General features: G+C 55.5%; 3 protein-coding genes across 6 annotated transcripts; all 3 read right to left on the bottom strand.

Annotated features, from left to right (window-relative positions):
* Positions 1-2,464: 2,464 nt before the first annotated feature.
* LOC125928514 (uroplakin-3b-like protein 1) lies at positions 2,465-7,222 on the bottom strand. Its single transcript, XM_049639223.1, is given in 7 exon segments — positions 2,465-2,780; positions 3,649-3,769; positions 4,033-4,109; positions 4,622-4,650; positions 4,652-4,842; positions 5,025-5,177; positions 6,754-7,222. Coding segments are annotated over 7 exon segments (948 nt in total). The 5' UTR covers positions 7,022-7,222; the 3' UTR covers positions 2,465-2,671.
* A 6,706-nt stretch (positions 7,223-13,928) lies between these two features.
* On the bottom strand, positions 13,929-25,722 carry UPK3B (uroplakin 3B). Of its 4 annotated transcripts, XM_049639220.1 has the most exons (7): positions 24,130-25,722; positions 23,863-24,012; positions 23,406-23,643; positions 22,023-22,102; positions 21,040-21,169; positions 18,195-20,584; positions 17,071-17,283 (listed from the first exon to the last, which is right to left on the bottom strand). In XM_049639220.1, exons 1-6 carry the CDS (start codon positions 24,215-24,217, stop codon positions 20,425-20,427), a joined length of 846 nt encoding a protein of 281 aa, XP_049495177.1. In that variant the 5' UTR covers positions 24,218-25,722; the 3' UTR covers positions 17,071-17,283; positions 18,195-20,424. The 4 variants fall into 4 exon arrangements, with proteins under 4 accessions (XP_049495179.1, XP_049495177.1, XP_049495176.1 ...); XM_049639219.1 differs by having other exon boundaries at positions 23,863-25,722; XM_049639222.1 differs by lacking the exons at positions 17,071-17,283; positions 18,195-20,584; positions 21,040-21,169 and adding an exon at positions 13,929-14,201 and having other exon boundaries at positions 23,863-25,722.
* A 523-nt stretch (positions 25,723-26,245) lies between these two features.
* On the bottom strand, positions 26,246-62,076 carry DTX2 (deltex E3 ubiquitin ligase 2). The gene is given in 12 exon segments (XM_049639209.1): positions 26,246-26,892; positions 28,030-28,119; positions 29,359-29,520; positions 30,191-30,349; positions 31,696-31,769; positions 34,768-34,908; positions 39,591-39,691; positions 45,844-46,065; positions 46,067-46,481; positions 48,821-49,177; positions 60,804-60,967; positions 61,829-62,076. Coding segments are annotated over 10 exon segments (1,860 nt in total). The 5' UTR covers positions 49,089-49,177; positions 60,804-60,967; positions 61,829-62,076; the 3' UTR covers positions 26,246-26,664.
* Positions 62,077-69,561: the final 7,485 nt, after the last annotated feature.

The raw sequence follows: 69,561 nt of genomic DNA, 5'->3' as shown, positions 1-69,561 counted from the left end.
GTCACCAGAGGCACCAGCCATGCGCTTGGATGGTTGGAACTTCCAGCCCCACCCCCACCCCCACCCCCGCGACAACCGCGGGCGAGGATCGAGGGGCTGCAAGTCGAGCCAGTGATTGAATCAACCATGCCTCCATGATGGAGCCCCGACGCGGGGCTCGAACTCATGAACCACAAGATCATGACCTGAGCCGGAGTTGGGCGCTTAACGGACTGAGCCACCCAGGCGCCCCCGTTCGGAGAGCTTCCGGGTTGGTAAACATGCTGGGAGAGTGGGGCACCCAGAGAGGGCATGCGAACCTCGCGCCCCTCCCCCCACACCTCACGCTAGGCGGCTCTTCTATTTTGCTGTTCAGTTGTAGCCTTTATGACAATCCCGGAATAGCAAGTAAACGGTTTTCCTGAGTTCCGTGAGCCGGTCTAGCAAATCAGCCAATCCGCGGATGGGGTCACAGGAGTCCCTGATTGTAGCCCAGTTGGACAGAAATGTGGGTATCCCTGAACTCAGTACTTGTCAGCAGTGTCTGAAGCCGGAGGGGGCAGTCTTACGGGGCTGAGCCCTTTACCCGTCTATACTAACTCCAGGGAGTTAGTGTCAGAATGGAATTAAATCATAGTACACCCGGGCACCTGGGTGACTCCGTCGGTTGAGCATCTGACTTGGGTTCAGGTCATGACGTCACAGTTCGCGCCTTCGAGCCCTGCTGTCGGCATAGAGCCTGCTTCGGAGCCTCTGTCTCCTTCTCTCTCTGCCCCTCCCCCCCCTCAAAAATAAATAAACATTTAAGAAAAATAAATCATAGTAGACAACAGAGAATTTGTTGGTGTCAGAAGTGCTGTGAGTAAAACAGATCACAGGAGTCCTCTGTTACCCATTTTTGGTCCTTCTCTGTCCCGCTCTGGTCCCAAGAGGGTGGCACATGGACCACATCACCCAGAGCCCCCTGCCCTGTTGTTTCTGGTTAGGTGTGGTCACGAGACACCAGCGCGAGGTCAGAAGGCAGGAGAAAGGGGGGTATTTACTCGTCGGCTCCCTCTAGTGGTTGCGTCCTTCTATCTCCAGCCCCTGCTGGGCAGACCCTCACCGACGACTCCGGCTCACTGGGCCTGGAGATACCACTCCCCTCTTGTCAGCCCTTGAGGTACAGGAGTGATTATGTCCCCGTCATAAACACTGGGTCCGGGCCCTCTCCTGTTGGCTCCCTTAGCACGCTGACCACACCTTTGTAAACGCTCTCAATTGCCCTGCCAGACAGCATGCCATCTGTTTCCTGCCAGGCCTCACCGTACAGGGCGTCGGTTTGTGCAGTAAGGGCCTTAGTCACCCAGTTCAACCCTCCCTTTCTACAAAAAGGGAAACTGAGGACCAGAGAGGGTAAGGGACGTGTCCAGGGTCACCCAGGCCCAGGGTTGGGGCTCATGGCTGCTCTGAAAAGGCTCTGGAGAGGTCAAGGCTGACCTAGGCAGGGGGCGGAAGCCTGTTTACCCCCCCTCCCCACCCTCACCCCTCCCAGCCTGGAACGGGATGTGTCTGCACTGGCTATTAAATCAGGGCCATTTGCCCCTCCCAGAGACAGGCACCTGGGAACCCAGCCAGCGCCCTCCTTCCCTGCCCCCTGCCCCAAGGGGATGTGGCAAGGGCCGCCCCTCGCCTCCCTGCCATCCCTCACCCATCCTCAAGCCACCCAAACCTGCCGGCCCACCAGCCCCTAGTTGCTTCCAGGCCTTTGCATAGGCTGCTGCCTCGACCTGTGCCCCCTTCCCGTGTCACCTGGCACAGCACTGCTCCTTTGCCAAGGACACCCCTGCCCAGTAAGCCTCTTCTGAAGCCTCATCTGGATCTGGCACCTGCATCCCCTCTAGTCCTCGAAGTGCTGGTGTCCCTCTACTCCCCCCACTTCCCTTCCCGCCCCCCCTCCCCCAGCACGGGGCAACTTGAGGGCAGAACCCTGCTCGGGTCATCTCCCGCCCGGCCCTGAGTGGGGCTGATGACGACAAATGCTGGGCGCCCTGGCCTAGGTTTGGGGCCAGAGTCAGCTCTGGGCTGAGCCCAGGCTTCCCTAGGAGCCCCAGGGCCACATGCACTTGCTTCCCCCCATGCCCAGAGTGAGCACCCAGGGCTGGGTGTGAGGCTTAGAGGCCCTGAGCCCTCCAGCCGGGAGGCCAGGTCAGCTGGAGAGGGGGCCACCGGGAGGACACTGGGGGCTGGGACAGCCAGGGCCAGACATGCAGGGCAGGGTGAACACATCCATCTCATTGGTGGAGAGGAACCTGGGCCCAGTGAGGCCAGTGTAATCACCCTCGTTTTCCAGAAAGGGACATAGAGGCCAGACGAGAGGCTTACCGGGACCCAGATGGCTCAGCTGGCCTGGGACCCTGGGCCTCACCTCCGGTGCTATATCTTCCTAAGAGCCCCCACTCCCACCCTGCTCAGGAGAGCTGGGGACAGGGGTCCAGGGAGACTCCCCAGGTGAACAACAACACAGATGTGCAGGGCTGCTGGGGACATTTATTTCTGACAGGGACAGGTCTAATTTTGGGCTAAGGACACTCTCCCCTCACCCTCACTTGGAAACACTCTCTCCCAGGGCTCCAGAAGCTTCCGGGCATGCTCCCAGCCCGGGATCTGCAGCCTGGACCAGGGAGGAGGCCGAGGGGCAGGTGCGGACCCCTCAGGAGGCCCCCACGGCTGGGGGGCCAGTCACGTGGTGGGTGTTGTATCTTCTCACGCAAGTCGACTGCTCTGGGCCCGAAATGGGAGCGCTCCTGCAGGTGTCGTGACTTCGGGGAGGGGAGAGAAGATGAGCATAGGGCCTGATCCAAGTACCACAGCTACTGCCCATGGCTTGGAGCTCGAGGCATAGGAGCATTGGGGAAACTGAGGCTCCACTGGCTGGGCTGGATTAACCTAAGGGAACCGGGCTATTCCTCTAAACTTCACAAATCCAGCTGTGCCCTCCCAGCCCCCACACTCTCCTCTACTCCCCTCACCCCAGGGTCTGCCCTGTCTCCCCTCATCGAGAGCCGCCACTGGTTCCCTCTGGTCTTCAGGACACAGCCCTTTTCCTCAGCTGGGAGTCATGACCCCGCCCCCCACCCCTTGCTTGGCTGCCAGAAACCCTCCTGCCCCAGACCCTCCCCCCTCCCTCCTAGAACTGCTCCCCCCTTCCCCAAATCCCACCCAGAGACCAGGTTTCCCCTTTTTTCTAGGAAGCCCCGTGGGCACCCCTGTCCACCAGGCCCCAGCATGCGAGTTCTGAATGAAGTTTTGAGGCAAAGCTCAGCGCTTCAGCTGAAAGCAATTCTCCGCCTCGGTGTCTCCCATCTGGAATGTCTGCGGTGAGCCCCCTACTCGCAATTCCAGCTGTTGCCGCCAGGGGGCGAGGGGTGCCGCTCAGAGAGCGAGGACACGCCCAGGCCACCACCGTCCCGCACCGGCAGTTGGTCGGCAGAAAGGGACAAAGGAGGGAGGGGTTCATGCATACACACACACACACACACACACACACACACACACGCACGCACACGCACACGCACACGAACACACACAAGCCCTACTGGCTTCTGGGTAGAGAGGACGAGGAGGATAAGAGGTGGTCTGGGTCAGAGACCCCAGCCTTCCCAGGGGGCCCAGACCCTGGCCACTTACCAGGTGTAGATAAGCAGAGCAAGGAGGGCAGTGAAAAGGACAGCCAGCAAGACCGACAAAATGGCAATGATGACCACGGTGCCCGCGCTTTGGGGTCCTGGGACAGCCTGTAGTGCCTTGGCTGAGAGGTGTGAGAGGGTCCCCCAGGCAGGTGGGGGGTTGGGGGGGAGGGAAGAGAGTTCTGACCCAGAAGGGGGACTTGGAACAGCCTCCAGACCAACCATCCCTGCCCCAGCTGGGGGAGGGGCACCTGCAGACAGCAGGATGGTAATGGTGGCTCTGATGGGGGGCTGGTCCATTCTCCCCAGCCCAGCCCGACCTCAGGAGTCCCCCAGGCCCCAGGCCCCCAGCCCCAGCATTTGACCTGCTCGTTTGGCCCCGTACCTTGCTGCAGGCGGGTCTCGCTGGACCATTCTGTCTCAGCCACAGGTCCCCTGTCACTCATCACCAGGAACTTCACTCTGAGAAAGAGACCCAGGATTGGGGGTGGGGGTCCCCGGAACCTGAAACCCTCTGGCCCCGGCACCTGTCTGACCTCTTGACTCCCAGGTACTGGGAGGTTGGGGAAGTGGGGACTGGGCCTGAAAGCCAGCCTTAGAACCCACCAGAAGGGGTTTCAGTTCCAGCTGTGTAGCCTTGGGCGCATCCCTCACCCTCTCTGGGCCTCAACATCCTCACTTAGGAAATGTGTGTGGGATGCACTAGCTCCCCAGCACCCCACATCAGTGAATCAAGCCCTGAGTGAGGGGAGACAGGGCTGGGGACAGTTTGTGGATGGGAAAACACCCGCAGGGGCGAGATGGCCCATGGGGGGAGGGGCTCAAGTGGGGGGCCCTCTGCCCAAGAAAGAAGGGAGAATTCACCAAGGCGTCCCTGGTCCCTGCCCCCTGCCCACCCCCACCCCCCAGCAGAAACCCAGGCACTCAGCTTGGAGCTGCCCCAGGCTCAGGTTTGGGCACAGGCAGGAGCTCACCGATAGGGACCAGGGCCCGGCAGGGGGGGGGTTACAGCCTCTCGTCTTAGGGGAGCAGCGGGTATCATTGCCAACGCGTAGGACCCGGAGCTGGTTGCCAGGCTGGTTGCCCGGGTAGAGCAACCGGGTGGCCATCAGCGTGAGATAGTAGCCCCTCTGGCTGAAGTCAGCCGGGACTGGGATGTCCTCCACCCTCTGTGGGGCAGCGAAGTTCTGGGTGGCTGAGGGTAGCCGCAGGTCAGATGGTGGGGGCCGCGAGGGCAGGGCCCCGCCCCATCCCACCTGGCCAGGCAGCCCTCATGCCTCATCCCCTGCAGACCAGCCTCCCCTCCCCCCACAGCCGCTGCTCCACCCAGGCCTCCTGCCCAGAGGGAACACCCAGGCCTGCCCCTGCAGCACCCACCGTTGCTGTGGGCCACCACCAGCCAGATGGTGTCCAAGTCGGAGATGTTGAGGCGACTGAACTGGCCCCTTGGCTGCTCCAGCGTGAAGGTAGACTGGGTGAGTGTCCCTGCCAGGGTGGGGCTGGAGAGCTGGGGCACGTAGCTGATGCGCTCTGGGGCAGGCGGGGGACAGACAGAAGGGCTCAACAGGACAACCAAGCCCCCACAGCCCAGTCTGAAGTGGGAGTCATGGTCCTGAAAGCCCCAGTCTGAAGGGGGAGGCACAGACTTGATCTGGGGGCCCCAATCTGAGGGAGGAGTGGAGGCTCTTCCTGGAAGCTCCAGTCAGGCATTAATCAGGAGGGTCTGCCCGTGGGGCATGGGCCGGTGACCGAGTCCGGCCCTGCCTCCTGCCTTGCTCGCCTACTAGGGGTAGGAACTGTGGGAGGTCAGGAGGGAGGCCCTGCCCCACCTGAGTCACTGGGGTCTCCGCGGTGGGCAGGGCCTGGGGAAGGCATAGAGACACAGGAGACCCCTTCCCCCACTGCATACACAATTCTGAAGAAGACGTCTTAGGCCTTGTTGGGGCGAGACTCAGATTTAAGGGAGCCTGAGCCTGAGCCCAAACCTTAGACGGGACTCTTGACAGTGACCTTGAGCTCCGGCACTCTCTGGGCCTCAGTTTACCTACCTCTCAAGTCCCTCCGCTCCACCCAGATGGTCCAGGTTGGTTTGCTTGGGAAGAGGAATGAGTGGTTTGGGGGGCTGGGAGGGGGTGACACGGGAAGGTCCCCAGCAAGACCCCAGGCCCAGACGTGCCCCTCCTGGAGGTGTCCTGGCTGAGAGCACAGGACATCCTCTCTTCCTGGCCCAGGGCTGTGCCACCTGCCAGCCCACCCCAGGCACCTGGCCCTCTGGATCTTGTGCCCTAACCCCCACCCCCACCCTCCTGCTTCAGCCTCACTGGGGAAGGGTGGGGACAGAAAAGGACAAGAACCCTGAGCCCCCACGTCAGAGATGGGGGCACGACGGACTCAGGACCCAGGACAACTAATGTGGCCACGTCCATCCTTGCTGCCCAGAAGGCTCCCAAGGACAGTGCCCCTTCTCTCTGCAGTCCCCAGTCCTGGAGGGCAGCAGAAAGGGGAAGCTGGCTTTCACGCAAGTCTCCAGAGCCCTCTCCCTCTTTTTGTTCAGTTCCCCTCAGCAGGATTCATGTCCATCCCATTCGGCTCCCGAGGTTCAGGATTAGACTCTTCCTTCCTCAGAGCCCCCGCTCCTGTCTCCGAGGCCCGGTGCACACTGCATACAGCAGGTACTTAATGTCCACTTAACGAGGGAGGAATGGAGCAGCCGAGATGGGGCGCTGCATCTCTAAGCCCCTCTAGTGTAAGAGCCCACAGTGACCAGTGCCTGCAGCCCCCCAGGAGAGCTTCCTTCTTTCCGGGAGTTGCCCTTGTAGACTTGTTTAAACCCTCCTCAGGGACAGAAGGAGGGGAGGTGGTTGCTGAGAACAGGATGGGAGCTCAGGAGGCATGGGGATGAGAACCCTAAAGAGAGGGAGGAAGCATTGCTCACTCCCTTGTCTTGGGTGTGGGGGCAGGTGTCTGTCTGTGACCCCTTTGGTGGGCCATCTCCCCTGACCCACCCAGGACTCAGTCCCCAGACTTGGGGCTTGGGAAGCAGCCGGGGAGGTGGGGTCTGTCCTCCTGAAGCCGGAGGCACGGTGCCCTGTCCCCCTTCACTCACCCAGGCCTGTCCCCTGCTGGAGGCAGGTCAACAGCAGCCACAGTGGCACCGGCAGCCGATACTGTCCCCCACCGAGCCCCATGGCCAGGCCAAGTGTCTGACCGTCCGTCTGTCTGCAGCGTCCCAGAGCTTCCGCTGTGCTGTCTGCCGGGGGACTGGAGAGCTTGCCTCCGGTACCTCCTGAAGCTCCTCCCAGGTGCCCCCTCTTCCCAAACAACTGGTCGGACAGGTTTGGGGGCAGAATCCACTGGCCCCACGGATTTGGCATCCCAGGGAGGGGTCTGAAGAGAACAATCAGGCACCGCTGCCTGGACAAGCCCGTGGATGCTCCCACCCCCCACTCCAGGAGGCCCTGGCCAGGGAGGGGCCAAGGAAGGCGGTGGTAGCTCCGGGGTCCCCATGGCCCCAGTGACAGTCCTGCCTACCTGGCACCTGGGGCCCCCCACAGTCACCCTGTGCTGAAGGGAGTTACCCTCATTTTCTAGTCGGAAGGAGCATGGAGATGAAGGGGCTTGTCCAAGATCACCGGCCGGGTGGGGCAGAGCCTGGATTAGCCGGTCACACCCAAAGGCAAGTTTAGGGCACTCCCTGCTGTCCCCCTGCAGCCTGGGCCCTGGAGGGGGGAGCTCCCCGACATCGCCCTGCCTCCTCTCCTTATCCAGCTGCATCTGGCCGGAGCCACCCTCCTAAAACTCAGACTCCTTCGGGGAGTACTTAAAAAAACAACTTTTAAAAAAATTATAAATATTCTCTAGTTATTATGATGCATTTACATGCTATTTGATTGCCAGCCCACGTACACTATTTCCCCCCCCCCAAAAGGACTTAAACTGTTCCAACTGTTTATGACAGTGACCTCCAAAAGGGGTAAATACTCCTGCCAACTATGTAACTGCCTGGTAGGCTTTTCGTGACCAACTCTTTACCAGGACATGTTGGCAGAGAGTTTCAGATTTTTCAAGATTGGAAATCACTGTATTTCCTTCATGATTGACTCGGCCCCAAGGGAACTGGGGGCCGAAGCCAGAACAAAAGCTCAGGGAAATCACCGGATTCTACTCCTGAAATCATTAGTGCCCTGTACGCTAACTAACTTGGATGTGAGTTTAAAAGTAAGTAAGTAAATAAATAAATGGGGGGAAAAAAAACCCAAAAATAAAATTAAAAAAAAAAAAAAGCTCAGGGAAGGGAAATGAGAATGAGGTCAGGGGGAGTCTGGGGGTGTGCGTGGGGGGAGCCTCCTCCGGGAGGACCCTGCTACCTTGCAGTACCCAGAAGCCTCCTGTCCTACCTACCTCAGGGGCCAGTACGATTAGACATGTGCTCTGGTCGGGCTTGGTGCCCCCCCCAAATGCTCCCCTAGCACCCTCGCCCCCTGGCACGCGTCTCCATTTTCCAATCACTGTAATGTCATGCGCTGTCACCTCAAGAGCATCCCTGCACACACCTGTGCCCTGCTCCTGCTGACAGCTCCGTGGAGGCGGGCACTGGCCCTCCCGTACCCGCGGGGTGTGGAGGGGAGAAGGGTGGGGGCCAACCAGAGGGTCTGGGCTTTCTTCAACTCCCCAGCTTTTTTTTTTTTTTTTTAAGAGAGAGAGAGCGAGCGGAAGGGAGATAGGCAGAGGGAGAGAGAGAGAACCTTAAGCAGGCTCCACGCCCAGCACAGAATCCGACGAGGGGATCCATCCCATGACCCTGGGATCGTGACCTGAGCGGAAATTAAGAGTCAGACGCTCAACTGGCTGAGCCCTCCGGGCGCCCCTCCCCAGCTCTTTATTATAGAAATGGTCACACCTTTAGGACAGTTGAAAATATATAGTACAGTGAATGCCCATTCATAGAGCCTCCACCCGGATTCGCAACTGTGAGCATTTGGCTGTATTTGCCCTTCACCTTCTCCCTCCCAGATATACGAGTATATATATGCTATGTTACTCTCTATGTACCTCTGTACCTTTACATATTTATTGTGTATATAGTATATATACTTATATATAATAAGTTCTCTATTCCTTTTTTTTTTTTTTTTTTTTTTGAGAGAAAGAGAGAGAGAGTGTGCAAGTATGAGCAGGGGAGGGGCAGAGGGAGAGAGAATCTCAAGCAGGCTCCATGTTCTGTGCAAGAGCCCAATGTGGGGCTCGAGCCCATGACTCCGGGATCATGACCTGAGCCGAAATCAAGAGCCAGATGCTTAACTGACTGAGCCACCCAGATGCCCCTTCTCTCTCTCTCTCTCTCTTTTTGTTTTTTATGCAGCTCTATGCTCATGGGGCTTGAACTCATGACCCTGAGATCAGGACTTGCACGTTCCCACCCAGTGAGTCAGTTAAGTGCCCCAACATGTTTTCATATATTACGTATTTTTATACAATACATATTAATAAATATATGTATTTACTTTTTTTCTCCTCTACCTTTGAAAGGCGTTGAGAGCGAACATCACAACAGGTGGAGAGCTCACTTCTTTCTGAAGACACGTTCCTGCTCATCGACTCATCTCCTCAGCTCCTCTAGAAGTGAGTAGGGCAGGCATTATGACTAATCTCATTACACAGACGAGACAACAGAGCCCAACCTTCCTGCAGTGGCCTCTCGAGCTGGAGATCAGCCCCAGGTTGGTCGTACTCAGGACTCTCTCCCTGTGGATCTGTGTGGCATTGGGGGCCGGCGGGAACACTGACGTTTCCCGTCTCAGTTCGTGGCCCACGCTGATTACTGCTCTGCACAAGGCCCTGAGTTTACTTTTGTATTTTCCCTCTTTGTGCCTGCGTCCCTCTGTCTCCTGCCCCCATCCCCAGGACCCCCACTGTCCTCGGCTTGCTGTGTGTCCAGGATCACTTACCTGTGTCTGCCGTGAGATATACTGTGGTCCGGTACCCGGCATGAGGCCCCTAAAGGGGTATCTTTGTTCCCTCAAAGTGCTCCACAGTAGTAAAGACAAAAATAGTGTTTTTGTTTTTCATAACAAGCCCCTTTCTTTAAAAAAATAATTTATTTTACTTATTTTGAGAGAGAGAGAGAGAGAGAGAGAGAGCACAGCAGGGGCAGAGGGAGAGGGAGAGAGAGAATCCCAAGTAGGCTCTGCCCTGTCAGCACAGAGCCCAATGTGACGTTCGAACTCATGAACTGTGAGATCATGACCTAAACCGAAATCAAGAGTAGGACGCTTAACCCGCTGAGCTACCCAGGCACCCCAATAACAAGCCCCTTTCCACCTGAGTTTATGTTAATGAGGTGACATTTGGAAGGCCCCTAGATAACCCCAGGATGGGCACTGGTGGCCAAGGACACCAGCACGAAGAGAGGATTGGAATTTTCTGCCCCATCCCCCCTGCTTCCCCAGTGGCCAGTGGCTTAATCAATTATTCCTACGTCAAGCCTCCATAAAAACCCCAAAACTGAAAAATACTGAAAAAAAATCAGTCCTTTCCCTTTGTTGTCATATACCACAGACATAGGCAATTCTCAGTGTCCCCTCTCAGCTTGACCCAGGACAAGCTCCCATAATGTACCAGCGGTACCCACACCCACAGCCCACTTGGGGTGCCGTTGGCTTAGTTTGTCCTGCCAAGGACAAGGTACGAGGGCTCCTCCCCAGACTCACCGGCCTCCAGGGGTTCTCCCCAGTCCTGCAAGATTCATCGTGGGGCTGCTGCAGGTGACAGGCTCAGCCAGACTGGGGGATGCTCTCTGATGTTGGTCAGTGAGCTGATGGCTGGCCCCCACTCGGGCACAACTGGATATCACCAGGGTAAGCAGCTCCCAGGCGTGTGTCACTATGTGGCAGAAATGATGATAGTGACAAGGAGGACCGGGGCAGATCCAAGGCCAGAGACACCACCTCCACCCACTGCCATTTTTCTAGCCTGGGTCAGCCCCGGGACTTTGGCACAAGCTCAACGAGGGAGGGAAAGCCACACAAAGTGATCACTATGGGACCCACAGCCCCAGAGAGTGGACACCAGGAAGCAGAGTTAATATGATTCAGAAAACAAAGAAGTCTGATGCATCCTATATCTCAAAGGTTACAGAGACATTCATGCCTGATTCGTGTGTGTGTATGTGTGTGTGTGTGTGTGTGTGTGTGTGTTCAGGTCAGCTCCTGGACTTCCTGATTCATTTCTTGGAGCAATCTTCTTTTTATTATTATTATTTTTTTTATTAAATTAAAAAAATGTTTATTTATTGAGACAGAGAGACATTGCGTGGCAGGGGTTGAGAGAGGAAGACACAGAATCTGAAGTAGATTCTAGGCTCTGAACTGTCAGCACAGAGCCTGATGCAAGGCTTGAACTCGTGAACCGCAAGATCACGACCTGAGCTGAAGTCCGACACTTAACTGAGCCACCCAGGCGCCCCTCTTGGACCAATCTTCTATTTGGGCATCAGTATCAGGCCATTTTAGTCTTTGTAACTTTGCCCTACGTTCTACTCGACCACAGTACTAACTGGCTGTATCGTTATTTGACGAATGCTTCTTCTCTTCGTTAACAGTGACTCCTGGAGTGCAGTGATTGGGTCTGTTTGGTTCCCCCACTGTGTCCCCACTGTTGAGCCCAGGGTCCAGCACAATATCTGTGCTCAGTAATTATTTTGACTGCTAATATGGCCACCTCCCTGTTCCATGGATCTGGCTGGGTGGCCAGCGGTTACCATCTTGTTTTACAGCATCAGTCTGACAACTAGAATGTTGTGGCTTCTGGGTAGAGGCCAGCTTCTCTGTTGGATCCCCTCTTCCTGGTCCAGATGTCCCCAGCTCCGGTGAGTCCCTGTGTGAAGGGAAGGGGCCCACGATGCCCAGAGGGACTGGGTGGGGCCCATGCCAAGCCCCAGGGAACAGTCTATTCCCAAGGACCTACCTTGCCTTGTACCTTTGGGGTGACTCATGTGATGAGGTGTGGCTTCCACCCGCCCCCAAACACAGGGCCACCAGAGAAATGCTCCCAAAGGCCCACTCAGCCCCATGTCCCCAGACAGGGCCCCAGCTCCATGGCAACCATCACAGCCTGTCCTGAGGAGAGGCTCGGGCACCTCCAGGGGCAGCCTGGGACTTTGTGCAGGGAGGGGAAGTACGGGTGACCCAGTCCCTTCCCCCTGCACCAGCTTAGCCTAGGGGCCACTCACCGAATGCTGACAGAGACCCAGTGGTGCTAATCCCAAGGGGGACAGACCCCCACGGTTCATTGAGCCCACCCTGGTCCTTAATCTTTCCACGGCACAGTGATCCAGCCCCTTCCAGTTCTGCTGGTTCATCCCTCGAGACAGGCAGCTCACCACTTCCCTGGTCTAGTGATAGCATAGGGGGGGTGCCTCCTTTGGGTGAAATCGCACAACTTTGGGGCCAGGAGGCAAGCAAGCCTGGCTCACTCCTGATCCACCGAAGCCTGGGGTAGGTGGGCTTACATCTCCCCCCACAGGACACAGGGCTGCTGGAGGTCAGGAAACTAAGGCCTTTTTACTTTCTATGTCCAGTGCAGCTGCCACACTGTTTATTGAAGGGCTACTGTGTGCCAGGACCCCTGCGGGCACAGGTCGTGGGCAGAAGCTCTAGAGGAGAAGTGTGGATTGGGAAAAGAGTGGGTACTTTATTTTTATTTTATTAAAATATTTTTTTAAAGGTTTATTTTTGAGAGAGACAGAGACAGAGTGTGAGCAGGGGAGGGGCGGAGGGAGAGAGAAACAGAGAGAGGAGAGAGAGAGAGAGAGAGAGAGAGAGAATCTGAAGCAGGCTCCAGTCTCTGAGCTGTCAGCACTGAGCCCAACGCAGGGCTCAAACTCACAAACCGTGAGATCGTGACCTGAGCCAGAATCAAGAGCCAGACACTCAGCTGACTGAGCCACCCAGGCGCTCCAGGGTGGGTAATTTATTCACTGATCCCCCCAATAGGCCGTCAGAGAGCCCAGCAGCTCTGCCCGCAGAGGACCCCACTTGAAGAGGCACCCGGAGATGTCTGATGAGCTGAGCCCCCTCAGCTCCCAAACCCTCCCGCCCACCCCTCCTCACCCCAGCCCATGGCACCCTCTACCCTGGGGGCTCTCCCACTGCCCCAGCCCCATGGAGTTGGGGCTCAGACAAGGACAGGGTTCCAGTCACAGGGATCGGAGGGCAAAGTTGAGCCTGGAGATTCCATTAAAAACATGCGGTGGAGGGGATTTGGGCCACCTCCACTGGGTGGGGAGGGGAGCAGAGGGACCAGGGCTGGGGACCAGGAGGGAGAGGCCAGGATGACTAATGAGGCATTCCTCTCTGTCCCTCCGGGAGAAAAGTCACGGAGAAGAATGGTTGTCAAGGACAACACATTCTTTTCCTGTGGGTAACTCTAGCTTGTGTCCTCCACAGGGAGTGGGGTTTGGGGGAAGCCAGGACTGGAGGGTCTGAGCCGAGAAGCTTGGAGGTCTTCACTCATTTTACAGAGGGAAACTGAGGCCAGGGGAGGAGGGCGGGGTTGCCTGGTGGGACAAACGAGGTATAAAGGAGAATGCCAGGCTCCCGTCTCGCTCCTGGGGCTCTCTCTCAGGAGTCAGGGGTGTCCAGGCTAGGACCGGTGCGGGGGATGGTAGGGGAGGACGAGGACACGGCTGTAGTGGCTTCTGGCTTCTGTATGGGGAGGGAAGGGGAAGGCCACCCAGAGAGCTGGGTCGGGGGTTGTGAGCAGATCCTGGCCTACACCCATCCAAGTCCATTGTGAAGGCCTCGGCCTGCCCAGTGCACCCCCCAAGCCCCGTCCTACTTCGAGCCTCTATGCACAAAAGCCTCCGCTCACCTGTTGGCTGGACATTAAACGTCTCCCCCTGACCCCTACTCTGTGCGCTCCAGCTCCGTGACTACTCCTGCCCACTCTGCTGTAATGGTGGGTGGATTAGCCCACTCGGCGGCCACAGCAAAAAGCCACAGATCAGGGTGCTTAAACAAGCATCAACAAAAAAAAAAAAAAAAAAAAAAAACAAAAAAAAACAAGCATCATCAGGGTGCCTGGCTGGCTCAGTCGTTAGAACACGCGATTCTTGGGGCTTTGGGTGGCTCAATTAAGCGTCCGACTTCGGCTCCCGTCATGATCTCGTGGTCTGTGAGTTCGAGCCCCGCGTCGGGCTCTGTGCTGACAGCTCGGAGCCTGGAGCCTGCTTCAGATTCCGTGTCTCCCTCTCTCTCTGCCCCTTCCCTGCTTGCACTCTGTCTCTCTCAAAAATAAATAGACATTAAAAAAGAAAAAAAAAAGTAACATGTGATTCTTGATCTGGGGGTCGTGATGTCAAGCGGCATAGAGCCTACTTAAAAACAAAAACAAAAACCAAGCATCTATTTTGTCACAGTTCTGGAGGCTGGAAGTCAAGATCAAGTCCACTTGGTTGGTTTCTTCTGAGACCTCTGTCCTTGGCGGGCGGATGGCTGTCCTCTGGTCACGTGGTCTTCCCTCTTCGCTGCATCCCTGGTGACTCCTTGTCCTAATCTTTTATGAAGACACCAGTCAGACTGGATTGCACCCCACCCTAAAGGCCTTACTTGATTACCTCTTTAACTGAATTCCCTCTTAGAGACCCCATCTCCGGATACCCTACATTCCGAGGCACTAAGGGTTAGGGCTTCTACATGCGAATTTTGAGAGACACAATTCCGTCCCACCCACAATTCCCCTGTGGGTGGGACACTCTCTAAGGACAGGGACGGGATCTGAGGCCTCTGTAAGGACCAGAGGGTCTCTGGGCCGGGCCGGGCCCCAGATGTGTTGTCCTACCCCGAAGCGGGTGCCCGGCAACGGCCCCCTCCTCCCGCTCCCCTTGGAGGAGCGGGTGGGGGGAGGCAGGCCGCAGAGTGAGGGGTGAGGGCTGTGTCCCTATGCTTCTGTTTCATGGGGACCCCCGCCCAAGAACATGGTGACTTCCGCCTCAGGCCAGGCAGCTTCCAGGGCTGCTGGGGGCAGGGACAGAGAGGGCTCCAGGGAGCCAGTGGGCTGGGCTGCCGGGGGTCAGCTGCCCAGCCGCGTGGCCAGGAGCTGGCTGTGCCCGGTCTGTGCTCCAAGCCTTCCTACGGACAGCGGGGAGGGACGAGCCCCCAAAGCTTTCTTGTGTCCCCATCCTGGGGAGGGGGGCGGGGTCTCTGGGGCGGTGGCAACGAAAGGTCAAAGTGACAGCTCTTCCTCTGGAATAACAAAAGGTATCTCAGAGAAAAATAGAAAAAGTCATTAACTGAACATCTACACGTCAGACCCCTTGAACCATCGCATCTCCCTGCCCCTCACAGCAGCCCTGGGTGACGAGAATGACTGACCCATTGTACAGACGTGAACACTAAGGCTCGCAGGCGAGGTGTAACAAGTCCAAGGGCTCGACCCTGGAGAGGTCCTTTGCTCTTCCCCACACTGGCCCTGGGGGTCTTCCTAGAAGGTAGACAGTCACAGAGCCCAGCAAAGCTCTGAATTTAGTGAAACTGGGCCCGGCCACCTTCTGGGGGGATAGATGGCTGCCATTCTGACTGTCTAGCTCCTGCCACACCCTTCTTATGGCTGGGACATTGCCTTCCTGCTACGTGCACTCTCAGAGCCAGCACTGGCCACAGGACGTCTTCGTGAGAGTCACACAACGGTGTCCCTTCTCAAGGACGCGGCCCCTCACCCACAGCAGGTACGACACTGCACAGGCCCGCTTCTGCTGGGGGCTTGAGTCTGCGCTCCTACTGTAGCTGCAGGAGAGTGTGACTTGCCAGCCTCCCGTGCAGCCAGGGTGCCCACCAGTCATGCACCCACACCAGACAAAGAAGTGACCGCCATGCCCAGCTTCCAGAGGCAACCAGGCCAGAAGCTCGCATGGTGGGACCCAAGGAATGCAGCTTTGTTCTGCACTGGGATTCCTGATGTGGTCTCCAGCCCTGGCTCTCAGAGCTCTTCTAGAACATTCCTTCCCCACCTGGCTCACCAAAGTTGGTTCCTTGTTCCAGTTGCTTCCTAGTCCCAGTGTTCCACTGTTTGCGGCTGAGAGCACACTGGGGTGGGGGTTCCCGGGCCCTGTGGAGCCTGAGCCCCCCCCGCCGACGGTTTCCTGGGTGTGTGAGAGAGACTCCACTTCTGGGCAGAATGCAGTTCTGTCCGGTTAAAAACGATTAAGAAGTGATTCAGCCAAATGAGAGGAGCAGTGAGTGACAGAACCCATGACAGACAAACGTCAGGGCTCCTGTTTTCCTTTCCCAAAAAATGACACCAGTCACAAAGGACCATGTTTCTAGGAAATGTTCAGGAAGTAGACAAGCGGTTGCCGGGGACAAAGAGAGGCGACTGCCTCAGGGGCACAGGGTGTCTTTTAGGATGATTACAATATTCGGAAGTTGGAAGTACTGATGATGAGTGGACAGGTCTACGAATATGCCAGAATTCAGCAAACTGAACAGTGTAAGTAGGTATATCGCATGGTATTTGAATTCTATCTCCATGAAGCTGATTATTTTTTTAAGTTTATTTATTTATTCCGAGAGAGAGAAAGAGAGAGAGAGAGAGAGCAGGGGAGGGGCAGAGAGGGAATCCCAAGCAGACTCCATGCTGTCAGCACAGAGCCCGACGTGGGGCTCACACTCACAAACTGGGAGATCATGACCCGAGCTGAAATCAAGAATCTGACACTTAACCGACTGAGCCACCCAGGTGCCCCTGAAGGTGATATTTTTTAAAAAAGAACGTGAACATATATTTGCCTTTTATAAGGCAGTCAGTCAACAAATGTTCATTAAGCACCCACGGGGAGTCAGGCACTGTGTTAGCTCCAGGGGCGTCTTGGTGAGCAAATCAGACATGGTCCCTGCCCTCCTGGAGTTCACAGTTTAGTGGGAGAGATGCAAAAGTCACCCTTTTAAATGTCTAACTACAAAATGGAAAACGTGCTGAGAAAGGAGAGGGCTCCAGGAGAGCTGAAGGGTCAGAAAGGGCTTCCCTGCAGAAGCCACACTGGAGCTGATGAATGATCTAGAGGAGCGAGGCGGAGAAGTGTCTTACACTGAGGGGGGAAAGCAAGTGCAAAGGCCCTGTGGCAGCAGGGCTAACCAGGGACCTGTGTGGCCAGAACACAGGGAATAAGGGATGGATCAACGGGCCCTCAAAACTGAGATGGTGAATCTAGACTCTGGTCTTGGAGCAGGAAGTGACTGCAAGTCGGGAGCAAAGGTGAACACCATCAGGTTCACAATCTGGTCCCTCTGGATACTGAGAGGAGGAGGGCTATGGGGGTCAGGAACGCTGCTAGAGGCGGGAGGGGGCTGGCTGGGGATTGCAGGGACAACGGGCAGGAATAGGTGGTTCAGAGGCACAGACGAAGTGAACCCAGGGGGTGCGAGGGAGTGCTCAGTGCCCCCCCACCCCGCCCCGCTTGGTTTCCACCTGCTGTCATCCTGATCCTTTCGATTTCTGGTCTGATGAGTCATCTGAGAGTCATCACCCCCACAACTGCTGCTGTTTTTTTCTTTTTAACAATGAACTTATTTTTTGCCACTGAGCCATTACCTTACACGCCAACGGATTTGGATTTGGAGGCCTTCCCTCAAATATAGCCCTGGGGAAAAATTTTAAACGCTATTTAATAAAAGATGCACCATCACATGGCTGTCACTACAGGCTCTACTCAAGGCTGTCACGAGCTGGCCTGTGCAGAGCTGGGGTCCGGCTGGTAACCCTCTGGAGCATGACTCTGGGGCAGAATGCCCCGACATGCTTCCTCAGGGCCCGTGCTGGCCATGACCAATCCTGCCGCCCTTTCTCCAAGTGGCTTCTGCGACACCCTGGCGTGCTGGTCACCACAGCCCTGGGCCAGAACAGACCCCCAGTCTGGCGGAGTCACAGGGTGGCCTCCCCCTGACCCAGGACAGGCTCGTAAAATATTAACGACTTGTTAACGTTCTTCTGAGCGCACCCATCTGCTAAGATGGTGTCCCCAGAACCCCCTTTTCCAGAAGTCTGCTCTGAAGCAAGCTGGGGGACGGAACCACTTTCAGAACAGAAAGCGCCTCCATTTTCCAGTCACACACCCCACCCCACCCCCCATCAGAAACCCGAGCATGGCCTCTCCTGGGGCATCTCTCTCATCTACGAAGTCCCAGTTCCTTGGGTCACCTCCTGAATATTCTGGAATCCACCTCCTCCTCTCCAACTTCCTTTGTCTGCCCTGGTTCAGGCCCGGTTCCATTTGCCTGGAAGACCAGGCCAGTCCCCCTTGCTCTGGCCTCCGGTCTCCTAGTCCCTGCTGCCAGCCCCCCCGGGGCACCATTTGTGCCACCGAGGGGGAGACTATTCACACCTGGTCTCCCTGACTCTCTCGCTCTCTCTTCCTCCCTCCCTCCCCTCCTACTTGACTCACTTCCTTGTGCCCCTAAAGACTCCTCTCAGAAGTCACCCTTGGGAAGCCCCCTTGACCTCAGGTGGGGTCAACCCCCCCCCCCCCCACTCCCACGGCCACGCTTCACCTACTGTGCTGTAGGGTCTGTTTTGGGCCCGTCTTCACAGTCAAGCCCCACATGGTCGGATGGGGCAAGCACAGCTCCTCACAGGGCTCCGGGGTGCCCTGCACACACAGGGGACATCGCTGGGGCTGTGCCTGGGATCAGCACAGGTTCCGGCACTAAGAATAAGCCACAAGAGGGCCCTGGGACACACAGGAGCTCGGGGCAATTCCTGCTGCTGCCTGATCTTCCGGCCCTGAGCTGGTTCGTTCATGTTTTCACTCAGCCAACACCAGTGGAATCCTTTTCCTCCTCGCCATACCCGAGCTGGGTGTCTGGGCCCAGAGGGCCTCTCCATCTGGTGCTGGAGCCAGGCCTGGACAGGACAGCGCGAGACAGGTGCTGTTGGACACAGCTGGTGAGGGTGGGAGGCACTTGGAACGCTTAGAGGCCAAGAGGGACCTAGGTTCCACAGCAGCAGCATTTCAAAAGCGGCTGCCCAAAGCGGCTGGCTCCCATGGCCAGATGTCACCCAGGACACCGGAGCCTGAGATCCTGACTGCATTTGAATCGGCTTCTGCCTGCACCTGGAGGTATTGCGGCCGAAGGGGCTGCAAGTAGGATGGAGGATAAACCACTAGGGACCAGGGCTTCATGGGTTTTGAAAGCAAAACCTCCCTGAAGTGTTTGCCTGGGAGACAGTACTGCTAAATCCGCGGAAGCTGCATTAGCGGTGGCCTCTTGGCCCTGAAATGCAAGGATGGGTTTCCCTGGGGTCTATTAGGAGATGGGGCACCTCGAAAATGCAGTTAGGGCTGTGCGTCAAAAGGACAGGCTCGGGGCAGACCCCGGGGTGGAAGGGGTGAAGCGGGGCTGGGCCCCGGGCGCAGATGCCCCTTTCCCCACACCAGCGCGGGCGCCGCTAGGGGGACGGAGACCGCGTTTATTCACCTCTGAGGAGGGCGGGTACACATGGGTCACGGCCGGGCGCCGTGCAGGGGCGGGGGGCCTGCATGCTGGGAGCCGCGGTCCCACCGAATAAGAAGGGGGGTGGCCGGGGACCAAGGGGGGGGGGGGGGGGGGGGGGGGAAGGCAGTGGGCAGAGCGTGGAGGACAAGTCGCCCAGCCTCAGTTTCTCCATCTAGAAAATGGTGGCGGTTGTGTAGACTGGACGGCCCTCAAGCGAGTGCGTGACTGCTCATCCCTTTGGCTTGACCCAGATGAAGTCTGGAGTCCTGACCTCCAGAAAGTGGCGACGGCTCCTCAGCATCAGGTCACCGCTGGAACCTGCCAGTCAATTGCCTCAGGCGGGTCTGTGAATACGAGTGCGCGTGCGCGGGGCCGGACGGCTGCGGCGCACCGGCGCCACCGTGTGGCCAAAGCTGGACCCACCGGCCCTGCGAGAAGTCGGACGCTAGGGGGAAGTCTAAAGTGTGTACTGCCTGATGGTGGGGGGCTCCGGGGCCTCAGAGAGCCCATTGGGGTGAACATCTAAGGAGCTTGAACCCGAGGGTATGTGACAATCTGACAGCCCTAACAGTAACAGGTCACATCTGGACACGTGGTCATCTCAGGTCCAGAGTGGTGAGTGAGCTCCCCAAGTTCAGGACTGGTTCCTCCTGAGGCTCCATGTCTAACACTGGCAGTGGCATACAGCAGGTGCTTAATAAATGTTGGTGGAGCGAGAATGAGTAAGCCATCTGTGTGTGCAATAGGGTTGGAAGTGGTGGAATCAGTGGTCAGACGGCCACAATGTGCCTCTACGCTCTGAACTTCTGGCCACCCTCAGAAAGTGCCCCTGCCTGGGGGACAATGGAGGTGCCTCTGAAGGCTTCACTGCAGCCCCAGCCACTGGAAGGTGGGACAGAGAGACAGAGGGAGGCTCGGACTTCATGCACCCAGTGATGGGCCTGGCCCAGTCCCCTGCACAGGGCAGAGCAAGGCCCCCCACTGGGCCCCTCCTGGAGCCTGGAAGCTTCTGGTCAGTGTGGCCTCTCCACGTTACCTCTCACAGAGGTAGGGGTGGAAGTGGGGGCTGCATGCTGGCCTGACCATGACCCTCCCCCCAGACTTGATGCAACTTCAGTTGCCTGGAGAGGGCAGAATGGGAAAGGCAAAGGCAGGGCTGCAGGTGGTGGGACATCGGGCGGGTGGGGCGGCGCAATGGGGGAGGGGCATGTGGGCGCAGGAGCTGGGAATGCGCACTGCGTACGTGGCCCCCAACTTCCCAGGGCCCCGCCCCAGCCCCTTCCACCAGGCTAGGGGCTGAGGCTGGGGAGGGGGTCCAGGCCAGGCTCATAGCCCACGGGCAGGGTGGCGGCCTCAGTGGGTGGGATGTGGTGGGTCAAGTAGCGCTTCCCCTTGAAGGAGCCAATCCGCAGCTGCTCCGGGACTTCCTCTGGCCACCACAGGCTGGAGCTGGATGGGGAGAGGAGACCAGACTGGGTCCCTGCTGTGGGGAGCCATCTGCCAAGTCAGGGCCTCCTCCCGCAGCCTCTCCCTTTCCTTCCTTCCAGAACCTGCTTCTGGCCCACCTCCTCCAGGTGGTTGCCCCGAATACCCTGGTTTCAGTTCACTGAAGCCTCCTTGGAGAGAAAACACGGCCTGGGAGGAGTAAGGCTGGGGCCAAGGACATGCTGAAGGACAGGGCAGAGCAAGGTGGCCCCTTCTCTGAACCTGTCATCAGAGGAGCCTCTGGCCCACCTCCCTGCTGTCCAGGCGAGAGATACTCAGGGCGGAAATTTCCCGCACACCCCTGGAAGGGGAACCGCCAACTCAGCCGCAGTGTTCCTGGAGGGCTTTCAGGTGCTGGGACCAGTGAGAGGGAAGGGGCTCTGGGTGGAAGAGGGGCCCAGGGGGATGTCAGCACTCACAAGCGCACGGTGGACGCAGCCAGGAAGGCCAGGAGCAGGAGGCCGGCCAGAGAGGAGAGGATGGAGGCGATGACAATCATGTCACCGCTTCGCCGCCCTGGCCACGTGTCGATAGAGCCTGGGGCCTTCCCTGCACACAGCGTACGCTCAGAGGCTGCCCCTCCAGCCCAGGGCAGTCACTTCCCCCTCCAGACTCACGCTCAAGGCCTGACTGCCTCGAGCCCCAAGACAGCCCCCTGAGCCCACCCCATTTGTCCATCCCAGCGGGGCATCAGTGCCCTCCCAGCCCGGACCACCCACCACCGCTCCAGCCTTTTTTCTTAGTCTCACTTTCTAGGCTGTTCTTGCCAACACGCCCACCCCACTGCACTGCCCACAGTGGGCAGAGCTGCGGCCGACCTCAGGACCAACCGGTGGCCGCCTCGTTTCCTGGAGCGTGGCATTCAAGGCCTTCAGATGACAAGACCCTCCACCCCCGCCAACACCCAGCCTCTACAGCCCGTCTCCCAGGTGTCCCTCACCCCGGGGCACTGGCCTTCCTACATGCAGTTTCCTCAGCCTGGTCCATCACCAGCCCTTTAGGGCCCCGCTGAGGGAAGTCTCCCAGAACCTGCGGCCCTGACTCTGACCCCAGCCTCTTTGTGCCCTGGCCCTTCTCCACCTGGCAGCGCTTGGGCCAGGGCTGGCTCCCCATTGGAGGGGAAGACTGTTTCTGCCCACAACTGGGCTGCGACCTGGGCACCCGAGGTTGTGTTGATGTGGATGGACACAGCTGGTGTCTCTGCCAGTGAGGCTGACCCAGTGCCTCCTTGCCCCCAGAATGAGGTTCTTTTTGGGGGATGGGCTGGACTTGGAGACTTCCTCCAGGCCCCCAGTCTCATGGCAGCAGGGGGAGGGGCCGGCTGAGCAGGACCACTGGGCAGAGGGTGACTCGTCCACAGGGGCAGACTGGAGCCAGAGCACGCCCCGCCCCCCTACGCTACCTTGGTGGAGAGTAATGGGGTCGGACCACCTGGTCTCGGCCTGGGGTGAGCCGCTGGCGTCCATCAGGAGGAACTTCACCCTGGGGAGAGGAGAAGGAGTGGGGCTCAGAGCCTGAACTGCCCTGGGCCCGGTGACCAAAGCAGCCAAGCCCCAGGCAGTTCTGGGCTGGGCTCTTGTAGGGCCTGTCAGGGCCAGCCATGGCCTGGTCCTGCTCTGAGAACCCCCCAAGACCTCTCTGGCCACAGTGACCTCTGCCAGCAGCCCCAGTCCACCTGAGCCATTGCTCTCCAGACTCCCCATCAGGTTTAGGGGGCCTCCATCACTGTCCCATACAGAGTGCCTCAGGGAGTCAGATGGGGCTGGGGGCCCCGGGCCTCGTAGAGAACAGCTGGCCAAGTGACATCTAGAAAGCCATAGAAGTCTCCCCAGTAGGGTCAGGCACCCTAAGCAAAAGCCCAGGGAGGAGAGGGGTGTTCAAGAGCCTGGGATCACAAGGAGAGGCAGGCTGAGACCTGAGGGCACCAGAGGCCATGCAGAGGAGCTCAGGTTGTATCTTTGTGCCAGGTGGGGGGCTTGGCAGATGTCTGAGCATGGAGGGGCCCAGGCAGGCTGGTGTGGAGGGCAGCCAGCGCTGGTGGCTGCTAGGAATGGGGGCAGGAGGTTAAGATGAGGCTGAGCCAGGAAGTGGGCATGGGGGGAGGTAGGAAGGCGGTTCTGTCAGGGCCGGGCGGTTCTGTCAGGGCCGGGCCCGGGGAGAGGGCAGAGGGAGGCGGTTAACGGAGGTGCCGGTCCAGCCCACACCAAGCCCCACCTTCCCTGCGCCCCATGCTGGTTCTCTCGGCTGGACTTGGTCTCCCTGAGGACACCTGGTCCTGTCCTGTGGCCCAGGTGGCCCTCATCTGGACACCTGCTCTCTCACTCTGGCTCCTCCCGTGACCCTGACAAGCCCTTGGTGCCCTGTGGCTCTGTTTCTTCACCTGTAAAAGTGAGCAGTAGGCTTATTTCCTGTTCCCCTGTCTTGTACCCACTGATTGGGTCTGGACTCAGCCCTGGGCTCAGATTCCTACCAGATCTACCCCGGGGCTAGTGGCTGCAGCCCAGCAGCTCCCCACCCCTGACCCTGGGCCTGAGACCCCACCCTGCCCCCACAAGCCCTGTGGTGCCCACTTCCTCGTGGGCAGGTCTCCTGGAAAGGCCACATTCTGCCTGCCCCCCAGCTTGGATGAGCGTTGCTCCCTGACCCCCCCGCAAGGCTTGTGAAGGGGAGGAGCCTGCCGCCAGGATGGGGCCCTGGGGGGAGGCTAGGGAGGGCAGCCCTGTTCCCCCAGGCCCCTTCTCCCCCAGTACAGGCCCTGTCCCAGGACCCAGGCAGAATGACTCACCTGTAAGGTCCAGGGCTGGGGAGGGGGGTGTTGCAGAAGGGTGGCTCACGGAGGTCAGCAAGGCAGCCAGGGTCATTGCCCACCCGAAGCAGGGGGATGCCCCTGCCGCCCCCCACGGGGTCCTCACAGGGCAGCTGGTCCAGGGACAGGGGCAGCGTCATATAGTGGCCATCGGTCAGCAGCCGTGGGAAGGCTGGGATCTCAGCCAGCGTCTGTGGGTTCCGGAAGTCCCTGGAGGCTGCAGGAGAAAGGGACAGACGGATGGGGCTAGAGGGCATAGCCCCAGGCTGGGTCCAAGGCCTCCCACCCTGGCTGTCCATGCCTTCGGGCCCAGAGGCTCCCTCCAGACACAAATCAGGTCACTTTGTTACCCTCCCGGAGCCCCCCAGGATAAAGCCCCACGCCCAGTCCGCCTCCCTGCAGCTCTCCTCAGCCCCAGACCCGCACCATGACGCACCGTTGCTGAAGGCCACCACCAGCCAGATGGTGTTGGCAACAGGGGCATGCCCATCCAGGACACAGCGTGGCTGCTCCAGGGAGAACGTGGTGGCTGTGACCTTCCCTTCCAGGTCCCAGGCTGTGATCTGCGGCGTGTAGGGGATCAGCTCTGTAGTCACAGAGATAAGCATGAGGGTCCTGGGGCCTGCCTTCCCTGGGCCTGCCTTTCCCAGTTGGAGGAGTGGGCTCCCAGGGTCTGTGAATTCATCCCAGGACCCCCACTCACCCAGGCTCATACAGGGCGGGGGCCAGACCAGCGCCCCCATGAGGAGGAGAGACAGCAATGGGCCAGGCTGCCTCTGGGAGAGCCCCATGATGGCTGCCCAAGCTGGGGCTTCTTCCACATCCACAGCCCAGGGCGATCTGGCCACCTCCTGCTGCACGCCCTCCCCCAACACCTTGACCCTGGAGGAGCTGGTTAGTCAGGCTTCCAGGCTGGCCGAGGGCTGGAAAGACCTGAAAATGTAAATGCACCCCACCCCTCCCACTGGCCCAGCCTACCATGAGGAGGGAGCTAGGCAGGGCTGCAGGGTGGGGCAGGCCAGTGCCAGGCCCCACTGCCGGGAGGGAGGCGGATGCCACCGGACCCCCAGATGCCAGCCAGGAGGCCAGAGACTCCCAAGTCTGAACAGGGGTCCCACCCAGCCTCCCAGCCCTGGAGAGGACCCAGTCTCTGGAAACATGGGCTCAGGGCCACATGCCTGAGATTCCCACACCCCAGGTGCCAGGAGCCTCCCTCTGGCCTTCCATCCCCACCCAGGGAGTGGGGAACAGAGCAGAGGTCCCGACCTGTCCAGCTCCAGCCCCACCACAGCCCCCCTGGTCCTGCTGCCATCTCTGCGCCCTGCCCTCCCTCCACAAGGCCACATTCTTGTCTGAAGGAAGAATCTGGAGTCAGACGAAGGACCTCTGACAGCTGACAAGCCTCCACTTACTTTACTCCCTTTGGCTCTATTTTTTTTCAATTAAGACATAATTCAAAAGAAGATATAATTCACACGGTATAAACTTCATCCTTTTAAAGCGTACAGCTCAGTGGGTTTTCACAAGGTTGTGCAAGCATCACCAAGGTCAGCACATTTGCAACACCCCAAGAGGACAGTCTGTACCCATTGAAAGTCACTCCCCATTCCCGGCTCCCCTGGCAACCTCGCACCTGCTCTCTGCCTCTACAGACTTGCCTGTGCCGGACATTTCACAGCAACGGAATCACACACGTGGCATCTTGCGTCTGGTCTCTGTCACCTAGCATCCTGTTGTCCAGGTTCATCCACGCAATAGCACGAGGCGGGAGTTCGTTCTTCTCAGGGCTGCGGAACTTTCATCCCGCCGGATGGAAACCAGGCATTTTATTCACCGGCTCCTCCGCTGACACCCATTCCCGCTGTTTGGCTTCTGTAAGTAAGGCTGTCAAGCGCGCTCATGCCCAAGTTTTGTGTGGACCTGTTTTCCGTTCTCGGATACACACCTGGGGTGGAATTGCTGAGTCACAGGGTAACTGCCTTCTTTCTTTTTTTTAATATTTTATTTGTAAGTAATCTCTACACCTGCTGTGGGGCTCGAACTCGCGACCCCGAGATCTAGAGTTGCATGCTTTGCCAACTGAGCGAGCCAAGTGCCACAAGACACTCAAACTTTTCGATGGAAGAAAATGCTCTAAGATATAATACACTCAGCTTTAAACCAACACATCATGAAATAGAACTTAATTTTTTTTTCTTACGGAGAAAAGGACCTCAAGGAGGCAAAAGTATCCCTGGCCCACTCAGGATGTGCCACCCTGCCCCCCCCCCCCCCCCCCCCCCCCCCAACCCCGGGGCCCTGCAGCCCCAGGCCCCAATCACCGCCCCCAGGCAGACAGCAAGCTGGGGTATTTGATGTTCCTGAGAGGGCTGGGAAGAATTAGGACTTCAAGGATGACGTCAAACCAATCCTGGCCCAATTCCAGCCCCGGCTCCACGCCCTACTATGAGCCTGCGACCTGGGGCGGGTCACTGCATCCGTGACCGTTTCCTCAGCGGCACCAGCCACATGTGAGTGGCGCTTTACTGTGGTAGTGAACGGGACGGTGGGCCTGGCGGAGCTGCTGGACCGCACACGGCGAGAACTGGAGTCGGGGACGGGGACGCAGCAAGGTCAGTGCTCGGGCTCTTGGGCCCTCTCTGCGGCCTCAGTTTCGTCACTGGGGAAAATGCGAGTCGGACGGGCAGCGTGTGAGCTCCCTCCTGCCCTGATGCAGCAGGGCACGTATGTGTGTGCTGCCTTCTCACATCAGCGCGCGCGCGCACACACACACACACACACAAAACCTCTCCACCAAAAACACACCAGGGCCTGCTGACTTTGGCTATAGGGCATTTATTGCAAACAGAACATCTGAGGTATGAGAAGCTGACCCAGAACCCACGCCTGCCCTGGCTACGATGGGGGACGGGGCAGTCTCGCCTCACCCCACGCCAGGCCCCCGGCACTACGGCCCCGAAGCAGCCCGCCAGCGGCAGGGGGCCCCACGCACTGAGGTAGCTGCATCTTAAGCCCCCACAAGTACAACTCCCCAGGCCTGCCTGATTCGCCTGTAGATCTGGGCCTGGAGGGGAGGATGGGGGCAGAAGGCGGGCCCCCACAAACCTCGCAGCCTCTGAGGAAAGGCACCTTCCCGCCTGCCCATCCCGGGGCAGCCCAGCCGGCAGCAGGGGGAGAGGGCAGCTGGCTGCCAGAGGCAGGCGCGGCGGGGCGGGATGGGGCCGGCCAGGCCCGGGGCTCACTGCTGCTCCAGGCAGTCCTCGGTCACCCCCTGGGCGGCCAGCTCAGCCAGCACATTCTGCAGGTAGTTGGGGTCGGGGTAGCCATGGCCTGTCACATTGCGGTCCATCTCTGTCTTGTGGTGGATCTCGTTCCACACCACTGTGTCGGTCTCTCCCGTGGTGCTGGATGTCCCTACCGTGAAGATCAGTCGCCTCTTCCAGGCCACTTTCAGCAGCTCCAGGACCTGCCCTCGAGGAAAGGGGGGGAGGGGAAAGGAGGGAGGGCCTGGTGAACAAGTGCAAACCTGGGCCTGGGTTTTTCACTCTGGAGAGGTGGGTGGCCAGGTGACAGGGTGAGAGCATCTGCGGCTCCCCCTCCTTCCCTGGTCTGATCTCCCCAGCAGTGAGGGCCGGGATGGCAGGAGCAGCCACCCACCAAATGCCAGCTGCAGGGTGGGGCACACTGAGGGGCGAGGCTCTCTGTCCCTTTGGCCTTTACTGCGAGCCACTGGCAGGCTGAGGTTGGGCCGCTCTCCCAAGCGATCTCATCCGCAGTCCCGGGCCGGGGCCCCATCTGTCGGGATCCCCAGCCTCCAGCCCCAGTCTTGACCACTCCCCCCCACCCCCCGGAACTCCATGTGCTGACCTGACTGCCCAGGAGGACCCCCCACCTCAGAGGGCGCCGCCATCCACTGCTCTGCTGCCGCTCAAGCCACACCCGGGGCCAGGCTAACTCTGCCCTACTTCCGAGTCAGCCTCTCCCCAGGCCAGGCTCACAGCAGCCAGAGGGCGCCCGACACCTCACTGCCCCCCGACACACACACACACACACACACACACACACACTCTCTCTCTCTCTCTCTCTCCCTCCCTCCCTCCCTCCCTCCCTCCCTCGGATCTGATCCTCCCCAGACGCCTCACACCCTCCAGCCCAGCCCACCTCTGCGACTCTCAAAGCTGCCACTCAAGCTGCTCCTCTGACCAGAATGCTCTCCTGGGTTGCAATACAGAGGTTGCTTGCAGGCCATCACGGTCACCCAGTCCTGTTCCCCTGTCCCCACTCTGCCCAACGCGTCACACTAGCCTGACTCAAGAGCAGGTGACCCGGCCAGAGAGGTTGCTAGAAGTGGCCTCCCCTCCCTGCTGGTCGTCTCTCCCTGCTGGTCGTCTCTCCTGGTCAAGGATGCCTCACAGATAGCAGGCAGCCCCGGGAAGGAGTGGCCAGCACCCCAGCCAGCCCCAGAAGAAGGTGAACAGGGCAGAGCAGGTATGGCCACCAAGCTGGGCCCTCCCCATCCCACCTGCTCGAACAGCCCACGAGCAGCCAGGCCAAGCCCCGCCAGCAGAGGGCGGGGGGTGCCCCCAGGGTGGTAGGGCCTTACCTTGCGGCCCTGGGCATTGTCCGGAAGGTAGCACTGACGGGGAAAGCCCCTGGCAGTGAATGGCTTCCCGGGGTTGGGGTGCTCTGGGCCCTGCAGGAGGAACACAGACACAAGGAGGCAGGGTACCCTGAGAGGGGCCCAGCAGCTGCAGAGGCCCTCACAGCCCGGCCCGCCCTTCACCTCCCTAGCCGGAGATTTGTCTGCACTCAAGTGACCAAACAGATCGCTGTCTCGAATCTTGCCCCTCAGAGACCCAACATGACGTGGCCTGCCTCCGGCGACCACCTTCCCTGACCCCACGCCATTCGGCTTGGCATCACACGCTCCTGCAAATGTCCTGATGAGACTGGAATTCATCAAAGGCTGGGGCTCCCATTCCGCTGGGCACTGGGCTCTTTGGCCTAGAAGGCCAGGCCTCCCTTCCTGACACCCTCGCTCCTTGCTCGAGATGGTGCCATGGCAGGGCCGGAGACAGTGGCAGCAAACTGGACGGAAGGGTGGGCGGCTGGAACAGTGGGGGATCCTTGCCCGTGCCCTCTGCCACTCAGAGACACGCCACATATACTCCACACTCCCCTCCTGCTCTGTGGTTCTGGGGCTGTCTGGAATGTTTTTAAAATTCACTACAACCCACTGAGAAGAAATGGAGGGAAACCAGGGAAAAGTGTATGGTTAAACGAAAGAGGGACTCTCCATCTGTCACAGACAGGCCACCTGGGTCCTGGCCTCCACAGCCCTGTATCTTCCCCACCCGCCACCAGCTCTGAGGTCAGTCCTGGCCCAAGCAGGAGGCCTAAGGGTCCAGGGCTCCTGTCTGGGTCTCTACTGCGACCTTCTGCTCGGGCTCCTGTCTTGCTCTTGACATCGGACACAGCCCTGCCACAGGCCTGGATCTGGCCACCGAGCTGGTCTCTCAAGGACAGTCCTCAGTGTTGGCACCTCCCTGCCCTCTGGGTTCTTCCACTATCCAGACCTTCAACACAAGTGTTCTTCCTGCTTATACACTTGGCCTCCCGCCCAGCACAAGTCCAGCCAGGATGTCTCTGCCTCCAGGATGCCCTCCCTGCGTCAGGAAAGGGCCGGAGGCCATCTCTTTGCTTCCACAGCCCTAAGAGCTTGTTCCACCTCCGGACACCAGTGCCCCCGGTTCCTGAGAGCCTGAACTTGGGAAGCCCGGGCATCCTGAGTGCCTGGGGTCGGGGGTGGGGGCGTGGGGGGGGAAGGCAGACTACAGGGAGAGGGGCAGGGTAGGAAGAAGTGTGCCCCAGAGCGAGAGGGACCGAGTCCAGAACGGTCTGAGGAGGCTCCTCCTGTGCTGGGGGCCCTTACCTGGATGCCGTGAGGAATGTTGTAAACTATAAGTATCGTCCCACAGTCCTCATGGCCAGGGAGGGACACCTGGAACTTGAACACCTCCATCTTTCCCTGGGGCTGGGTCCCGGTTTTCTCTCCGTAGATGGTTTTGCAGGAAGGACACTGCAAACTCCCGTCCTGAGGCAGAGCAGAGCACCTAGTCTCAGCCGGTGCCGAGAGAGCACCCAGGCACCCTGTCTGGCTGTCGAGGTGGGGAAGAGCCCACAGGGGCTCAGCTCGGCCCGCTGTCACACAGCAGGTCCCTCCTTGCACAGAAACCCGATCCTGAGAGCATCCCTGTGAAGATGTCCTACACCAGAAACTCCTCAAGCCATTTCCATCCAAGGGGAGAGGTACCAGGAGGCGAGCATCAAGTAGGAAAATCAGGTTTATGAGCAAAAGTCTCCACGATCTAACATGTTTAAAATCAAACAAAAAGCCCCGTGACCTCTCAACTGACTGTGCTGGCACCCTGGCTGGTACAGGGGTGGCACAGCGATCTGCAGAGAGGCCAAGCGGGGCCCGAAGGTCTGCCACGTGACTCAGTTCTCTCTGTCCTCCCAACCTGTCCATTCCGGCTGAACTCCACTGAAGGGAAGCAGCCAAGTATCACCTGTCACCCTCGGCAACCCCGGCGGCCAACCCCTATCCTGCTGTGAGGCCAAGGCCTACAGACATCTTAAGGTCGCCTCTGAGTGCCCTGGGGCCCACATGGCAGCAGCAGTCACCAGCTCAGATGCAACAGGACTGGGACAGGACTATGGGCAGGTTGCCCCGACCCCCACCCTGGGGTCAGACGTGTGGGCACCTTGTTCCCATTGCAGTACATGGCCAGCAGACAGAGCAGGTGGAAGGCATGGCTGCACTTGACGAGGCGGCCCACGGCTACTGGCCCAATGGTCTTGCTGTCGGTCACGTCGCTGTACCCGGACACCACGGACAGTTTCTCCATACAGATGATGCAGTCCTAGAAGGAGACCAACACAGGGCACGCTCACCAAGGGCCCACTGCGCCAAAAGGGGAGAAGGGAAAGAAAAAGCCTTTGTCTGCTGAAACGCCAGGATTACGGACAATTCTACAGCTGGGAACATAGCTGGGAACACAGAGGAGTCCCCAGATTCTGCGCCCTCAGAGGGCTCACCGTAGTACAGAAGACAACAGGCAGCAGTGAGCATGGGGGACATGGGGGCCTTGGCAGTAACAGGGCACGGGCAGGGAGAGGGGGCAGAACAGGGCAGGCTCCTTAGAGGTGCCCCCCAAGCTGGGTGTCACAGGGGAAAGGACCTTGCCGGGTAGATAAGCACAGGAACGGGCATTCCAGAGAAAGGGAAGAGGATGTTCTGAAGCAGGAACCAGCATAGAGTTTGGGGAGGGCGGTGGTAATTGCAGGGGGCAAGGGGTGAGTAGGGTGTAAGAGACCGGTGGGACAGGACCAGGTCCCGGAAGGTTCTGATGGCTAAGCTCAGAGCTGGGCTTCGTCTCACACGTCAGGGGACCCTGCTGAGGTGCTCTACAGTGGGGGCACCACCAGGACCACAGCTGCGTGCAGGCTGTACAGGTGGCAGCTTGGAGGGCAGGAGGCTGGCACAGAGCGGCCCAGTGATGCCGGGTGAGCACAAGGGCAAAGACAAGGACACAGACGTATGCTGTCAAGTGGGAGACACGAAGACGGCCTCCAGGTCACTGTCTAAAGCTTTACCAGCCAGAGCTGCAGGGGAGAGGCAGGGCAGAGCCCTCGGTTCCGCACGGGCATGACCGCCCTTTAACCCACTGTCCAGAGTCCCCAGGACGCCCCATTCAAATCACAGACAAGTGGCGCTGCGGCCCCTGAAACAAGGCTCAGCACAGAGGCTCCGGTCCTGCCCAAGCAGCTATGAGGGTCTGGCAGGCCCTGTAATTACAGGAAGGCTGGCTGGCTTTCCCAGTAGCCAGAGGGGCAGGACTGCTATGGGGACAAAGCCACTCAGCCCGTGGGGAGTGCGGCAGGCTCTCCCATCCTTGGCCTCCAGGACTTCCAGGCACCAGGACGGCACAGGGACAGGAGCACCCAGAGGCCTGTGTAGGAGCTCTGCTCACTGGCGGCAAAGCTAGGATCAGAATCCAGGCCTCTGAAGTGCAGGCTGCCTCCTCTTGGTAGGGCCAGCCTCCTATGGGAGGCTGGGAGATTAAACCCAAGCACCTGGAGCACGGCCAGCACCCAGAGGCACTGTGGGAAGTACCCCCCGCGGCACAGGAAGGGCTGGTATCCTTCTCTGGCGCTACTCCTGGTCTCCAAACGAAACCAAAGGCAACATGGCTCCCGTGACACATACCTCATCTGGGGCTATCTTCAGCTCTTCGGTATAGTTTTTTATCACCTGTTCTGGCTCTGGCTTTGGAGTCCCTCCTAGAAGAGAGAAGGACAGAAGCAGTGTCCCAAGGAGTACGAAGTGGGGATGCTGGATCCAGAGAGGAAGAGGACAAGCCGCCAGGAGGGACATTCAGAGAGGCCAGGGCAGGAGGGTGAGCGTGCAGGAAGAGACGGGGTGGGGGGCCCGACTCGGCCATTCAGAGCCCTGCTGGGCAGAGCCCCCTCTGGCCCCACCAGGACGAGGACCAGAGACGGCTGCCGGTCACAGCCCCCAGGAGCCGCGTGCTGGGCCTCCACCACGTCCCTGTGCACGTTCAGTCAGGAAGCTAGACGGACCCAGGCTCCTCAGGAGGACACACAGAAAAGCCAAACAGCAGCTTCTAAAACAAACTACTGTGGGGAGTGTCCCGGCAGCGCTGTTTCACTCAACTGTCATCACTCTGGTGCGAAAGCCAAGGCAGGAGAAGTTTCAGGAGCCGAACGTGCAGCGGGTGCCCACCCCCGCGGCACACAGATGCCCACTGACTGCGGATGACGGCCACGCTGACAGGGTCATGACAAACCCCGGTTTTCTCTCGCCTGTCCCTGGACTGTGGGGTCTCAGTGACACCCCAACTCTGGGAAGGAGCCGAGGAGCAGCAGGAGGGGCACCCTGGCCACCCCACTCTTCTGTGCACATGTGCATGACGCTGCACCTGCACGAGCACCGGCCCCCATGCCCCCAAAACAAGAAACTCCCGCAGCGGGCGAGAGATCCGGCCAGGCCCGGGGCGGGGTGCGGGGGGGGGGGGGGGGGCTCTCCAGCCAGAGGCAGTGGCAGAATCACAGAGAATGGCAGCAAAGCCGTGCAGGGGCAGAAAGGAGGGACCAGGGAGACCAATGTGGCCTGGGAAAGCAACCCCGGCAGGGCTCCACATCCTGCCTCCAGGTCACCAGGCAGCTCCTGGTCCTAGCCTCTGAGTCCCGAAGGACCCAGTTTGAACTCAAACTCATAGCCACCAGCCTATGGCCGCAAGGACATACGAGCCTGACGGCTCCACAGCCAAGCGGCCTCAAAACCAGAGAAGGCTAGGGGTCAGCTATGAAGGGAGCAGAGGCTGGGAGCAGGCGACGTCAGGCTTGATTCTGGCTCTTGTGCTGGGACCAAATCATGTCACCTGAATCTCAGTTCCCTCACCTAAAAACAGAAACCTAACCCTGACCAAAACTGTGATTGCTGTGAAGGCATGAACCGCTAATACCTAAAAGGCAGCGACTGGCAAAGGAATATCACCCTCTCTTCCCCACACACACACACACACACACACACACACACTCCCCACCCCCCCCCACACAAACATACCACCATCCCCCACAAACATATCCCACACCCCCTCACACACATACCCCATCCCTCTCTCCCCCTGCTCCACACACACACACCCTACCCCCTACAAACATACCCCATACCCCCCCACACACACACATTCCCCACACACCCTTACACACAAACGCATCTCCCACCCCCTCACATATACAATATACACCCACACCCCCTCACACACGTACCCCACATACATCCACACACACACATGCACCCCACACTCTGTCACACACACACACACACCCCTCTCCCCCACCCAGTACACATACAGACACGTACACAGATTTCTAAGCCACTGACTGGTCACTGGTGAGAAAGTCAGGCCAAAGCACAATGACCACCGGCACCAGTGGCCGTCCTCGTAGCTGCGACTCTACTTGGACTTAGGGAAGAGGCGTTTTAGAAAAGCCTGGTGGCTACAAGTCAGTCTCTAGAAGGATCCCAGGACCCCGTCTGCCAGGACCAGCCTCGGGCCCACCTCTGGCTCAGCTCCGCATCCCATTTGCCCACCACTCGCCTTTGCCCGGGCAGCCTTTTAGAACCGAAGGTAGCTTCCCACGAGCCGTGTTTCTCAAAGGGGGCCAGCCAGGTGACCACCAACCCCAAGAAAGGGACACCTGAGCCCAGAAAGGCCAGAGGGTCTGCCAAGAGCGTGTGTCCTTCCCGGGGAAGCCCAAGTATCTCAGGAAACTCCTGGCCTGGCCTGCCCGCAGACCTGCCTCTACCTCCAAGGCAGAGGAAAAGGGGAGTGGGTCAGGACATCCGAGGCCTGCCTGACTTCGGGGACCCGGGTGAGGCGGGGGACTGGGAATGAAGCCCTGCCGCTCCCTGGGCCTCCGTGCCACCTGCGGGGTCAGGGTTAGACAGATGGCGGGCCAGGGTCAGAGCAGCCCCCGTCACTCTGTGCCAGGCACCCCACGTGTGGATTTCCTATTCCTCCCACGACCAATCTGCTAAGTGGGAGGTACCGGCTCACGAATGGAGACGCGGGCGTGAGACCCTGAAGCAGTGAGCGCAGAAGCCACGACTGGAACCCAAGACTGGCTGAGCCAGAGCCATGCTCCCTGCTCACCCCGCCGTCCTGAAGGTCACTGGGCTTTCAGCAGTCTGTGCGTCTCCAGCCCAAAGCTGGAGGCAGAGCCGCAATCAGCTTTAGAAAAAATGGCAGCTTTAGAACCTACTACCCACAGGCTCCTTCATGTAAGTCTGCTTAAAACTCACTGCACCTTCCATGCTTCTGAAACCCCTTCCTCCCCAGCCGTGTGATGGGCAGCACGGTGCTCAGTGGGAGACCCCTCGGAAGTAGGCCAAATAGGGCTGGGGGCCTTTCCTGAGACACATGCTGGCCCCGGTGGGAGGGACAGAGTCACCCCCATCCTGAGCCGGCCTCACCCCATATAGAGTCACAGAGTCCTCAAGAACAGGCCCCTCATGCTCCAACTGTGCCAGGAAGATAGAAGCTGCACTCCGGGTCTTGAGTGTTAAGTAGATTCTGGGGGCCACCTCTGTGCTGAGAGCAGGGAGAAGGGCCACTGAGCCCCTCCCCTGGGGGGTAAAGGAAGCAGAGAAGGGCCGTAGGAGTCAAAGAAGAGCAGTCGATGCAGGAGAGTCAGAGGCAGCAAGACTTGGAGGCTCAGCAGAGGCCAGAGAGCATTTGTGAGCAGGAACTACCTTTCATGGACATTTTCCTCAATCTCTTAACTGAGCTGTGACTTTTAGAGGCCAGACAGGAGGCGGGAGGGCTGGCGGGCTGGGGTGCGCGGCTAAGACACACAGGGAGTCCAATGGCTGACATCAGAATACTCGTCATGCCTACACGGGGTGCGAGATCAGACATGCAGAGAGGGGAGAAACGTTAGAAGGAGTCATTCAGCATGTGACGTCCACAAACCCTGGCTGAGTCCAGGTGGCACTGTCAACGGCCAGCAGGACCCACCGATCTCCCTGAGGACTCAGCCGCTCGAGGCTGCCAGAGCCTAGTCGGGCGCGCTGGGCTAAGCTCCAGGCCAGGAACCAGTGAAACGCCCGGCTCATCGGAGCCCCGGCCCCAAGTTCCACAGCTAACTGTACAAGCAACCACCCAGCCCGTGCTCACAGCATGCGGGGAAGGCGGTGGGGCGAGGCCGCTTGCTTCAGGAGGGCAGAGGGCAGGAAGCCATCCCAGGAAGCCTCCTAAGCAGTTCCGGGTGGGGTCTCCCTGTGCTAGGAGCAAGGAGAGCAGGCGGTGACACGGAAGGATGCGGCCAAGCTATGGAGATGTGGACGGGGTCTCGAGCTCCCAGTCCACCCCCTGCGCTCCCCCGGCTGTGCCCTCTTGGCTCCTGGTCACCTTGCCTCCAGTGGGGTGCTGTCTGCCTCCTGTCCCCCATCTGGCCTGTCTAGGTGTTTTCGGCGCCATTGCTAGGGTGGGCGGGCAGGAATGCTAGCCCCGGGACCTGCTCTCCCACCGAGGCACCCCCAAGGCCCTTGCTCCTCTGGAGCAGCAAGGGTCCCGGGCCGTGGCCTCCTCCTCTCGTGCCCTCGGTCAGGGCTCAAACAGCCCCTCTGCCCCAGACGGAGCAGGGTGGGCATACCCACGGGGGAAAGGCCTCACTCCTCAGCCTGGTGCTCCACACACACCCTCGCCGGACTCTCCCCCCTCACCGCTCCCTGAGGACCTGACACATCGTGGAACATGGCCTGTCCTCCTGCTGCAGTCTGTAGTCCTACTACACCCTCAGCCTACCTTGCTGTCCACAGCACCCCTACCCAGTCCCCCCTGCCCTCTGTCTAGCTCAAAACCACCTCCTCCCCAGGAGAGCTCTGGGTTCCGCTCTGCCACCTTCCCTGCGGGCAGCCTGGGATAGGAAGTGGAGATCCCACAGCCGGTGCTGCCCACTCCAGGGGCAACGCAGATGGGTGAGGGGAAACCCGGCCCTAGGACCTGGCTGGGCCAGCCACTGTGGCCTCTACAGAACAAAGACTCGATGTGGCAAACATGCCCAGTCAGGGACAGAAGCAGAGGCCAGCCAGCAGCCTGGGCATGGGCAGCACAGCAGAGGCAGGCAGGGGGTGCCGTGGCAGCCACTTGCAAGAGACACAAAAGTGCACGTCAGAAGACCACGGCTGCACCCCAGGCGCTCGCTTGTCAGGTAATGCAATGCCACCAGCGTCTTAGGGTTGAGTGCTTCTGAGCTCAGATGTGAGTCTGAACCTAACCGTCCGGTGGACGGAATAATGACAAGCAGGCATGGGGACAGAACGATGGAGGGGACGGGAACGATGCCTTAGTAGAGCCCTGGGCCTCTGTGCTGACCATGACCTCCTCCCCCAACATCCACTGCCTCACTTCTACCAGACCTCTCCCCAAGTGTCTCCTAGGAGGCAGCCCTGCCCTGACCACCCCATCTACAAGAGCCACGTCCCCTCCATCTCTGCCTCCTTTACCCGACTTAGTGTTACCTGAAAGGACTCGCATACCTGTTTTGGGGACTGCTGTCTTCCCTGCACTGAACACCCAGGGCAGGGCCCGGTCACAGGAGGTGTTCACAGCACCTGTCTGCTGGAGAACCAAGATATCCCCAAATGCTGCTGGGTGGCTGCTGTGAGGCCAGCATGAACAACACTTCTGCTCCGGTCAATGCAGGACCCCCTCCCCTGAATTCAAGTCACGGACACAGAAGTCTCAACTTAAAAGCCTGCGGAGAAGCAGCCCCTGCTCTGTGGCCTGCCTTCTTGCAAGAACGTGCCAGAACCACCCCACACCCACACTTCGCGAAAGCAACATCCACTGGACAGGATGAGGTGGGGAGACACCCAGAGGGGGCCATCACATCTTCCCAACAGCAGAGCTCAGGGACAACCCCCCAAACTCCTCACATCCCCAAATAATTGTAGCAGCTTGAACGGCCACAGCTTCTCCACTCTTCTGAGAGGATTTCCGCTTATCTGTCAGAGCCCCTGAGAGAGCAGTCCCTGTCGCGGTCAGATGTACAATCACTTTCTTTCTGACACCAGGGGTCGGCCCTTTGTCTAGTGACCGGGGCTCAGGTCCAAGCCCGTCCTGACTCTGGCCTTGCCCGGCCAGCCCCACTCCTCCTGGCTGTCTGGGCTCGGGCAGGCTGTGAAAGCAGAAAACTCCAAGGAGAGGGCTGGGCCATGCTGCAGCCAGGGAAGCTGTCACCTGAGGCACTAAGGCCTGACCTGGAGGTGGCTCCTTGGTGGACCTCCTGTCCCAGTGTAGATGACCACTTGCTTGTAAACCTACCCACAGAGCGCTCAGTGCAGGGAAGGCAGCACTCTGCTCTCCAGACCCTACTTCCTGGAGGCTGGCTCAGGATCTCTCCTTCCCTGACACTTTAGACTAGGGTCCCACCCACAACTACAAGCCAGAGGCTGTGTTCAGAGGAGGTGGCATCTGACCAGTGGCTTGAGTCTCCACTCCGTGCTCGCTGGGACCGAGTTCCTAAATCTTTGAGGTTTCCCCAGTGAGTAAAATGGAGGTTAAAAGACCTACCTACCTCCTGCATCGATCTGAGAGCCAAGGTGATAGGGGACATTGGAGACAATCTGGGATACAGACCAGAGAAGGTCCTCAGCCTCAAGAGCAGCGGAAAGGGAGCAAGTGCTACTCAATCCCCAGACCACTTCTGAGACGCGTTTAGAAAAGTTATTACGGGGGCGCCCGGGTGGCTCAGTTGGTTAAGCATCCGACTTTGGCTCAGGTTATGATCTCACAGTCCGTGAGTTCGAGGCCCGCATCATGCTCTCTGCTGTCTGCATGGAGCCTGCTATGAATCCTCTGTCCCCCTCTCTCTCTGCCCCTCCTCCACTCATTCTCTCTCTCTCTCTCTCTCTCTCTCAAAATAAATAAACTTAAAAATATTAGAAAAGTTATTATAACATCTGTATTCAAACCTTAGTGATTACAGTGCTGAATGGAGCTGGGCCATATGCAGGCCAGGCCTATTCACCTACAACCGTTCTCCAATAAGACCACCACCACACACATGCGCGCGCGCGCGCACACGCACACACACACACACACACACACACACACACACACACACACACACAGGTCTGACTCACCTATGGCATCTGATGCCACAAGAAGACCTAAACTCAGGAGGAACTTTCCAGTCACCACATCTTTGCTCACTGTTCTCTTTGTCCCCGCAGAAGGCTGATGGCTGAGCAGCTGAAGCAGGTTCCAGAGGGGCCCCCTCTCCTGTCTTCTACCACTTTTCTGATTGGTCCCTCCATTTCCTTCAAGGGCTCTTCCCAGAATCCCACTTACAGTCTCTGTGAGCTCATATGATCCCCCCACAGGGGCAGAGGCCACCCCATTCCACTCCAGAATGTTCTTCTGAACCGCACACCCAAACTCCCACTGCCCCCAGGACAGATGCGCCGGGCCACAACCACAGCCAGCACCCCTCCCCGCGCTCCCACCAGACTCCGGATCGGCACAGTGTAATGGCTAAGAACCCAGGTGCTGAGGCCTAGAATGCCTGGGGCTGAGTCCCAGCTCTACCAAGGGCTGACTGGCTCATCTTGGGAAGTGTCTGGAATTCTCTGAGGCTATTTCCCCAAGTATGAAATAGGAATAGAAGTTCATACCTCACAGAGCCGTTACTGGGAAGAAGTGAAGGAAGACACATGCAAAGCCCCTACGTGATCCTCAAGAACGATCATGACGTGTTACAGCACCACATCAGCAGCCTCACACCGGGCCTCCTTCTATTCCTTCTCTCTCGCGGCGCGCCCAGTCACCAAGTCAGACGCTCTTACCTCCACGACTGCCACGGCTCCCCTGAGCCATCGTGTCGGGCTCCACATGGGTCTCCCTGCCCCGGGCCTGTCCCCTCGAACTCCCACTGTCTACTACGGTGACTCACCCTAACACACAGACTCGGGTTATCTTATTCCCCTGCTTCAACCTCACTACACTCCTCCCCTCTAGCTTTCCATAACACATTGCATTTCTCATTAGTTAAAAAGTAACTTTCAGTAGCTCCCTAAACTATAAAAGGAATCTAAAAAACAGTTCAAAGATGTATGGTTAACAAATGATCCAGTTGGACACAAAGCCACTTAATTCAAAATGTAACTGCAGCCAAAATAGCTGCAAGTTCCCCCAAAGGGCCCCTTTAGGGAAATGCCTAAAGCATCTCAGGACAGAACAGTGACTCAAACCATAATTGAAGTGACGTGAAAATGTAAAAGATGGAAAGGTCCACACCATGGTTCCCACTGATATCAAGCAGGACTCCCCTGGAGAGACAGAGGAGGAGCGGCCCCAGGCCCACTCGCTGAGGGTACGTACACTGTCACCCGTCACCCAAAAGAGGCACCGCCCCCTAGGGAGCGGCTGCGGCTTTCCGTGAGAAGAAACAAGGTAACGGCACCCCCACCCCACCATCTCCTCCCTCAACCACGCATTCTCCCACCACCTCCGCATCCTGCCCCCTGCCAGGTGGTCTGTTCTGGAACCCGGAACCCAGCAGGGTGCCTACCTGCGAGGGCTTGCTGGACCCGGCTGGGCTTCGGCATCTGCACAGGCACAGCGGCAGGGACGCTCCCAGGGCTGCTGGCAGGACCGCTGGGGAGGGAGGCACTAGGGGAGAGGAGAGAACAAAGCTTAACGTAGGAGCCGATTTAGCAGGAACAAGAGCCAGAGAAAGACCAAGATAGGAATTCGCTGGTGTTGCCGGGGCCACTTCGCAGCTTCACTCTGCATGGCTGCTTCTGTGTGAGTGAGTATTTCTGGGTTTTCTTTTAATTAAAAAGATCCTGATGTCTGGAAAGAGAATCAAAGAAATCTGAATTTCAGCACTCTTAGACCCAAACTAACCTACAGAATCTGACTGCTGAGGATGTGAAGCCCAGAGCCAGCCCCACCACCGCCGCAAAAATCAAGTGGGGACGTCAAACTCCAACCCAGGCATCGAGTGGGGGGAGCATCGGCTGGCAGGGCCAGAGCAGTGATGGGAGAGAACAGGGGCGGGGCGGGGGGGGGCTGGCGGTGAGCCTCCCGCTTTTTACAAGCGATCAAGAAGGAAGCATAAACTGTCAAAAAAAAAAAAAAATGTTTTCCTGGGCAATTCAGACTCTGAAGACAATCCTAAAAGAATTCTGAGCTCACTCACTTTGTCAGAATAAGAGCTCTATGGTACCTGAAGAGGGGAAATCTGGCAGCAACCCGCTCTAACAAGTACTCAAGACCAGTATCACCAGTAATAGGGCCAATCAACACCAGGAACCCCAGAAATGGTGATCTGAGAGCGACAGAACACCATTTTTGTGGTTCCTGCCAAAAGTGCATAACCTCAAGCATGAGAAACCAACAGACAAGCCCAAATTAAGGGACATTCGACAAAGTAACTCTTTAAAAGTGTCAAGGTTATGGGAGATAAAGGAGGAACTCCTACTGAAGGGAGGAAAGGAAGAAGAAAGCAAAACTGGATGCAAAGTGGGGTCCCCCAGGATCCTGGGACAGAATGGAAACAGTGGTGAAAAACCGGTGAAAATCGAGAAAAGTCCTTAGTTAACAGGAACGCACCCATGGCCATTCCCGGGTTCTGAAGACTGCAGCATGGTTATGAAAGATGTTTATGAGAGGAGTCAAGGAAGGGAGATATGGTAACTCTCTTCACTACTTCTTAACTTTTCTATAAACCTAAAACCAGTTCAAAATAGAAGAATTTCTTTTTGGATTTTTTTTTTTTTAAATGGGGGTCTTGCTTCCCACAGTAACTATGTTTGAGTCATTTATCTGGTTCTAAGACATTCTATTTCTCAAGTGTTAATAAATCTACGCGACTCTGGTTTGGGAAGAGCCCCACACTGGAGACCGGTTGGCGGAGATGGCCCGAAACGCCTGACAATCCACCCCCCCCACCCCGGCCCAATTCCCGCGTCTTCCAGACCATCCTGCCCACGTTAAAGATGACCACACCAGAAGGGTTCTGAAACTTCTGCACAGTCCCTGCAGAATCTCAGAATCCCCAAAGACAGGGTCAGGTCGTATTGTCTGTTCCACAGGGCCTGGCCTGGGGCTGGGAAGGCGCTCAGGAAATGTCGGACAGTTCCCATCTACTGTGCTGCCCTTACAGCTGCCAGAGAACCAACAACCTGCCTGGTTCCCACAGTGCTCCTGGAAGCTGCCACAGATCCTTCCCTACCACTGCCCTGGGTCACAGATCCCACTGGTGGAAAGCCACATGGAGCTGGCTGGTCCTGCTCCAAACCAGAACCTCTCACTCGGCTGGTCCTGAAGCTGCCAAGGGCCCCGCACAGGGTTCAGAGCCCAGCAGGCACTTCGGTATTTGTCTGAGTGAAGAAAGAGGTTGTTTTGTTTTCATTTCTTGATTGTTCTCCCCAAAGAGAATAACCCGTGTGGCCACACTACTCACATCGTGGCCCCCGCCTCAGCTACACTCAAGCCTGAGGGAACAAGGAACCTGGCTCCGGAGTGCTCTGATAATGCAGGGGAAGAGCCAGGCATTCAGACCACCCGCGCTAGGGTTTGGTCCCACTAAACTGATTTGGAGCAACCACCACCCCCTTCCTGGGCCTGTTTCTCCATTTGGGTTTTTTATTTTTTTTATTTTTATTTATTTATTTTTTAAATTTTTTTAACGTTTTATTTATTTTTGAGACAGAGCATGAACAGGGGAGGGTCAGAGAGAGGGAGACACAGAATCCGAAACAGGCTCCAGGCTCCGAGCTGTCAGCACAGAGCCCGACGCGGAGCTCGAACTCACAGACCGCGAGATCATGACCTGAGCCGAAGTCAGCTGCTTAACCGACTGAGCCACCCAGGCGCCTCCCATTTGGGTTTTTTAAAGGAAGGTAGATAATCTCTGACGGTCTTTGCAATTCTTAGGTTCTAGAAGTGAAGGAATTCCAGAAGGTAGAGCCCTTCTAGTCATGGGCTCAGGCAACCTTCGGGGCCTCCCCTGTTCCTGGGTCTACCTACAAGGCCCAACCTGGCTTTCTTGTCTGGGACTATCCCCAGGATTTCTACTCTTCTGTGAAGGCGAGATTGGACAGCCCCTGGGCAAAGGGCAAGGCTGGGAGGCTGGACCAAGGAAATGCATAGCCTCCTACCAGCTCCCCACAGGGTGAGCCAGCACTAATCAGCAACCCCAGGCAGCACGTGCAGTATGGGGAATGTGACACGGCTCGGGGCGGGGGGCTCTGGAGACCCCGCTAACAGCATCCGCTCCAGCTTAAAGCTGTGTGCCCTTGGCCAGTTCGAGTACCCTTTCTGAGCTTCAATTTTTCTATTCATAAGATGAGAACAATTCTAAAAGGCCCCTGGGGTGGTTGTGAGGCTCAATCCACAGCCCAGTACAAATGTCCACTGTTCCCCTGTTCTCAGAGGAGCAAAGGGGACACACGAAAGCTGAGGAGCCGCCGGGTACCTTCCTGCAGGGCTCCCCTGAAACCTTGAAAACTGTAATACTGGAGCAAAAGGAAATGTCACACTTCCCAGCCCAACTCCTTAATCTTAAGAGGGGAAAGGAGGGACGTGGAAAGGGAACAGAGCTGACCCAAGGGCCTACAGCCAGTCGGGAGGAAGGTCCCCCTGGGACCCAGGACCCCCGAGCACCCAGGCCAGGCTGACAGCAGGTGGGAGTGCCTTTAGAGGCTGGGAGAACAGCAGTAGCAAGAACAGAGCAGATGAAAGCAAACCGGCAGAGCCATTTCCAAGGGCCATTTAGTGCAAAGGCAAGGCGCCCCGGGGCTCAGCCACAACAAAGCTGCAACAGACTGCAGGTCACGATCACTACCAGAAGTCATCAAAACGTTAAGCCACCACACCCCCTATTAAAGAAGACGAGAGTGTGCATGTGACACATTTTGGAAAGTTTTCCACCCCACATCATTAAAACACAAGTTTTGGTGCTTAAAGGGATAAAGTTCAGCTACTAGGAAATTTTCTTAAACCCAGCAGCTCAGTGACAGACAGACGAAGTCCCTTCTCAATGTATTATTGCCTACTCAGAAAGCCTCCCACAAGGAAGTCAGTCGGCCAAGGTTTTACCCAGGTTGAGCAAGAAGCGATGTGAAACCACACGGGTTCCCAAATAAAAACCACATGGGTTCCGTGAATTTTGATTCCACTCATTCACATGTTCTTTCCAGCGGCTACCAGTAAGTACAGCTGGTTCTCAGGCTTCCCCAGCCCATGGTGCCGCCAGCCTGCCACTCTCTGGGGAATTTTCAGTGAATGTAGTTGACAATCATTCACCTTGGAGAACCAGACCACAGCCCCCAAGGAGGTCGACCAAGGGGTCGAGTGTTTTCGATCATCCTAGCCCTGCTGGGTCAAGACACCAGGTATTCGTTACACCCCTTCCAGCCAGCTCTACGACACCCACCGGAAGGGGGTGAACTAAAGAGCATCGATGCAAATAAGACGTGGGAGAAATCCCGTTTTTCCAAACAAGGATAGGCCCATGCAAGTGAACTGTGCCTCTCCCAGCTCCTGAAAAGCTGGAGGAGATAAAGATGAACACCCACCTCAGGAGGAAGGCTCCTTCGAGGCGGTTTCAACTAACAGAGCTGGCTGGCCTGGTCCCCTTCCTGGCTTACAACCAAGGCAAGCAGGGCAAGTAGCAACACGCAGGCCCAGAAGCAAAGGTAAGACCTTCCCTTCTGTAACTTGCCTGGCCTGTACTAGGGGGCCCCCTGTGGCAGTCTCTCGGGCCCTCAGGCTGGGGAGGGGGGACGCCAGAGAAATATCAGGAGAGACCAATGGGAACCCTGTACCAGGACAGAGCAACAAAGCTCATCAATCAAATCACTTGGCTCAATCCCAGAATCCCAGTTCTAGAACTATCTAGAAATGTGCCTCAAAATAATCTGTAAGAACTTAAGAAGCCCCAGGAGGCTCAGCAGAACTGACCTAGTAGAAGAGGCTCTGGTCATGCTGATAACCATTCTGTGCTGGCAGACAGCACACTTTTCCCTGAAAGATCCTGACCCACTTACTATAGGGGGCCTCACAGCACGCTGGGTGGGGCTGGGACAGCCCAGAGCCCCCTTCGCTAATGCCCACGTGAAAATCCGGGGAGAAGGCCAAGTGAAAGCTCCTGTAGCCCCATTCCCAGAAAGAGCTCAGGTCCACCTGCTCCCACTCCCTGAAGGAGATGCCCCCAGAAGATGCCCTGACCCATTCTCCTCCTGTCTATGGACTCCCCAAAGTCATCCCTCAAGATACCGCTGCCTTCCTATTACTCTGCCTTTAAGACAGCTTCAAGAACTCCACGTGTCCCTTACAGCCTGCTGTGGGGCCTGGTTTAACCCCAACTCTACCACTTGCTGGCTGTGCTGCCAACCTTGTCAACCTCGGTGTGCTCACCCGTAAGCTGAGGACACCACTTACCATATGGTCACTATAAGGATTACTGACATCATTCACACAGCCTGCTCGATAGGGCCTGGCAATGTGTGCTCAGTGAATGGCAGCTGTCACCCTGTCTTACAGAAGCTGGCAGGGTCCTCTGAAACCTAGCTTTAAAAAAATGCTAGGAGTGCCTGGGTGGCTCAGTTGGTTAAGCGTCAGATTTCAACTCAAGTCATGATCTCAAGGTTCGTGGGTTTGAGCCCCCCGTCAGGCTCTTTGCTGACAGTTCAGAGCCTACAGCCTGCTTCAGATTCTGTCTCCCTCTCTGCACCCTTGCCCTGTTCGCTCTCTGCCTCTCTAAAAATTAAATACACATTGGGAAAAAAAAATTAGCTAGAGGTCCAGGAAGCCGCTGAGAAAGTGTTGTCCACACTGGGAAGCCCTCACTCACCATGGTCAAGGAGGCAGGGATGCGGCTGGGTGATGAGCAAGGCAGAACCAAGAAGCTGACTGGCCAACGTCAGTCCAAACCAACAAGATGTTGACCCCCTTGGGGGGCAGGGCAGTCACAGGCCCGCTACAGGCCCACACATCCAGTCACTACCCACCTTCTCCGGTCACCATCTCAGAAACCAGCCCCCCATCCCAGCTCCCATTTGGAATTCTCTAAATGTTCTCCAAGCCCAACACCCTCAGTAATGATCACTGACAAGGCCCCTTGTCAGTGACAGGTCTCCAAGCACCCAGAGAGCAGCCCCCACTGGCCACTCCAAGAGGTTTCCTGACTTTTAGGTGCCCCCTGGTCCGGATGGGGCACATTTCATCATCCCCCTCAAGGAGCAGAGAGCTCTAGGAGGCACTGGGCCAGACTACACCAGCATGGAAGCCGTCCTGTCACCTGATGCCACCTGCCACACACCCAGTGTTTTGTTCTCTCCTCAACCGACTGTTAAGCACCAAAACTGGGCTCACAGCCTCCCCCTGGACCAGACTGTGGGTTTGTGGGAGAGAATGTCCCACGTCTGTGTCTTCAGTGCCTGGCACAGAGGAGGAATCAACGAAACATTCTCAGGTGCACGGCACGAGCGATGTGGCACCCAGGCACACCTTTACCTGCTCTACAGAGAACCTGATTCTCCTGGCTGGCTGCAAGCATTACTGTTTTTAACCCATGTGGCAACGACCAGCGCTCAAGCACCAGAGGTCAGGGAGGCTCCATGCATTGCAAGGCTGTGGAAGGCCAGCACCTGGGCACCAGGTGGCACACGCAAAGGAGACGACGCAGAGACAAGGAGGCAGGGGCCAGGTCTGTAGGTATTTGGGCACATCTTCCCAGCTAAGTAAAAGCAGAAACCCAAGCCTGCTGACAGGGCACAGAGGTAGACAAAATGACCCTCAAAAACACATGATACCTGGCTCCGCCGGCAGTGGACAATCCTGGGGGCTGGTGCTGCGGTCCCAGGTGGGAGAGGCTGGAGCGGTAGAGGGGCTGGTTCCCCAAGGAGGGCGGTGCCCCACCCCAGGGGTTGGTGGTGTTCAGCCTGGGTGCAGACCTAGCCCCAGAGAGTGAGGGCTTATTGTACGGGGCAAAGGCCTGGTGGGTCCCAAAGACAATGGCGGTCCTGTGGGGGGGGCTGGGGGACAGGGTAAGCCGGGAGGTTGGTCATGGAGTGGCGGTAGCGGCCCGACACGGGGCCAGTTCCACCACCACTGAGGCACTGATGGCAAGAGCAGGCGACTCCCGTGTGGCCCGGTGGGGCAATGATGGTGGTCACCGGGTATGGGGGTCCTGCTTGGCGCCGCACACTACGGCAGAAGCTCGAAGTCTTGTTGGTCTGCGTGTGGGTGGCGTAGTTGACGGTATAGTTGTACCCCAGGGGAGCCAAGTCCACAAGATGGTTGCCCCTGGCCACCTGCTGCTCCAGGAAGTCACAGACACTGGCTTCATATGCTGTCCAGGAGCCATCGTCACTCAGCCACTCCCAGACGATGCCCCGGCCCGGGGCTGAATGTTGGGGGAACAGATGTCTCCGCACAGCCCGCATGGTACCTGTTTGAAAAGGAGGAGGACACGTAAATGGCTAATCTGCTAGCCCCCCAAAACAAAAAGGGCTTAAAAATTATTTTTGGGGCGCCTGGGTGCCTCAGTCGGTTGAGCGTCCGACTTCGGTTCAGGTCATGATCTCATGGCATGGTTTGTGAGTTCGAGCCCCGTGTCCGGCTCTGTGCTGACAGCTCAGAGCCTGAGCCTGCTTCGATTCTGTGTCTCCCCCCCTCTCTGCCCCTCCGCCGCTCATGCTCTCTCAAAAATAAATAAACATTAAAAAAAAAAAATTCTTTTTCTACAACCAAAAGAAACCAACATGGTCAGTGTACATAGGGTCATGTTGCTATCTGACCTAAAGGCTGGTACTGGTTATTCCTTCCAAATTTTGGGCGAAGGGTAGAAGGGTAGAAAGCTCCCTCTCTGTAAAGAAACTATGGCTCAAAGGGACCTAATGGCAGAGGGGGATCTGTGCTCCTCGGCAGGAGTAGGGGATACCAGGAGCTTAGGTCAAAGAACAGCTATGGCTCAGATTCCAGGCTTTTTCAAAATATTTCTAATGATGAAACATATGTAGCCTCACTTAAAAAACTGGAAAAAAAAAAAAAAAAAGGAAAGTTAAGAAAATTAAACCGTCCATAATCTAACCACACAGCTTATATCACAATGCATTTCTTCCCATCTCATCTTCTAGACACGTCCTTTTAGGAAGCTGACAATCACATTGAAAACTTTTTGGGCTGTTTTCTTCTGTTAGGCCATCAGTTTTCCTTACATCTCTAAAATTTTATACGTAACTCAGTATTCATTGTTACGTAAGTCTCTTACGTGGACGTACCATACCCTTTGACTCTTCGAGCAGCAACTACTGGGAAATACCCTGTGGTTAGCTTATATTCTTACTAAACCAAACCTGACGATTACAGAGAAAAATTAATTCGGGCCATGTTTCCAAGAGTACTTGCCAAAAGATGATCACTGCAATTTGCTTCTACTGGTCTCCTGACCCCCACCTCGCCTCCATCCTTGGCAGCCAGAGGGATACTCTTCACCTCCAAATCAGATTACAGCACTCCTCTGCCCAAATCCTCCCACGGCTCCCCCTTTCAGAATAAAAGCCAAGGGGTGCCTGGGTGGCTCAGTCAATTGAGCGTCTGGCTTGATTTCAGCTCAGCTTGATTTCAGCTCAGCTCATGATCTCACAGTTTGTGAGACCGAGGCCTGCATCGGGCCCCGCGCTGACAGTGCGGAGCCTGCTTAGGATTCTCTCTCTCTGCCCCTCCCCTGCTTGTACTCTCCCTCTCCCTCTCTGTCTCTCAAAATAAATAAATAAACATGAAAAAAATAAAAAATAAAAAAAAGAATAAAAGCCAAAGCCAAAGTCCCTTCAAGGGACAACCTGCCCCTCCCTCAGGTCTGTCTTAGACCCCTTTCCTGGTGACCTGGTCACCCTGGCTCAGACCTCCACCTCTCCCAACACCTCCATTCCCTGGTTAACACTTACTGCCATCTAACACAATACACAATTTCCACATTACATATCTTGTTTGCTGCCTTTCTCAGTGGACTCTAAGCATCAGGAAGGCAAGGACTTTCTTCTGTATCCAACTGATTGGAAGGCTTAGTCCTCACACACCCAAGGACGCTGCCGTAGGGATCAGAGTAGCGTTTCTCAGTCTCCCCACCAGTGACATCCTGGGCCAAGAATTCTTTGTCGTGGGGCCAGTCCCGTGCATTTAGCAGCATCCCTGGCCTCTACTGACTAGACGCCAGTGGCTCCCTGCCCCACTTGTGACAATTAAAAATGTGTCCAAACGTTGTCAAATGTCCTAGGGGACAAAACACCCCCAGTTGAGAACCACTGGGTTAGACGGACGGGGAACAACTCCGAGGGGAACTTGGTGGTCCCATTCTCAGTAATACTGATCAAAACACACAACAAACCCTAATGTGAGCACACAGGAGAATAAAGTAACCTGCTCAGGTCACACGGACACTGTGCAGCGGAAGCAGAACTCATCACCAGGCCCTCTTAACTAGCACGGCGCTCTTCCTCTGTGCTGGCCTCTCTGCCCACAAGCCCCTCCATTTCTGCAGGTGGAAGCAGGCAGTTTGGGTTTAGGAAACAGGGGGGAAGGGGCGGGGCGGGCCTCTGCTCTGCGCTCTCAAGGCACTCCCTACTACTAAGAGGTACATCCTATACTGTGGTACCTGTACCACTCACAGCACCTGTCGGGGACAGGATGAAGGGCCGAGAGTCAATTCTATATATAACTCCACCATCAGCATGGCACCTGGCCCAAAGCGGGTGCTCCAACACGTACTAGAGGCAGGAAGTGTCTTACCAGTGTCCTGGCGGAACTGGGTCCAGCTGGGGAGGTCAATGATGTAAGGGGCCAGCGAGGGGTCAGCTTGGCCTAAGGGGATGCTGTGGGCCAGACTCCCCAGCCCGAAGCGCTGGCCCTTCTGCTGGACAAACTGCTGCTCGATGTAGCTGCAGACAGTGGCACTGTAGGGGTGCCAGGTGCCCAGCCCGTCCTGCCATTCCCACACGGCCACTGCCACGGGGCTGGTGTACACCTGAGCCAGGGAAGGGCCTGGGGCCATGGCCATCTTCCCCAGGACTCCCTCTTCCTTCCCAAATGGTTTCAGACCACTCTGGGCTGAAGTCTCGGGTTCATTGCCCAGTGCTTCCAGCAGACCTGTAAACAGGACAAACAGTTATCAACATACACGGTGTCCCTGAGAGTTGGCCTCAATGCAGGGGGAAAAAAAATATTTTCCCACAATCACTTTTTTCCCTAAAAGAAAAGAGCATTGTGAATCAAGTACCTGATCCTGTCTTTTTGTTCAGGCAGCCAGGAAGAATTCAGTCAATCAAGCAACGTACCTGCCTCTGTAAATGTTCAGCAAGATACTGTGGAGTGAATTTTGGGTGCTAACCAACAGCCCAGCTTCTTTTTACCAATCATTTCCCTCTGACCTAACTACTGAGTATATCCTTGTATACTGTTTTCGTGAATCACCCCAAATCCTTCGTGCACTGAGGCCACAATGACCCCTTACAATTATGTGAACACTCTATGGTTTCCAACGCAGGTTTGGGAGATACCGCTATGCTCCTGATGGGAAAAACCTGTGTCTCAGAAAGGACTGGGGGCTCAAGGACCCTCAAGAGGGTCAATGGCAGGGCTGAGACTGAAAGCCTGGTCCTAGCTCCGCCCAGGTCTCCAGGGTACCCAGGAGACTTCATTAACCATGAAGGGCGCCCTAGATAAACATTAAGATCTCACAGATGCAGAAGGCTGGCCTCTCCACACCCGTGTCTGGGCCTAGCTGACCATCAGTCAGGCCCAGAGAGTTTACACCCAGCTCCTGAGACACTCTTCTCTCAGCCACCCTCGCCCATCCTCTTCTCTTGTAAACTCTACTCAGCCTTGAGGCCCAGCCTGTGTGGTTCAGGGAGCCCTTCCCTGGCTCACGTGAGCTTCTGCCTTGCAGCACCGGCCAGAATGCTGATGCCTCTATATATGTATGAGGAGGAGGACGTTCCAGATTTTTCTGCTCCTCCAGACGGCAGCGAGCCGGGCAGTCTGTCTTGTCCACGGTCATATCGGCAGCTCCAGCGGAGATCCTGTCATGTGCTAAGTGTTGTATACATTCTAGTCGACCACACGGCTGAACGCGAAGCCGCCTGCAGCGGTCTGAGGAAGGGCGCTATACCGTGAACGTACCGCGCCAGGCGCCCGGAGCACCAGCACCCGGAGTTCAGGAGGAACGGGACCAGTGTAGTGGCAAACGCCAAATATACCTGTCTCGTGTACGCCTAACAGACTGACAAGGTGGCATTTCTCCCACTTTACAAGGCTCAGAGAGGTCAAGGTCTTATTGAAGGTCACATGAATACTGTTGAGTGGCGGCAGAGAACAAGCCCAGGTCAACCGGCTCTAATGTCCATTTCTGAGAGAGGAAAACTCAGCCTGACTCCACCTTGGGCTCCACTTACAGGCCGCGCTGAGAAAGGCGGAAGGAGAGAGGAAGCTGTGTCCCAAGTCCCCCAGCACCCTCAGCAGTTACAGCACGTCCACCCAGGGCCCCGGTGCCAGTACGGTTCCCAGTCACACCGTCTGTTCGGATTCCTACACAACCCTCTTAAGTGAACACGCTGAATTTTCTCCCCATTTTGCAGATGAGGAAATCAAGGCCCAGGCAGTTGTGGGGACTTGCTTACACAGTGGGACCCTGGGCTTTTTGCTGCTGTCCCTGCGAGTGCACTGCACTGTCAAGGTGTCGAGAAGGCCAAAGACACCCGCCACGAGGAAGGCAGAGCTGGAGCCCTAGGTGAAAGGAACAGGCACAGGCTTACTTACTCCACTCGCCGTGTCATCCTGACAGAGGTACCCGAGCTCTCCAAGTTTGCTTTCCCCTACTTGACAATGATGATAACAACATCCATGTTCTGTGCTTTTCACGGGCATTCAGACAGACAGGTGGTACAGAGCACACAGCACAGCACCTGGCACACAGCAGATATCCGCGGAGCCTGTCCTCCCTCCCTTTCCCTGCCCACCCCTGCCCCCCATCCCCCGGGGCCTCCCTCCCACCCCTCAAGTCCGGGTGAGGAGCGGCAGCCTGGGGCGGCACTGGGCTACACGGCACGAGAACGCGGGCGATGAGTCAGGCCTGCAAGAACGCGGAGCACGCCCGCGGGTGCCAGGGCCGCCAGTGAGCTGCCAGCTGCTCCAACGAGAGCACACGTCCCACTCTGGAGGATCAGACCTGGGATGCCCTTGGGCTGGCTGGCTTATTAGCTCCGTGACTACAATTAGAAGTCTCTGTAACCACATCCAGGTACAAATCACAGGACCGGTTTCAGAGCCAGCTACTCCCGGCCCGGACTTTCCTCCTGGCACCTCCTGGCAGGCATCACTCACCCGGCAGGCAGCGGGGGCCTCCCACAGATCAGCACCCACGGTCCGCTCCAGCATGTCCGCACATCCCCGGATGAACCAACTCGCAGAACTTTGCCAAACAGCCAGAGAAATGCAGGCTAGTGCTGCAGCTCAAGTTTTTCCTGAACGTGTTCGGCCTCCACCGACCAAGGGCGCACCCTCCTCAGGCACTGTTGGGGTCCCAAAGACCCAGAGATGAAGAAGACACGGCCGCTGGTCCCCCCTCAAACCAAGGCCTCCACCTTACATCCAGCCATACCAAACTTTAGCAAGTGCCAGAACATTCCAAGCCATTTCCTACCTCCTCACAGCTGTAGATCCTGCTGCTACGTGTGTCCAGACTCCAGTCTTCTCTTCACCAAGAACCCAAACATGCCCATCTTTCCAGAATCAGTCACAGCACCCCTCTCCTGAGCCCTCTGACCCACACCTCACCAGAAAAGCGCTGACTCCACCCACCTGTGAGTCTTCACTGTGTATCCTACTTATCCAAACACGAACACGACGACATCCACTGGTCTCGGTGTCTGTCTCCCCACCGGAACAGGAACTCTCTGAGGACAGAGCTAGTGCTGGCCCAAAGCTGGGGCTTCAGTTCTTCAAATGCCTAATATCCCAGAGGGTCTAAAACCCCAGTGGACAGAAGAGAGGTGAACCTTCTGCTCCAGGGGCCTGGGGCACATTTGAAGCAATGCCCAAAAATGCCCACTGGCGTGGCACCTGAACAGAGCAATCACCCATGTCCAACAGCCATGTCAATGCGCCCATTCTCTGCAACAACCTCAGCCATCACAAAGCTGCAGTCCAAAAACCTAATTTGTCTCGGCTCCTAATGATGGGGGCTATTTAGGGTGTCCCTAATTATGAAAATAATAATTATTATAATTGCCCATAGAAATAGTCCTCGATCTGGAAGTAACCTGAACACCTACAATAATGGAATTCTTAAATAAGTTACAGTACATTCTAATGATGGAATATAAGTGTTGAAAAATGTTTACAAAAGGCTTACAGACCTGGGGCACCTGGGTGGCTCAGTTGGTTGAGCAACTGACTTGATTTCGGCTAAGATCATGATCTTGCGGTTCGTGAGTTTGAGCCCCACGTCAGGCTCTGCGCTGACAGAGCAGATTCTCCCTCTCCCTCTGTCCCTCCCCTGCTCCCGCTCTATTTCTGTCTCTCAAAATAAGTAAACATTTAAAAAAAAAGAAAGGCTTACAGACCTAAGATAATGTTCACGACAAATGAAAAATACAAGATATGGAACTGCACAGGCCCTGCCGTTAGGGTGGGGAGGCAGGAGGGTGTGCCCTTTATTGAACACCTACTGCGGGGCACACACTCTGCCTGGTGCTCTTGTCATCCAGCTCTCAACCCTCAACTGGAATTATGCCCATTTTATAGACGAGAGAACTGAGGCCAAAAGAAATTAAGAATTGGGGTGCCTGGCTGGCTCAGTCAGAAGAGCATGTGACTTTTGATCTCAGGATTGTGAGTTTGAGCTCCTCATTGGATAGAGAGATTACTTAAAAATAAAATCTTAAAAAAAAAAAAAGAAATTAAGAATTTACCAAAATCTATGATGCCATAAAACCTATGTCCTTTCTGCCCTGCATGAACTAATTTTTAAAAGGCTGGGGGCACCTGGGTGGCGCAGTCGGTTAAGCGTCCGACTTCAGCCAGGTCACGATCTCACGGTCCGTGAGTTCGAGCCCCTCGTCGGGCTCTGGGCTGATGGCTCGGAGCCTGGAGCCTGTTTCCGATTCTGTGTCTCCCTCTCTCTCTGTCCCTCCCCCGTTCATGCTCTGTCTCTCTCTGTCCCAAAAATAAAAAAAAATAAACGTTGAAAAAAAAAAATTTTTAAAAGGCTGGAAGGAAGGGGCTCCTGGCTGGCTCAGTTGGAGGAGCCTGACTGAGACTCTTGATCACCATGAGTTCAAGCCCCATGCTGGGTGCAGAGATTACTAAAAGTAAATAAACTTAGAAAAAAAAAAAAAAAAAGGCTGAAAGGAGAAAAAAGACTGGAAGGAAGATCTCTGAAATGGTAATAGGAGTGATGGATCATGGGATTTTTTTTTTTTTTTTACCTCTTTCTGTACATACAAATGCTCTACAATGGTCATATTACTTCTTATGAGACCAAAGTAACATTTTAAAAAATATTAACGGGGCACCTGGGTGGCTCAATCGATTGAGCGTTTGACTCTTGGTTTCAGCTCAGCGCATGATCTCATGGTTTATGGATTCAAGCCCCATGGTGGGCTATGCACTGGCAACTCGGAGCCTGCTTGGGATCCTCTCCCTCTCTCTTTCTGTCCCTCCCCTTTTCACCTTGTCTCCAAATAAATAAACTTAAAAAATAAATTAAAAATATCAACAACCTTGACCACGAAGAAAACCTTCCTGCTTTCCTTCGCATTTTCTTGTGCAATTTAGCTGCAAATCCTGTCCACAGTACTGTGGCTGCGAGGCACAGAGGAAATTTGCTGTTCTACCAGAGAGGAGTTTTCACACATAAGAAAAAAAGTTACATGTGTCCCAGAGTCTTTCTATCCCCAGAGGATTTAGAAAAGCTTTCGAACAAGATCTGAGCTGGCACAAGAACGTGAGTGAAAACCATCCTGCCTAATTGTGGGCCTCCAGGTGGGTGAACCACACGAAGGGATCCCACCACAGCTGCGGCCTCTGGGCAGAAGACTTCGAGTGTGGTTTTTAAAGCAGTGCTCACACTGAGCGATGATCACCACCTTGCCAACACGTGAGGACCCCACTTCATCCCTCCAAAGCCCACCCGTGCCGGGCTCAGCAGTTCACCCTGCAGTCCATGCTTGGGACAGTGGCTGTCCCACACCCCCCAATGTCCCGAGAGGAGATGGAAATGGAGAGATCTGTCAGGACCCCCTCGGCGCGCGCACACACGTGCTCCACACTCGATGACTTTGGGGCAGTCACTTCCCTGTCTGTAGACTCCACCACTCAGGCGGTCAGATGGGTTTGCCAGCCTGTTACAAGCAGTGGAACCTGTTTCCAAATGTGATCACAGGCCGCCCACTGAATAAAATATAGGAACACGAGGTGTTCTTTTTGACACAGAAATGGTCTTCATTCCTTCTTCTCGAAACGCCCAGGATGCTCTTCTGCAGAAGAGTTCTGAAGGGCATGGATGGGAAATCAGCGAGAGCAGGCAACCAGGAGGCCTATTTTTTTTTTTTTTTTTTAAGTAGGCCCCACACCCAGGCCCGACACGGGGCTTGACCTCACGACCTAGAGATCAAGACACTTAACCGCCGGAGCCACCCAGGTGCCCCAAGGAGGCCTATTTTCTATTCCACCTCTTCTTCGGACCCTTTCCAAGAAGCTCAGCCTGAAACTCCATACCCACCAGTTGACCCAGGGAGTATAACCTTCCCAGACCTCTCACAGTGCAGCCAGCCCCCCGGGTCCCATCAGGAAGCCCTCCCGCAGACCTGGGAAAGTCCAATCCTGCACACAAGCCCAGCAAAGAAATGTTCTACCTGACTAGAAACGTTTTTAATACAAATTAAAAACAATGGAACATTATTTTTTGGCCTATCAAAATAGTAGAAAAAACAACACACACACACACACACACAAACACCCCTTAATTTCAATACTTGGTGCTGGCAGGAGTACAGAGTCCTCATACCACTGGGAAGGATAAACCCTTTCCAGAAAAGTGTGGTAATAGGTATCAAGTGGTTTAGAAATGCTTACTCACTTTGACCCAACAATCTAAGGAGATTATAGAAAACCTTTGACATAAAGGTATTTGCTGTAGCACTATTCTGACCAGGTAAAAGAGAAGCAGAGAGAAAACTCAACAGAAACACTAAAATGTTTGGGACAGCTGCGGCCACTGACTAGAGAAACCTCAGGAGGCCTTTTGTTCAACTTCCTTACGTACCTGAACTCTTCACATTTTCTAAAGTGAGAAAGTATTACTTCTGTTAGCAGTAACACATCTCTTTAATATGCCCAACACCTTTAAAAGATCATAAATAGAAACCAAACCAGCACCACCGTCATGACTTAGCATTGTTACTTTAGATGGCCACTGACTATCCCAGCAGGTTTCACAAACAACAGACCTGGTCAGAGTACCATGGCACCTCTTTGCCAAGAGACATCCCCATCTCTGAGTTGCAAGAAAAGGTGCAACCACCCAGGTGCCTGAACTACTGCAAGAGGTAGGCACTGCAAGACGAGGCTTTTGTCTTGAAGAGAGATGGCTCGAGCCGGTGCCGCCCAGAACTTACTAGGTTTCTTAGTTATGGAAGGATACTAATACATGATCTGTCCCTTGCACGCTGGAAGGGAAGTGATAACTCCTCCTCTAGCTGTGCCTACCTGAGCCCTCCAGGGGCTGGTCAGGGCAGAGCCTTCAAATAGGGCACCGAAAGCCACAGGCGACAGGCACTAGCAGATGGCAGGCACTAGCAATCTTCGATCCCCTGTATCGAAGGATCCCTTTGATCCTTCTCTACCAGGAGCAATGTGACCACTGGCGACCTGTCAGGACAGAGCCCTGGTCCCCAGGCCCACCCAGGGGTCAAAATGGGGGAGCAATGGAAGCAGTGGCAGGAGTAACAGCGATGGCTACCAACCAAGAGCTTACGAGGCACCAGGCGCTAAGAAACTCACATGAGTCCTGGGGCGGGTCTTCTCCTGACTTTATAGACGAGAAGAGGAGGCAGAAAAGGATGACCAACCCGCCCAAGAATACACGGGTATAAAGAAACCCAAATCTGTTCCCAGGGTCCACTGAGACAGAAGGGGTCCACTGATGCTGGACAAATCGGCCTGCCAGATGTGTTTTTCCTGGCCTATACAGTTTTCAGTTTTTTTAAAAACTGAGTTGATGTTTAAAAATTGGAATATTCACCATTAAAAAAAAAAAATTCCAGATTTCCAGCTTTTAGAAAGCAGAAAAGTTGGCAACATTTGCAGCGCTGACCTAGATTCATTATCCATCCAGCAACAACTCACTAAACCACTGTGGTGGCTGGGACACACTCTCGCCAGGTCACCACGGTTACCGTGACACCCCCCCCCCCACCCCCGGCAGGAGTCAGCAACCTTCTCCTGTAAGGGGCCAGAAAGTACACATATATTTTAGGTTTTGCAGAACACAAGGCATCTGTCGCATCTATGCAACTCTGCCACGACAGTGTGAAAACAGCCACAGACAATGTGCAAACTAACCACAGAGTGATCAGTGTACAGCTTCCCCAACACCCATCGCCGTGCTCACAGCGTCCTATAGTTGAGAAATACTTCTCTGAACCCACATCTCTATCAGAAAGTAGGAAAGGGCCTCTGCCGACATGCCAGTCTTCCCCCAGTACCTGAGGGCAGCTTGAGACTCTCTATCCTGTGAAATCTTTACTTACACCCACTCCTCCACTCTGGCAGAAGAGGCCACTTCTAACAATCAATGTCCATGTAATATCTGAGTGCAATTATCTACCTGGCCCTCTACTAGAGCATAGGGTCCTTAAGGCAAGGACTAAGGTCAGGAAAAGACTTTTTAAACAAGATACAGAACGCTGAGTACAAAAACAAAAAAGAAAAAAAAGGGTGGGGGGGCGCCTGGGTGGCTTGGTCAGTTAAGCATCTGCCTCTTGATTTTGGCTCAGGTCATGATCCCAGAGTCATGGGATCAAGCACCACGTCAGGCTCTGTGCTGACGGCACCGAGCCTTCTTGGGATTCTATCACTCCTCTCTGCCCTTCCTCCACTCACACACTCTCTCTCAAAATAACCAAACATGAAAAAAAAAAAAAAAAAACATTTCACTATGTGAAAATTAAGAATGATTGTTCAACATGGGGCACCTGGGTGGCTCAATCGGTTAAGCGTCCAACTTCGGCTCAGATCATGAACTCATGGTTCATGAGTTCAAGCCCCACGTCGGGCTCTGTGCCGACAGCTTGGAGCTTGGGGCCTGCTTCGGATTCTGTGTCTCCCTCTCTCTCTCTGCCCCTCCCCTGCTCGCACTCTGTCTCTCTCTCTCTCTCTCTCAAAAATAAACATTAAAAATTTTTTTAAAAGAATGGTTGGTCAACAAAAGACGTCTTTAAGTAGAATGACCCATTATAAGCTGGAAGAAAATACTCACAATATGAACAAAGGATTGAAATCAAGAATATATAAAGAACTCTTACAACCAGTAAATAATAAAAAGTTGGCAGAAATCATAAGCAAATACTTCACAGGAAACACACATGCCAATAAGCTCATGAAGAGATATTCAATGTCAGGGCTCAGGAACATAGAAATCAAGATCCCAACGATCCCATTTTATATCCATTCAATCAGGAAAAGTGAAGTCTGCCTATAGTGAGTGTTGGCAAAAACGTGAAGCAACTGAGTCCCATGCGCTGGTGCTGAGGGAGTGGATACTGGTAGGACCACTTCAGAAAACAGTCTGGCTACATCTATGAAAGTTGCACATGATGGATGACCCAGCAAAATATCACCCCTAAATTCATACCCGAGAAAACCTCTTGCACCTGTACTACAGACGTGTATGGGGATGTTCAGAGCAGCACATTTGCAACAGCAAAAATCTGGAAACAACTAAGTGCCCATCAGTGGAAGATTAGATGCATAAGCTGTGGTGTGTTCACGGATTCTTCAGTAGTGAATACGAATGAATCAGAGGACATGCGATAAGATGGGAAATCTTAGCAACGTTTTCTTACTTTCCTCAGAAACACATAAAACTACATGAGCATGAAAGCGAGGGGAAAATGGTTATCTCAGGATGGGGAGAATGATAAAATGACTACAGGTAAACTTTCGTTTCAAGCTTTTGTTCTGGGTGGGTGGAACGCGGTAACTTACTACATTCCTTACAAATCACTTAGGAAATAAGCAAAAGCAAGCCATGCGTGAACAGTGATGAGCATGTATTAATCTAGCTCTGTGTTTACCCAAAGTAGAAATGAAAACCAACACATTTTAACCCAAGTACCAAGCCCTACCCCTGACACAGGGTTTCTGTGTGGCCCATGGCCCCATTCCGGCTGGCCTCTTAGGTACTTTTAATATGTCTGAACCCGGGGGCGTCTGGGTGGCTCAGAAGGTGAAGCAACCGACTTCGGCTCAGGTCATGATCTCATGGTCCGTGGGTTCGAGCCCTGCGTTGGGCTCCGTGCTGACAGCTCAGAGCCTGGAGTTGCTTCGGATTCTCTGTGTCTCCCTCTCTCTCTGCCCTTCCCCTGCTTGCACTCTCTCTCAAAAATAAACAAACATTAACAAAGCCTGTTTTTTTTTTTTTTTTTTTAGTTTAATATGTCTGAACCCAGACTCATCTTCCTTCCTGATTGTCCTTTCCCCCTGGATTCCCTGGCCCCAGGCAGTTACGAGAAAAAGCTGGGTTTCTACATCCTCACAACCTTTCCCCTCCAGCCCCGCAGCTGCCACGGCTTCCTTTTTCTCCTCCCTCCTCAGGCCCTGTTGCTTGGGACTTATATGCCTCTCACCCTGATAAGTATTCTCTCTGAAGTGGCCTCCCCAAATCTGTCTCTCCTTCTGGTCCACCTGAGAGGCAAGTGCAAGATTGAGCCTCCCGAAGTATACTTCCGGAATAAAGTTCAAGTTCCTTAGGTTGACACTGAAAGCCCATCACAGTCTGGTCCCTTCCTATCAACTGTATTTGCCAGGGAGCTTCCCTTCAATACCTTATTTTTGTCTGTGTCTCCCCTTACCCCAATCCATACCTGCTACCCCCATATACATCCAGTTTTCCCACCTCCATACCTTGGCTCTGTGCAGAATCCCACCCACGTAGCCACACATCCTCACCTTACCCATACTTTCAAGACCCAATTTATTTATTTTTTATTTTTTAATGTTTATTTATTTTTGAGAGAGAGAGGGGCAGAGAGAAAGCACCACTGGGGGAGGGGCAAAAAGAGTGGGAGACAGAAGATCTGAGAGGTGGGCATCACTCTGACAGCAAAGAGCCCAACGTGGGGCTCGAACTCACGAACCATGAGATCATGACCAGAGCTGAAGCCGGACGCTTAACAGACTGAGCCACCCAGGCGCCCCAGGACCCAATTTAAACAGCACCTCCAAGATGCCTCGATGTGCCCGACTGAAAGAAAACACCCGCTTATCAACTTCCACAGCACCTGTCTGCCCTCCACAGTTCTCTACGTCCATTCTATCTCTCCAAGGAGACTATGAGCAAACTGGGGGCCACATCTCATGGCATAAGGAAACAGTCACAAAGAGAATAACCCAGTCGAATCCATCCCATACTTTCCAGCCAGTGTGCTCATCTAAAATGCCTCTTCTGGGGCGCCTGGGTGGCTCAGTCGGTTAAGCGGCCGACTTCGGCTCAGGTCATGCTCTCGCGGTCTGTGAGTTCGAGCCCCGCGTCGGGCTCTGTGCTGACAGCTCAGAGCCTGGAGCCTGTTTCAGATTCTGTGTCTCCCTCTCTCTGACCCTCCCCGTTCATGCTCTGTCTCTGTCTCAAAAATAAATAAACGTTAAAAAAATTTTTTTTTAAATAAAAAAAATAAAATAAAATAAAACAAAAAATAAACTAAAAAATAAAATGCCTCTTCTGCTAAAATCCTGCTCCCCGGAGCCTTGGCAGGACCCCCAAAACCCTCCGCGCTCAGCCCTCTGCCTACTTCACCAGCCTCCTCTACCCCACACCCATCTCTTGTTGCTTCTGCCACAGGGAGCTCCTTACAGGGGCCCAGGCACACCAGGCAACTTCTGGACTCTGCAGACGTCAACTCCTCTGTGGGGCTTCTTCCCTCCTTTCCAAATCCTACTCCTCCTCCACGACTCACCTTAGTTTTCCTCTTCCCTCCTACCCCTTCCTGGACAAACGGGGTCGGGGGGGTTGGGGCTCTGCCCTGCGACTCCCCCCTCTCCCCCTCCACACATATCGCACCAACAACACCTTGCCACTATCTGTGGTTTGTCTGTCTGTTCCACCAAACCATGCGTTCCCGGGTGACAGAAAGAACCGTTGCCCACCAGTGGACCCCAGCACTGGGCATGGGCCTTGACACAAAGGAGGTACCCGGTTTTGTTTGTGCAGGAAAAAAAAAAAAGACATAAACCTTTCCAGGTCAGATGCAGAAAACATGACTTGTGTCCTTCATCCCATAAAGCATGCCCTAATGGAAACCACGTGGAAAGTATCCTCTAAGACTGGTTAAACAGGAGAAGCCCTTGGCAAGAAAGCACTTGAATTTATTTGAAGACAGTTGGCAATCAACTATCAACTCCCAAGGCTGACTTTTCATCCCGGAGACCTCAAAGTCCAGCCTCCCCTACCGAAAACCAGATTGAGAAGGGAGCATTGTAACATCCCCGGGGCTCTTACCTTTTCTCTCTGGAGAGCTGGCACAAACTGTCCCTTCTTGATGGAGACAGTAGATCCTTAGGAGGACTGACTTGTTTGAGTTCCCATCTTGATATAAACGCAAACAACAAAAGCCGAGCAAATCCGAGAGGCCTGCTGACTCGGCAACACAAATTCCAAGGCACCTTTGCCAACAAGGAAAAAGATGATCAGGTTTTAAATTGAGAAACAGCAGTCAGTGAAAGCGAACACACAGATGTTGGGTCTGTGTGCTGCGGCTGGGGACTGGAAACCACCAGGTTTATTTTCCAACAGCCTGGGCAGGGCAGAAGGTACAACGGTCTCCCTCCACCCACTCAGTCATCAAGGGAACGGTGGAAACAAACAAACAAACAAACAAACACCTCAGCAATTTCACGAAAAGGCCTAAACGGACTCCATAAGCCACTCTGTGGTGATAAGTATCCAGAAAATTAACACACCAGAGAGGGTGGAAGTTTGGCCAAGGTCACACAGCAAAAGAGCAAGGGGCCTAGTTACAGCTACCCTGATGGTAAAGCCTGATGTTGGCTTCATCAGAAAGTTCACCTTCCAGAACTCCAGAGGAGCTAGGACGGCAGGCAGAAATATTCGGAGTTCATTCTTAAGGGGCCAAGCGCCCGTGCACACACCATTTCCATTGTTACTGGCACTTAGGGAAGTGGAACCAGTGTGGAGGGGAGCAGCTGGCTTGAGGGGAGGGGGGCGGACGGAAGGCCAGCTTCAGAAAAGAAGGTCTTCTAAATCCTCCTCCACATACATTATGCACCCCTCAAAAGTAACCCAGGGCCCCAGCAAACTCCTGTTTCCTGGAGGGCGACCCCTACTTGAGGCGAGGGAAGCAGAGTTACGGGGCAAAAACTCTTTCAAAGTACGGCCCCGGGCTCCAGCGAAGTCGTCCACCTGAAGGCAGACCCCGGACCCCGGGAGAATCCACGCCCTCACCGCGTAGCCCGGTGACAAGGCCACCCCCGCCTCCTCCCGGTCCTGTGGGGAGGGGTACCCACCTCGCGACGGCCCCAAACTCCCAGGGTCTGCGCCCCTCCCCCTGCTAGCCCTTCGGCTTCCACCCGGCGTTCACCCTCGCACCCGGCACCCAGTCCCGTCCTAAGCTGCCCGCGCCTCCGATTTCCCCGACGCGGCGGCCCGTCCTCCCAATCCCCCCCGGACCTCACCCCGGGGCTCTTCCCCGGCCCGGCCCTCCCTCACTCGCACGCCCGCCCCCTTCCGGTCCCAGCTCGGCTCGCCCCCCGTCCTCCCCCCACCCCGCCCCGCGTCCCCGGGACCCCAGCCCTGACGACAAGCAGGTGGCCTGCCCGCCCCTCTCACCGAGGCTGAGGAAGGCGAGGGGGCAGGCTGAGGGCACCGCCGCGCTCGGGCTACAGCTGGGGTTCGGCCTGGGCACCGCTCCCGCTGAAGCTCCGACTCTGAGGAGGCAGCCAGAGTGAAACTCGGCGTCGCAGCTTCCTAGCGCCCCGGTGCGCATGCCCAGGACGCGGGGCCTTCTGGGAAATGTAGTTCCGTGGGTTGGGGGCGGGGCGGGGCCCAACCCGTCGCGCACCTGTTCAGGTGTATCTATTCCTCCTCAGTCTGTTCACTCACTGACTTCGTTAACTTACTGACTCGTTTTAGGTACTTTTTAACCGATACGTAGGTGATGTCAGGCCCTGTGCTGGGTACCGGGGATTAAAACGTGAGTTATGAACTTGGTTTTTCTCCTGGGAGAGCTTCGTATCTATTTGGGGAGACAGATACTCAAACATAGAATTACAGTACAGTGGGATAAATGGGAGTTTGAACACAGGAGTTGGAGCGCAGAAGGGTGTGTTTAATTTGAGAGGGGGTGTCAGGAAGACATCACAAAGGGGTGTTGCATGAATTGGATTTTGAAGCATATATAGGGGTTTGCCAGATGGAGTACAGAGAAGTTCTTGCAAAGGAGGAGACGTGTGAAAGTGCCTGACACAATCGGGAAGCAGTGAAATGTTCTCTGTGGTCAGGGCAAAGGGTATATGGAGGGGCTGAGGACAGAGAAAATAGATTAGAGTGTGTCAGGACAGGAGTGTGGGGAGCAGGCTGGGTAAGATTATGATCGTCTTTAAATGCCATGCAAGGAATTTAGGCAGCTGGAACCAATAGAAAGATTCAAAGCAAGGGGATGACAGTCAGCATTGCACTGTAGAAGGATACCGTGTGTGGTAGGTAGAGGATAGGTTAAAGGGACAGAGAAAAGAGCTAGGAGACCAGTTTGGTGGACATTGCTGTAGTCCAGATAGAAGGTGACAAGGCCTGAACCAGGTTGGAGACTGCCCTTCTGGGATCACAGACTTCCCTTTCAAAGCTAAAGAAAGCTATTCCCAAAATATGCTCAGATGTATATGCTCACACACACGTACACACATGTTACATGTACAATCTTGCACACAGGTTCAGGGGGTTCAGAGTTCTCTGAATCTTGGACTCTAGTTGAGTAGTGTCCCTCGCACTAATGCCCCTCACACTTCATCAGGGATTTCAGAAAGAGACGCTCCCCTAACTCCCCCATCATTCAGTTCAAAACTTCATTTTATAGAAGAGGAAGCTGAGGCCCAGAGAGGAGGGGAAGGAGTGCCTGTGGCCCCACTTCTGGTACCCTAGGCCAGGACTCTTTATGACCCAGGACCTGACTTACAGGACACAGGCCTTGAGTTTGGGGACACACCAAAGTCAGTTTCTCCCAATTACACCCAGAGCTAGCCCTCTTTCTAGAACTGAAGGGTAACTTTCTAGTTGTGATTTATACTATGTGACTGCAGTGGCTACAGATTAGGATGCGAACATTTCCCCTCTTCTTTCAGAATCAGTTTTCTCAGCCATAACCATCTACACCAAACATTTCTTTTTAAAAAATTTTTTTACTGTTTATTTATTTTTGAAAGCGAGAGAGACACAATGCAAGCAGGGGAAGGGGCAGAGAGAAAAGGAGACACAGAATCCAAAGCAGGGTCCAGGCTCTCAGCTGTCAGCACAGAGCCCAATGTGAGGCTTGAACCCATGAATGGTGAGATCATGACCTGAGCTGAAGTCAGACGCTCAACTGGCTGAGCCACCCAGACACCCCTACACCAAACATTTCTAAAGCACTTAGTATGTGCCAAACACTTGGCATGCATCACTTCATTAAAGCCCCTCAATGAGGTAGGTATTATCATTCTCCCCATGTTATTTATTTTTTAAGTGGGCTCCATGCCGTGGAAGGGGTGGGGCTTGAACTCACAACCCTGAGATCAAGAGTCGCATGCTCTACCAAGTGAGCCAGCCCCCTCGTTATCCCCATTTTAAAGATGGGGTCACTGAGACACAGTTTAAGCGATGTGTCTAAGGTCACACAGCCAGCAACTGGCAGAGCTGGTCTTAAAATCAAGGTGGCGTCTAACTCCAGATTGAGCACCCCTATATGAGTGGCCTCGCTGGTGGGAGGGTGGTACAAGGTGAAACGGTCTGAAGCATTAGAAAAGCCTTTCAACACTCAAAAGATATTTTCTTAAGTGCTTCCTTTTTCCTCAGTGAAATGCTTGCCTGATATTGTCCAAAAATCCCACTGCACACACACCTACAGGCTCAAACAGAACTGTGGTGGCAGGCCGGGCTGCAAAGGTTCTGGAACCTAGGCTCTGGAGAGGGGAAGACATCTCAACTCAGAGAGCAGGAGGAGCCAGAGCGCTGAGGAAGCCTTGAGGGGGCTGCCCAGGTTGGGGACCAGTGTGGGAACCAGAGGGAAAGCCAGGGTAGAGGAGCTTCACAGAGGACACAACCTGGAAGGCTGGGTGCATGGGGTGCCTTTCCATGAGGTAGAGGACACTAGAAATGTGGCGGGGGGTGTCCGGTCAACAAGGTGAGGGTGAGATAGGGAGACCGGCAAGAACAGCCAGATGGGAGGTTCTGGAGCCGCCTGGGTAGAGGCAAGGGCTGGGGAGTCACCGGCAATGAGACTGAGATCACGTGGAAAGACCTCAGAAGATAAGCAAGTTTAGTCCGAGGCTAAGGAACACTGACTTTTGAAGGACAGATGAAACATAGAAGTGTCTGAAGGGAGGCTGGACTGGGGCGAGCCTGGTGAATCAGAGAATCAAGGGGAGTGTCCCATGGAGGTACTCAGTGGTGACAGACGCTTCTGAGAGGCCCAACAAGGTGGCCGGCCGGGAGGCAAGACTATACCAGAACCGAGGGCTCCTGTCTCCCAGCTCTGGGCTCTCTCGCCTCGCGGGCTCCAGGAAACGCCCCAAACTTCCAACTTAACTACACAGAGGCCACTGGTGTGTCCCTCGTGGTTTCCGTTGAGAAGCAGAGGCCTGAGCACAGAGATGCACACAGGTGTGTGTGCTTGGGAAGGTTGGGAAGGTTCCAAAGACAGTCTTTGTGTTCCACGCATGGGGGCGGGGGGGAGGGGGTGGGAGAGGATAAACCCACACGTGTGGAATGAGGCTACTTACATAAGGTTGCCCATGGCTGTGTGTGCCTGGAAGGGCGCTAGACAACACGGTAAAGTCTGAGAGGCAGGATAGCAGGTGATTTTCACTTTCTTTGTACTTTTCTTGCCCCATTTGAGTGTGTCCCAATGAATGGTTTCCTTTTTTGTAACCTGAAAAGAAAGACTATTTTTATTTGGGGAAAATAGAGAGTTCTGGTAGTGAAAAAGCAGCAAAATAGGGCAGCAGCAAGAGGGAGCATGTGCGGGGGCACGGACTTTTAATTTTTAGGCAGGACAGAGCGAGTGTGCTGTGTTCTGAGACTGCAGCAGGATGGCCCTCAGGAAGCTGGAAATGAGGGGCCCGGGATCGGCCACTTGCAAACTGAACTTGAAACCAATATAGTAGCAAAGGATCCGCAGCAACTAGGAGAGGGCGGGTTAAATGACCTTGGAACACTAGTGAAGAAGAATGAGGAAGATGCACAGGTACTAAGGGAACAATGGCCAAGGTCTATGGTTAAGCAAAAAAGAAACTTTCACAGCATAGGGAACATGCACCTATTTGTGGTTTTGGTTTGGAAAATGTGAACACACAGTAGGGCAGGTTAGATACGCCTGGCACAAAGGGCACATAGGGATGAACGGGGACGGAAACATTCCTGGCATGGGCTCTTTGTCCTCACAAAATCATCTGCCCCGAAGGGGAGCTTTGTGTGTGTGTTTTAACGTCTCAAATGGAGCTTGCTCGCAGGCTTCCGAAGGCTCCCTAGCAACTAAGAATGAATGGCGTGGCCCAAGAAAGAATGTGGCTGTTGGCCACGGAATGGGGAGTGATGGTGGCCAAAGAAACTCTTTTTTTTTTTCCCCCAAAAGTTCTCAGACTCCATTCCAGGTGCCAGGATTTACTGCTTCCGAAGGTTCCGATCCTGGAACAGCCCCAGCTCACTCGGGAGCAAGAAAAGATCCATGACATAGGGGCCCAGCATCACCGCTCAGGGACTCAAGCACTTTCTGAGGTTTTGCTTGGAAAGGCAGAATTTTGTTGCTTGGTGCCACTCAGCTAATTGGCCTCCATCTGACGCTCTGGAGGGACCGTCTGATTAGAAGCCACAGCTGCCTGGCTCATTATTTCTGATTAATAGACAGCACCTGGCATCTCTGGGCGACAGTGCCCACTCAGGACCCAGGTGTGACCTACACGGCCAACAAAAGCGTGATGGCTCTGCAGCCCCAGGATGAAGCCCCTAAAAGCGTTCGTCATCTTATGTAAGTCCCAGCCCCTTGGAACACGTTTTGAACTGGCTTGTCCTTTTTTGCTGGTTCCTTTGCTGCGAGTCTGAAATAATTGATGTGTACTCACAGTTAACTCATCCGAGAAGTTTGCTTTCACACCAGGCAATCTCACTGGATCTATGCCCTCCACCCCATTGTAAGTTACTTACTCATTGTAAGTTAGTACTCTGGCATCCTGGTTTGAGATCCACATAAGAGAGGTGTCAGTTGTGCGTGGACAAGGCAGGCCTTTTAGCCTAAAGGCCGAGGGCAAGAGGCGCCCCCCGAGAGACAAAGTTGTCTTTCTGGTGGTAGCCAACCTCCCCCGGAAAACTTCCAATAGTCCCTAGTTGCTGCTTAGGATTGCTAAAAATACGTGATAAATCTAACACCCATCAGGAAAAAGCGTGAGTCTCAGACACAGACATGAACAAAGAGATTACGGAATGTCCTCTCACACCCTTCCAGATACCCTGACTCTGTAAAAGTCTGCCTTTCCTGGTCTTTGACGGAAGATATTTTGCAATTCTGTATATTGTGGAAAATCAGTAGTGCAAATTATTGCAAATAAGTCTTGTCTGGGGAGATGCAATGGATTTCTGCCCTTTGTAGGAAGCCAAACTTGCATCTATCAACAAATTCATTTCTGCATTCCTGACTACTTTATGTAAATCTTCAGATTCTCCTTTGAACCCATTTCGCCTCTGGCAGTTCCCCTCAAGGAAGGAGTTAAAACAAGACCTTTGGGCGCGGCGGGGGGCGGGGGGAGGGGGGGAATCTCATAGTTTGTGGGTTCCAGCCCGCATCGGGCTCTGCGCTGACCATGTGGAGGGAGCCTCCTTGGGATTTTCTCGCTCTCCCTCTCTCTCTCTCTGTGCCCCTCCCCCGCTCTCACACACGAGAGCTCGCTCTCAAAATAATCTTAAAAAAAAGACCTTGGACACATTTTCATTTTGTATTTGTACAAACATGATTTTACTCCCCGGCTCCCCCCTTCCTCCGCATTGTCCTTTTTTCCCCTGGCCACCAGGAAGCACAAAGTTTTAAACCCATGGAGTGTTCGATCACGGAGAGTTTCACGGGATGTGATAGGCAGCTGCCCCAAACACCAGGGAAACAGGTGGCCGTAGGCAATGGAAATCCAGACCCTCAGCTGCCGGCCACCTCCCTCCCTTTCCCCGCTCAAGCCTCCAGTTGAGACTGGAGGCAGGGCCCTCAGATCTCAGTGCTGGAGGCTGCCTCTCGGTGGCACCCGGAGAGAGGAGGCCCATCTGGCACTGGTTGGAGCTGACCTGCTCCTCACACTTCCTCCTCACACCAGCTACAACCACTTCCTGTTCCCAAGGACAGCGGAAGTTGGAGAGGACTTCCCAGGATGTTGCAAGCCCCAGAAACAGGAGGGCAAGTAGCGGATGGACAGTCCCCCCCGGGGGTTGTGGAAGCAGCTGGAGCTCATAGAGTGTGGTTCTGTCTGAACACATGCTGGCGTTGGGGAGGGAAAAGCCTCATCTTCCACAGGTTTTTCTGGCCGGTCTAAGAATTAAGTTGGTCACCAGCTAGACCTCAAGACCCGACAGTTGCTGCCTACCTGCTTGCACCCATTAACCTTTGTCTTACATCTTCCCCTAAACTCTTCTTTCCAGCTTATCTCTAAACTCAGGCAAATGAGGGGCGCCTAGGTGGCTCAGTCGGTTGAGCGTCCGACTTCAGCTCGGGTCACGATCTTGCGGTCCGTGAGTTCGAGCCCCGCGTCAGGCTCTGGGATGGCCCAGAGCCTGGAGCCTGCTTCCGATTCTGTGTCTCCCTCTCTGCCCCTCCCCCGTTCATGCTCTGTCTCTGTCTCAAAGATAAATAAATGATAAAAAAAAAAAAAAATGTTTTAAAAAATAAACTCAGGCAAATGAAATCCGAAACCACCCCTCAGGGGATGGCGAAGGCCCTGACAAGGCCTCCCAGACCACCCAGACCTTTTGAGCTAAACTTGACTTGCACTGGGGCAGATGGACCAGAGTGGCCTCTGGAATGACCCAACTTTAAGTTTACCTCATTAGAATACTAAAACCCTCCCCCAGGGAGGAGCCTCAGCCTCATTTACATAACATACAAGGTCTCTACAGGCGTGTTTCCTTAAGGCACATGCATCACACCCACCTCTACCTAGGCCTCCCTGTCTAAATAGCCATCCTAACCCTAAACAGAAGGGACCCATTCGCCGTATCTCTCGGGGAGTCACTGCTTTGGAAGCCATTCCCTATGATCTCCTTGGCTTTCCGAGGAGCAAACTCACGCTGGTTAGGCTAAAAGTTGACAGGAAACACATTAACAGGAGAACAGCAAGTTTAATTTTGCTTGTGCGAATCTCTCACAAATATGGGGTTCCCAAAGTTAAAAGGAAGTACATATGCCCTCCTGAACCAAAAGGGATGAGAGCCTGGGGCTTCAAAGGCACAGAAGGCGATTCACAGACCAGGAAGAGTGAATGTGTGCGCCGCCCCCCCCCCCCCCCCCCCACCGATGGATCACTTAGAGAAGATTTAGCTCTGGTAAGAACCCCATTGTGGGAAAGACGCCCAACTTCAATTCTTCTAGGTAGTTAAGGGGGCAAAAATTTCTCTTGAACTGTTGGGTCTTGATGGGCACAGAGGTGATCGTGAGCTACAGGCAAAGCAGCACACTTTGGCGGGGGCGGGGGCGGGGGGGGAGCTTGTTCTTAACCCCTGTACTGGGCCCCAAGTAACACATTACCCCTCCCAGGAATGCTGAAGTTGAGAACTCAAACCTCCTGAAAGGGGACGATGCCGCGGAGGAGGAAACATGCTCATGAGGAGTCAAGCTGCGTGGGACGGGACACAGGCCCTCTGGCCCAAGTCCTGCTGCCTGAGCCCGGATGCCACTCCGCTCACGGTGCATGTTACAGATGAAGTGGCCTGCCAAGGCAACAGTGGCGGGGAGCCGGGCTGGTCCTTTCTCTGCCTCCAGGCCAGTCTCTGTCCCTATGGGTCTTCCTGACACGACCTT

The sequence above is a fragment of the Panthera uncia genome, chromosome E3 (assembly GCF_023721935.1).
Source record: "Panthera uncia isolate 11264 chromosome E3, Puncia_PCG_1.0, whole genome shotgun sequence".
NCBI classification, from domain to species: Eukaryota; Metazoa; Chordata; class Mammalia; order Carnivora; family Felidae; genus Panthera; species Panthera uncia.
The sequence above is the reverse complement of the archived record's forward strand: the minus strand, read 5'-3'. Positions and strand labels throughout refer to the sequence as shown.

Excerpts from the sequence above, each read along its gene's own strand:
- UPK3B (XM_049639219.1), bottom strand. The coding sequence starts at position 24,217 with ATGGGGCTCTCCCAGAGGCAGCCTGGCCCATTGCTGTCTCTCCTCCTC. Across the intron at positions 23,644-23,862 it reads GGTGGTGGCCTTCAGCAACG|CCTCCAGGGACTTCCGGAAC; the intron begins GTGCGTCATGGT and ends TTTCTCCTGCAG. Across the intron at positions 22,103-23,405 it reads CCCAGCCCTGGACCTTACAG|GGTGAAGTTCCTCCTGATGG; the intron begins GTGAGTCATTCT and ends TCCTCTCCCCAG.